At 39.9% G+C, this 72,089-nt stretch overlaps 3 protein-coding genes across 5 annotated transcripts; 1 reads left to right on the top strand and 2 right to left on the bottom strand.

Annotated features, from left to right (window-relative positions):
* Nucleotides 1-21,166: 21,166 nt before the first annotated feature.
* On the bottom strand, nt 21,167-40,581 carry LOC124266204 (ATP-binding cassette sub-family E member 1-like). Of its 2 annotated transcripts, none has more exons than XM_046701010.1 (16): nt 40,443-40,581; nt 38,651-38,795; nt 38,100-38,185; nt 37,612-37,709; nt 35,720-35,837; nt 34,742-34,879; nt 33,888-33,957; nt 33,450-33,546; nt 31,213-31,463; nt 30,637-30,786; nt 29,907-30,038; nt 28,187-28,356; nt 26,127-26,269; nt 24,871-24,993; nt 23,559-23,670; nt 21,167-21,945 (listed from the first exon to the last, which is right to left on the bottom strand). In XM_046701010.1, exons 2-16 carry the CDS (start codon nt 38,781-38,783, stop codon nt 21,898-21,900), a joined length of 1,869 nt encoding a protein of 622 aa, XP_046556966.1. In that variant the 5' UTR covers nt 38,784-38,795; nt 40,443-40,581; the 3' UTR covers nt 21,167-21,897. The 2 variants fall into 2 exon arrangements, with proteins under 2 accessions (XP_046556966.1, XP_046556965.1); XM_046701009.1 differs by having other exon boundaries at nt 40,447-40,581.
* Nucleotides 40,582-50,098: 9,517 nt separating this feature from the next.
* LOC124266236 (dynein axonemal assembly factor 6-like) lies at nt 50,099-59,025 on the bottom strand. 2 transcript variants are annotated; one of them, XM_046701052.1, is made up of 7 exons: nt 58,857-59,025; nt 56,791-56,868; nt 56,341-56,416; nt 54,784-54,880; nt 52,932-53,028; nt 51,339-51,424; nt 50,099-50,578 (listed from the first exon to the last, which is right to left on the bottom strand). In XM_046701052.1, exons 2-7 carry the CDS (start codon nt 56,866-56,868, stop codon nt 50,452-50,454), a joined length of 561 nt encoding a protein of 186 aa, XP_046557008.1. In that variant the 5' UTR covers nt 58,857-59,025; the 3' UTR covers nt 50,099-50,451. The 2 variants fall into 2 exon arrangements, with proteins under 2 accessions (XP_046557008.1, XP_046557009.1); XM_046701053.1 differs by having other exon boundaries at nt 54,784-54,877.
* Nucleotides 59,026-62,734: 3,709 nt separating this feature from the next.
* LOC124266203 (heat shock protein 70 B2-like) lies at nt 62,735-65,965 on the top strand. The gene has a single exon (XM_046701007.1). The coding sequence runs from the start codon at nt 62,934-62,936 to the stop codon at nt 64,830-64,832; it is 1,899 nt and encodes a 632-aa protein (XP_046556963.1). The 5' UTR covers nt 62,735-62,933; the 3' UTR covers nt 64,833-65,965.
* The last annotated feature ends 6,124 nt before the right edge of the window (nt 65,966-72,089 follow it).

The raw sequence follows: 72,089 nt of genomic DNA, 5'->3' as shown, positions 1-72,089 counted from the left end.
TTAGCGTCATTGTTAAAATACCTCTTAATAGTGGCTAGTTTCAATGAAGCAATAAAAGATTTTAAATCAATCATCCTATTTCCTCCTTCCCTGTAATCCTTTTTCACATTCCTCCTCTTAATCTTATCAGGTTTACCACTCCAGATAAAAGTGAAAAACATGTTTCTCAATATCATCCATGAATTATTTAGGAGGATTAGGGGATGATGTAAAAATGTGTACTAAAGTAGATATAGCCAAGGTTTTAATTACAGTTATCTTCCCAGTAATAGTCAACTTCCTTTTTCGCCAATTTAGCCTTTTCTTGATAACCAACAGGTCATTCAAATCAGCATTTAAAACAATACCCAAAACCTCAAAGTTCCCTAAGTGCCAGTCCAGGCCATATTTACTACATATTATATCTTTACTGTTAGCCATAGCTCCAATCCACAGGGCTTTTGTCTTGTCTATATCTATTTTTAGTCCTGACATGCGATAGAAAGAGAGAGGGAGTATCCATAGCAGCCTTCAGGCTGACATCGGAGCCATCTAGAACGAGCTGGGTGTCGTCAGCATATTGACCTAGCTTATATTCCTTGCTATTCAAGATAATACCCTTAATACTTACATTTGCACGAATCATGATACCTAGGATCTCTGCTACAAACAAAAATAGATATGGCGAGATGGGGTCCCCCTGCCTACAGCCTCTATTATTAGGAAAGAATTCGGATGGATGTCCATTTTGGATAATGCAGGAGGTAGCATTTTTCGTTAGTATAGATATCCATTTCAGCATGTATGGACCAAATCCAAACTTTTGTAAAACCTTGCTAACAAATGTTTTTGAAACTGTGTCAAATGCTTTTTCAAAATCAATTAATAGTAAAAGGCCATTCTTATTTTGTTTTCTAGTTTCAAACATGATATCATATAACAGTCTTATATTTTCACTGATACATCTACCAGGGATGAAGCCTGTTTGATTTTCATGTATCAGATGGTCAAGTGTAACTTTCAGTCTATTAGTGATACATGTACTTATAATCTTATAAATGGCATTTAACAAAGATATAGGGTGCCAGTTCTTCAAATATTTTCTAAGGTATGCAAATTATGACACCCCTATTCATAGTCAAAGTCAAGTGATCATTTTGAAAAGATTGATTTATATATCGAAGAATCCACTTTCCCAAATCCAGCCAAAAATATTTGAAGAACTCGATTGAATAGCCGTCAGTGCCTGGACTCTTATTATTTTTCATTGATTTAACTGCTTTAAGAATTTCACTGGTATTAATAGGCTTTTCCAGTTCAATTTGTAAAGGTTTTGGAAGGACAGGGGTGTTCATGTCTGATAACGTCTGTGCACCTTCATGGTCATCGATACACTCTTGTTCAGAAAATAAATCCTGATAAAAGGCCTTTTGTTTATCTACTATACAATTTCCATCTGTGATGATTTACCCTGTATCAGACATAAGACTGGTAATAGACTTACTAACAAAGTTTCTGTTTTCTAGATTACAAAAATATTTAGATGGTTTTTCTCCTTCCTCATACCATTGAATCCTATTTCTAATTTGCAATCCTTTAATTTCCTGTTCTTCAATTTTTTCAAATTCTAACTTATATTTTGACAAGTCAGCAAGGAGGGTTTCATCAATGTTTTGCAAATTGCCACGTATCGTATCTTCTAGATCTTTTATTTTAGATTCTAATTCCAAAGTTTTTTCCTTTCTTTCTTTTTTCACAAAAGAACTGTACGAGATAGATTTACCTCCAATACTCACTAACAAAGTTTCAAAACATAGGCAATCATATATGTTTAGCTTTAAATCAATATCATCAATCTCGCAGATTTCAGAATAAGTTGCATATTGTCTTTTGGTTGCCTCAATTTCATTTTTGACTATTTTATCGTATTTATGATCTCGTAGAAGAGATGTCTTAAATTTCCAGTAGCCCCTCCCTCTTGACTTATTGTCAGAGGAAAAAAGTTGAAGGAATGGCTGAGTGGTCCGATTTATATCCTGGTAAAATTGCAGTATCAACAGTTACATTTGATATATCTTGTGAGACCAGAAAGAAGTCCAGTCTAGCTTGCTGCTTTGGATTCTTTTTCCACCATGTGTACTTCCTTGCATCAATATCAAGGTCACGCCAAATGTCAACAAGATTAAATTCATCAATTTTCTCCATAATTATATTTCTAGCATTAGGGTTATTTACATGCTTATAGTTTTCTAGATCTATTGAAGGATCTAAAACAAGGTTCCAGTCTCCACAAAGTACCATCGATTCATTATCAAATTCGTCAATTGCACCAAATAGGGTGTTATAGCAAGCAGGGTCATCTTTGTTTGGCCCATATACATTCATTAAAGTCAGTCTTGTACCATCAACACTAGTATCAACAATTATATAATTACCACTAGCATCTTTCTTGTATTTGTGTATGTCTATTTCTACATCATTGCATAAAATAATATTGCTACACCTCTAGAGTTTGATCTAAAAGGAGCTATGATGCAATTAATTCCCCACTCATTTCTCATGATGTTTTCATCTTTTTCAGAAACGTGGATATCCTGCAAACATATAATCGAGGCTTTACGTTTCCTCCATATATTCATAATTTCACGTCTCTTTTGTTTTTCAGCCAGACCCCTGCTGTCCGCTGAGACAATTTTAATTCTATGAATCATTATCCAAATGGGTAGAAAATGTAGTGATCACAAAGCATGTTGACAATAAAGAAGACTGAAATGTTTTTTTACTTTTCCATACATAAAACACAAAAACAAAAGAAAAAGTATATAAAATAACATTGTGGCAGTCGTTGTGATAAAAGACCCCAGTTAATATTGATAGCACCAGAACAAGTGGAAATGCGCAAAGGTACGTAGTATTTAACTCAACTTTCCAAGATAGATAGAATTCAGTTATAGTAATCTCTGTTTAATTCAAACACAAACCGGGAGTAGATCAACCGGAAGTGGACATCCTTGGACAAGGTTCAGGATGACCTAATGTCAACACATCACTACTGCAGTATAGATCTACGCAAGGGGTTGATACAAATTTATAACATATTAGCAACGTGTTTACAGTCAATAGACAGCAATGGGAAGTAAGTTCACACAGAAGTGACAGTCCATCGACGTATGATCCACGATCATAATATTCCATAATCAACATAACTCATTTTTTGTTTAGACAAATAAACTTCGCACTGTTAAAAAAAGGATATCGATAATCCATGAGTATATATAGTGATACCCCCTCCATAGACATGCAATAGTGCCTCAGGCTCAACATTAGAACAGTTTATCGAAAACGTGGCGGTAGTCTATCAAATAAAGTCCATATCGGCATTTGTCTCAGTGTAGAGACAGTAAAATCAAAGAAAACTTATGCGTACTAAAGCATATATGCGCACCAAAGCATATTTCCAAGACAAACCGGAAGTGAATCAACCGGAAGTAAACATATCACACTTGACTCAGAATAAAAGGGGAACGCCGTGCGATGATGTCATTTATCACCATGGAGGATATTACCCCTGTCGGGTCAGAACAGAACGCTTTTATCTTCATAGAACCACAAGCGCCTACTTATCACAAATGGGTAGAGGTAAAGAAGTTTATTTAATGAAATACAATATAAATATGTGTTACTGGTGATAATATTTTTTCATTTGATTGAATTTTTTAGAACAAATTTTACGACGAAGAAATTAGTGCCAAATTTACTCGTGCGTGTAAGACTTAAAATATATTGACGATGAAGTTCCCAGTAGTATTTCGCTCCCAAGCAAATACCTTTTTCTCACCTGTCCTGTTGAGTATCATCTGCATTTAAAGCAAAGGATGCCACAGTGGGTCAATGAACCTCCCAGACCGAGGACAGCCGCAGGACGATTGATATGGAGATGTTCTTCCGAATGTTGTGAATCATTAACATCGTGGAAGATGCCGTTTAGAAAGACGTTACATTTGAGGGAACTATAGATTAATGATGAAAAGTACGCTTCCAGTGAACTTTTGAGAGTGCCAAATTTGCAAAGACTGTTGACTTAATGGAAGGTGACACTCCATGGCAGTATGAAATTCAAGTTCGAAAGTACTGCGCCTGTAAACATTGCAAATGGTTATGCCCCAAGTGGTACAAACCTTTTAGCTACTGACACGTCGTGGTGTACTGAAGCTCGGTTTGTACCTCACTTAAACAAAAGCATGTTCAGCCATTGAGAACTGTAAGCTTACATTTTTAATTACAACAATAGCCTTCCCCCTAAAGAACATAGCAATGATTTGTATTTAGGTAGCAGACCAAAAGAAATTGACAGTTTTAATCACGCATTAATGCGGTTTGGGTGTTTTCTAGGATAATATACTTTGTTTCCAAACACATTGAACGCCCCTGGGGGTAGTGTATAACAAATACAGGACAAGACAATCCAGTGACTGGCAGCAACGATGCTGTACTCTGGACGGTCAGATATGTCTCTCATACAAACCTTGCAACTACAATATCCGAAACATCCCTATCTAGTCTAAAATGTTTCAACAATTCTATATCTACATGTTCATTGCCCCTTTCTAAAAATCACAGTTGAGTGTTGAGTATAATGTCTGTCACAATCAAAACCACTTTTACAAAGATGTAAGTTGTTTTGAGAAAATAATCGCCAAAATAGCTGTGCAACTTTTTCGTCAATTTATTATGCAAGTTGACAAACGATTCATTTAAGAGACTAAATGTAAGTCTAGTTAAATGCCATAAAGCAGTGATTTGGTGAAGACATTCTCATATAATCCGAGAGTGCATTTGCCTGTTGCATATCCAATTATGGATATTTGTCAAGTGACTACTTAAAACTATAAAATATTCAGACTTCGTGTGGGTAAAACAAGTGTCTACACGTTCTCACCACCAGTCTGTCATTCCCGTGAATCTCGCGAGAATTCCCATCAACCGTATATGGCCGTGCAACCAATGAAGTAAGATAATACCGTCAAATTAAACTTCCGATCTACCTTAACGCCCAGTTGCCGAGAGGTCTGACTTGGTTGGAACCTCTTCATACCAGCATGCGGGATTAAAAGAAATCTCAGCACGGGTTGAATGCTTCCAAATTCAACTGATTATGATGCAATTAGACAGCGATTCCGCAGGCGGAAGCCTGCTCAAAATATGCACTTAATTTCACAAACGTAATGGGAGATTTGGTGAGATTGGGGAGCTTGTGGAATGTGGAATATTGGATAATGACATCGGAACAAAATGTGGGTGCTGTTTCTTTCTCGAGTGGAAAATTTCAAATTTCAAATATTTGAGATATTGAAAAAAATCGGAATTTCGAGAAAATGTATAAATAACTGAAATGACGAGAAAATTCGAACATGTTTTCAAACATTCTAAGTGAGCTCCTAATTGGGCAAGGAAAGTGGGACCTTAAGGCTTCCGCACTTTGTAATCCTTTGTAATAACCAGTGTACAGGTGTAAGGTTTTAAATACTTCATATATTAGATGTTCAGCATTATGGCTATCTTATAAATGCTTGCACTGGTGTGCTCAATAATAGACTGAAAGTCTGGACAGAGCTAAAAGAGAACGTTCCAGAAACACAGGCAGGCTTCCGATTTGGTTATTCAACCACAGATCACATATTCACGCTAAATTTTATTGTCGAAAAATGCTTTATGAAAAAAACGAAAAAAGCTTTATGTCGCCTTCATCGATTTCAGAAAGGCGTTTGATTATGTGAAAAGAAATAAACTTTGGTTTTGCCTTAAACAGAACGGGTTAAGGGGGAAAATGCTGTCAGCACTCCAAGCAATTTACATATCTGTACAAGCTTGCGTAAAATGCTCTTCTTCAGATTTTACCAATCTATTCAATTGCCCAAATGGAGTGCGCCAAGGATGCATCCTAAGCCCGTTGTTATTTTCATTATTCATCAGTGAACTGTCAAACTCTGTAAATGAATGTGGTAGACACGGCGTGCAATTATTCCCTGATTTATATGAACTATTCCTACTTCTATTTGCAGATGATGTCATCCTCGTATCTGAATCAATTGTCGGCCTTCAAAACCAGTTAAATATTCTTGAAACGTTTTCAGACAATTGGGGGTTAACTGTTAATCTTGATAAAACACAAATTATTGTGTTCAGAAAAGGGGGCATTCTTTCGAATAAGGAAAAGTGGTTTTATAAAGGAAACCACATCGCCACTGTAAATAGTTACAAGTATTTAGGTGTCTGGTTTTCAAGTAACTTAAAAAATGACTAAATGCATTTCAGACTTGGCAAGCCGGGGTAAAAGAGCATTGATGGAAATCATTGTCAAACTAAATAAGATTGGAATGATTGACCCGAAAATATATTTTAAAATCTTTGATTCCCAGGTGATGCCGATATTATTATATGGCTGTGAGATTTGGGGAGTCAAGCAATATGAATTATTGGAAAAGGTACATCTTCTAGCCTGCAAACGATTTTTAAGGGTAGGAAAACAAACTCCTAATACTATTGTATATGGCGAATGTGGCCGCTATCCAATATATATAAATGCGTACTTACGGCTTTTACGTTATTGGCTAAAATTGCTCAAAATGAGCGAGTGTAGATTACCCAAGAAAGTGTATTACATGTTAAGATATTTTGATGACATTGGAAAAAAGAGTTGGGTATCGTTCATAAAAAATATTTTGTTTTCTCATGGCTTTGGATATATCTGGATTAACCAATCTGTTGGCGATGAACTTTCTTTTGTACAATTGTTTAAAACATCATTGATAAATGAATTTTCTCAAAGTTGGACTTCCACGTTGAATAACAGCTCTAGATATGTGATGTATAGAGAATATAAATTCATATTTGAACCAGAAAGATACCTGTATATCATATTAGAAAAAAAAGGTGCGCTCTACTTACATCAAATTCAGATGCAATGTCTTGCCACTACGTTATAATGAAGGTAGGTGGCAATCAATCGAATCTGGTTTACGTTTGTGTCCCATTTGCAACACCTCTGTAGAGGATGAGTATCATTTCACACTTATATGCCACTTGTACAATGAATTGAGAATAACTTTTCTTCCGGAACATTTTTGGAAATTCCCTTCTATTCATAAATTTAAAAGGCTGATATGTGCAACTCAGGAGAATTTAATCAGACGTGTACAGTATTACATTTACCATGCATATATAAAAAGAAATAGGTATTTAGAAACACTTTAGACTTCATTTGTATGCTCTTGTTAACTATGTATAGTTATATCTTGTATATGGGCCCTTGGCCTCGTTACAAATAAACTCCTTTTTGACTTTGACTATAAATATTAGTCCTTACACAAACCAGACTCACGTGGTTTCAACGTGGTCGTGTTTCCTGGGTGCTGGGTGATTTATTGAAAATACTTTGACATTAATTTGAAATACACAATCCCCATGGCGCCCATCAAGTCATCAATGATGTAAAACATCTAGAACGACCAAAATGTGCTTCAGCTTCAGAAGCAGAGCGTGTGGTATATCTTCCAGAGTTGTTTTCTCAATTTTAGATCAATATTGCTGTTACTCCTTCGATTTTAGAAATTAAATTGAAACTGAATGATGTTGTTTGTTTCACAGCCAAACACTATTCAGAATGAGGCATACATGAGCTGGGAAGAAACGTGAGTGAGTGAGTGAGTTTTTGAAGTGAGTAAACATTTTTACACTTTAATGTTTCATATTTTAATGTGACAACAGTTGATACTTCAGCAATGATCGATGGCACTTGGCTTCACATTGTAATACCCTAAGTCGACAAACCTTTTTAGATGTAAATAAAGTTGACTGGGATTTGAATTGTCTTCATCATCAATATGTTTTATAGGGATAATTTCACATGACAGACAAAACTAAATCTCATAATGTCAGACCTAAATATCATGGTTTATCTGATTATATCCACTGAATGTTGTTGCTTGTTTCACCCAAACACTTTTCAGAATGACGGATACATGAGCTTGGAAGAAATATGCGTGAGTGAGTGAGTGACTGAGTGAGTTGTTGAACTGACGATCAAAAGAAAGTTGTCACCTTAAAATTGCGAATAATCCCAAAACGGGTTAGAACATATGTTAGTGACTTATGGAAACATTGCATGCGAACATAATCCACCCATTTGCAAAGAACCAAGCTCATACACCCGTGAATCGGTTCCTGACAGTGACGGAATCTGCAGCAACGGCATTGGGTCACCGGGTAAGACGACACACAGTGAGGAGACGACTGCGTCATGTCGGTAACAGGGCCTACCGACCCTTCCGCGGGATGGCGCTGACCGCCCAACATCGCCTCGCCAGACTACAATGGGCCCGACGTGTACGACGCCGGCAGCGGCGAGAATGGCAACGTATTCTGTTCACTTATGACAGTTCCATGCAGACGGGAGAGTCCGGGTGTACCGCAGTAGAAACGACAGATTGGCTCCAAACTGTGTCCAAGACGTTCATCCCCAAGGAGGCGGTGGTCTCATGGTGTGGGGTTGCATTTGTGATTACCAGAAAACGCAACTGGTTGTTATCCGTGGCAACCTCAATGCACAACGGTATATTGACGAAGTTTTCAGACCGGTAACAGTCTCTTGCAGCAACAACCAAGGGGGACCCTTCTGCAACAAGACAATGCACGTCCCCACACAGCTATGATCACTCGGAACTTTCTAAACAACGTCAATGTAGCCGTCTTGCCATGGCCCTCACGTTCCCCCGACATGTCGCCCATAGAACACCTATGGGATCATCTTGGTAGAGAGCTGAGGAGACGCCCCGACCAGCCAACTAATCTTCAGGACCTGGAGAATGCCTTAAACGATACGTGGCAACGCGTACCGCCCTACGTCATCAGACGGGTGACGTCTTTCATGAGAAGACGTTGTGAAGCATTCATTCTTGCCAGAGGAGTTCACACGAGGTATCCCCAGTGTTTTACTGTAACTGTTACTAATGATTTTATAAGTCAATCACCTCGATATTGTGCAAGACTGATAACATATTAATGAACTATAAATATTTGTTTACATCAACATAACTCGAGTAGATTATTTATTTTAGATTCCACCAAAGCATGTGACAACTTTCTTTTGATCGTCAGTTTACATACAGTGCCAGTTCGCTGTAAGCATGTTCGTTATAAACTTAGTATAATGTATGCATGATTATCTGATCATTAAAACTGGGTACTAAATATCATCTTGTATCCAGTGGTACCTCATTCTCCAGACAATGTACCGTTACTGTTCCATCATTTAAACGTAGGCGCTGGTGGCCCTATGAAGATAAAAGTGTTCTGTTCTGATCCGACAAGGGTAATGTCCTCTATAGAGATAAATGACATCATCGCACGGCGTCCCCCTTTTATTCTGAGTCAAGTGTGATATGAATCAGCATCGTTGAGAACATTACATTTATTCTTAAGTAAATTTGACAAGACAACTTCCGTTTACCGTCAGATTATCCGATTCAATAGACGATTGCCTTACGAAAGACGAGGTGTGATTTGATTTACAACGATTCTTTTTTATTCGATTTTTTCCAGTTACTTAACTATTTTGAATATAAATTTGGCCATAAAGTCTTCTCCAGCTAATGTTTGTTGATGTAACGCTTTTAACTAATTTATTGGGGCTTGTTCTAATTGGTCTCCACGTATTTATGTATATATGATATTTTTGCGTGGTGTGTGTATGTGTGTGTGTCAGGGGGTGAGGGGTATCGGGGTGGTGTGTGGTGTGGGGGGAAGTTGTTGTGTTATTGCAATTGTCATTCAACTGACGTTAAACTGGCCGATTCAACAAATGATATTCGAGGCAGTAGTAGGGTTGTCTAATGTTTAAAGCATGCGCTCATCACGCTAAACACCCGAGTTCCATTCCCCACATATTGCTGGAATATTGCTAAAACCGTGATTAAACCATATTCACTCACGCACTTACTAACTGAAAATCAGTCACTGGACCAGGCTTTATAATTTACAGGCCACCTGCTGGCTGGAATTCGGCATTAAAAAAACAAAAACAACTAAACAGGACTTAAAGTTTCTATCTACGTGCCATATCCCTCTCACCCAATCGTACCTGGTTGTATCACTGACATATCAATCCGCGAGAGGCGTCGTCTGTCGCCCACAGAGGCGCGGAAACGTGAGATGGCGCTCTCCCACAAACCAATTTCATGGTGGGGAGGACAATTCCAGCGATTAATGCGTTTTCGGCGGCTAATTATCTATCGCACACGATGCCTGCGAAATAGAATGATATTTATTTTCTATTTTCCACCAAATCTTGCAGATGTTGTCTGCATTACGACGACGGGAGCCGCTTTCCGGTAAATGTCGCGTCGTCGTATTCATCTCGCCATTGATTCATGAGATAGATGTCTACAATGTTATCGACAAATCACTTACATCTTCCCTCAACAGTAATCTTAACTCGACAAACGTCCCTCCACTCGCTTGTGTCTTGGCCTGAGAAATAGTTATTGCTCAGACGTACATCACGTAGCTCATGGCCAGAATTAAACACTGAGCGGGGCTTCAAAGGTACCCATGACAAAATCACGATAGAAGTTATTTTTTAGCGTTTAAATACTCTCTCTCCTACCATATTTCACACTAATCGCCCGGACGTCCAAAACAGCCAGATGGGATGGTGTTTGTGCTTGCTAGCATTTAGGTGGATTTAATTTCACGCGTTATCAGTAAATAAAGGAGAGTAGTTGTCCCCCGAGAAATCCGTTGACCTAGTGATTATCGCCAAGTACTTCATCTTGCTTACCAGCATTAGTTTGACATCTGAATCAAAGACAAGACACATCACAGGAGGAACATCAACGTTTCCTGAATGCGCTGACCAGAAATTGACTTAAGCCTTTAAAGAAATTACTCCAGAATAAAATGGCTAAGAGACCACTTGAAGGTAACTCTCCTATCAAAACATTTAGCCCTATTTCTTTCAACCCTGACCAAAATTAATAATGGCTGTAAGTTCGAATAAGCGAATATTCTATTTAAACATCGATCCTATCTTTTCTTTTCAAAGTGTAGTGAATCATGTCACGTAGCAAACTGCATTCGTGGTCGAGCAGAAGGAGTGTCTGCCTGGAGTGCGGAAGGTCAGGGTTCAATTCTACGTTTGTCAGCAACATACCCGACCTCGTGAGCTTCATCAAAGTGTTTTTGTCACAAAGCTACACGTTCCAACGTTTACCATGTGATCCACACACGGAGGGCCCGGAATACGAATCCTGGCACGCCCAAAGGACGTCACTCTGAAGAAGGAATTCTAGCAACTGGCAGCCGTGCAGAGTTAGTTAGAAGTCGTCACATGTGGTCAGTCGCGATGCTGGGTAGAGGTAAAGAATTTTATATAATGAAATACAGTATAAAACTTTGTCACTAGTGATGGTATCTTTATTTGACTGAATGTTTTACTACAAATTTCACGATGAAGAAATTAGCGCCAAATTTACTCGAGTGTGTCACTTTTGAAATATATTGACCATGTAGTTCCCAGTAGTATTTCGTTCACAATACATTTCCCCACATGCCCTGTTGAGCATCATCTGCATTTAAAGCAGGGGATGTCGTTGTGTTACAGTGGGTCAATGAACCTCCCAGACCGAGGACAGCCGCAGGACGATTGATGTGAAGGTGTCCTTTTCAATGTTGTGAATTATGAACATCGTCTGTCATTCCCGTGAATATCGCGGGAGTTGCCATCAACATGGCCGTGCAACCAATCAAGTACGATAATTCCGTCAAATTAAACATCCGATCTACCTTAACGCCCAGTTGCCGAAAGGTCTGACTTGGGTGGAACCTCTTCATATCAGCATGCGGGATTAAAAGAAATCTCAGCACGGATTGAATGCTTCCAAATTCAACTGATTATGATGCGATTAGAGAGCAAATCCCCAGGTGGGAGCCTGCTCAAAATATGCACTTAATTTCACAAACGTAATGGGAGATTTGGTGAGATTGGGGAGCTTGTGGAATCTGGAATATTGGATAATGACATCGGAACAAAATGTGGGTGCTGTTTCTTTCTCGAGTGGAGGCTGTCTCTTAAACGCTGGATAAGACTACTGTCCCAATTTATATTTCCACGATCTTGATTCGGCAAGATGCTTTTAAGCATCGTGTTAGCACATTTTCGTTTTTATCTAAAATCGGATTTGGAGTACTTTTCTCATTTTTTAAATCATCTGATTATGTTTCGAAGTTTGAGAGATCGTGACAGTAATGTCGATTATTTTCTCGTTACTGCAACATGTTCTTTCTATTTCGGGTTTGTCTGGCTGTTTTGATTTTTCATAATTCATATCTCAAACAAGGAAAAATTATGATTTCGGAGATGATGAAATATTTGAAATAACAGGTAATAATATACATCAGAAGATAAACTCAATATTTCAAATTTCGAATATTTGAGATATTAAATAATAAAAACATAGGAATTTGGAGAAAATGTAAAAATAACTGAAATGACGAGAAAAATGATTGAAATTCCCTTAAAATCTTGAAATTCAAACATGTTTTCAAACATTCTAAGTGAGCTCCTAATTGGGCAAGGAAAGTGGCACCATAAGGCTTTTGTACTTTGCAATCCTTTGAAATAACCAGTGTACAGGTGTAAGACTTGATACACTTCACATGTGTTCTGCATTATGGCTATCTTGAAAATATTAACCCATTACAGATCAGGGTAAGGAAACTGGATTTCAGCAACCCAGTATATTCTTTTGAAACCAAATTCCGCGTATCAAAACTTTAACGTTTAAATATTTAACTCTGACTAAAACAAGCTCCTGTGTCACATTTCATGTAATTTGATTGACGTATAATTTTCCGACTCATCAAATGAAATTAGAGGCAGGTGCTCTTATGTGGAGAGATGGTTGGGGTAGCCTAGTGGTTCCATTCCCCCAATGGGTGAAATGGGTGAAGCCCATTTCTGTGTTCCCTGTCGTGGTATTGCTGGAATATTGCAAAACGCGGTGCAAAACTCGACTCACTCACTCACTCACTCATGTGATACAAGTGCCCATTCAATGGTACAGACAAAAACCACTGACACTAAATAAACAGCCATTATTAAAACATACAGGTAGGAGTTAGGTAATGACACCGTCGTATACTGTTCATTTATTGTATAGACACGGATGTTCCGAAATTCAAATGATAGACAAAATGATTCCTCATAATTTGGAAGCTGACATGGATATTTCCATTTCGAAATATCCTTATCAAATATTGAGCAGTATGTAAACAACTGTTACAAAATGATCATGTGATTTCTCAATGCATCCATTATGTTCTTTACACCAGTTCAAATAGTCAGACACATTAATTATGTTGCTGCAATTAACTGTTAAAAGAATGTCATTTATTTCAAGGACGTTATTCAACGAAAAACATACTGTTACAAACCCGTCCAGCTGAAGATTGACTTCGTGCTGAAATCAATGTGTCCTTACACAAACCAGACTCACGTGGTTTCATCGTGGTCGTGTTTCCTGGGTGCTGGGTGATTTATTGTAAAGACTTTGACATTAATTTGAAATACACAATCCCCATGGCGCCCATCAAGTCATCAATGATGTAAAACATCTAGAACGACGAAAATGAGTGCTTTAGCTTCAGAAGCAGTCAGTATAGTAGTGTGTAGCGAATAATACCGAGCTTAAGTATACTTAGACTGGTGGTAAATCTTGCAGAGTTGTTACGTCACTCTTGGATCAATAATACTGTTATTCCTTCATTTTCATTAACAATTAAAGAAATTAAATTGAAACTGAATGCTGTTCACCCTACCCAGAACAGCCACAGGACGATTGATGTGGAGGTGTTCTTCTGAACATCGTGGAAGGTGTCCTTTATAAAGACGTTACATTTGGGGGGACTAAAGATTAACGATGTAAGGACGCTTCCAGTGGACTTTAAGAGTACCAGATTTGCAAAGACTGTTGCCTTAATCGAAGGTGACACTCCATGGCAGTATGAAATTCAGGTTCGTAAGTACTGCGCCTGTAAACATTGCAAATGGTTATGACCTAAGTGGAAGAAATCTGACACGTCGTGGTGTACCGAAGCTCGGTTTGTACCTCATTCAAGTTTAAATGCCATTGCTATTCAAATATGGAACAGTGGCAAGTCCAGACACTGAGCACTATAAGCTTCTATTTTGAATTAAAAATATAAGCTTTTCACCTGGCAATAATTTGTATTTTACAAGCAGACGATGTTGCAACAGCACATTACTTCATGTGTGCCAATAACCTGACATTGTGTATCTTCTGAAAGTTAATGTTTTGCCAAGTCCAAAAATACTGTGTGGCATGGGAGCACGTGCTTTACACGTGCATTCCAGTTTGTTAGGGCATGATCGCCTTTTTGGACCAACGGTTATTACAATACCCTTTGGATTCAGATATTGCTTAATTAATTATCATGTGTATATATTGTTTGTTCAACATTTTCTTTTGAATGATAATTCCTGCCGAAGTGCTTCTTTCAGTTTCATGTCCAGCCACGTTGACGTGAAGCAGAGGTTAAAAGCTGTCCTGGCGATCTGCCATCATTAGGCTGGAATATTTCTGTTTATGAAAAAAGCAAACATGGCATACACCTAAACTGTATCTGTGAATCTTGCCCGTTACCGATTGTTCAAGAGCCATTGTTACAATAAATTCCTTTTGCAGACAGTATGTTTTATAAACGTGCTTTGGGGAATTTCGCTTTTGCAAAAGACCGCGATGAGACAGAAGCTGAAAAATTGTTCCAGCTGAAAAAGACAACATTCGAACCATCATGACGTAATCATCAAGCGCTGCAGTGTAATCTGAACTGGGGAAGCATTGAACCAATGGGGTTTTAAACTGACCTCAGAGTTCGATAATGGCTGCGTTTCTTTCAAACATCCAATTGTAAATGAATCAGACACATGGATGCTCTCAGCAAACAGAACCAATCCATTAGTGGGAGTATCGTGTTTTGCAAAACATCCTACAGTGTTAATGCTTTTCAAACGTTTAGAATGCAGGTGTGGCGTTTAGCCGCCTAACGTACTTAATGTCTGTGTTTTTATCACCTTAACTGAATCTTTGCATCGTTATTTTCTAAAACAGTATTATCCGTTGATGAATCATTGTTTGTCAAAGCTTTCGCTGCCAACATCTCAATATATGTGATAGAAGGTTGCTTAAAACAGCATGCATTCATATTAACTGAGGCCAATGTGAGATGGCTGTCTGCCAGCTGACACGTGTTTGGTCTACGGATCTGGAACAAATAATTCAGGTGGAACGGTAGGTCAGAAAAGTGAAAACTGAACGCATATTTTTTTTTTTATCTCCTCAAAACGTTAAATATTCGGGGCGAGTTTGCACATGGAATGAAGGAGTCCTGGGAACATCCAGAGGAGCATACAGTGTGGATATACCAGGTTGACAAAGGCCCTGCGAACTTCAAGAAGAGCTGATATTCTGATACTGAATGGTCATAATGAGACAATACCGTGTTGTCACACTAGGTTTTCATCAGGGGACGTTTAAAATAAGTAAAATGTGAACGTAGATGTTTCCCAAAGGTACTGGAAAGTGATGGATATATTGAAAATAGAGCAGGCGTGGTGCTTAAAGTTTCAACAGGTGGCATGTCATAGCTGGGTGGCAAACATTGGCTTCTTTCCCATGAACTGATACTTTCCCTGATGGTGAGGCACGAAAAGGACGCACTTATTGCGAAAGCAAGGTGTTTCAGTATTTATCGCGATATAATAACAGCTCAGTATTCATCATGATGTACAAACAGAATACATCGCGAAATGCATTACGACATATCAGGTCAGTATGAATCACAATATACCATCAAGTCAGTATGGATCACGATAGACCATCAGGTCAGTATGAATCACGATATACCATCAAGTCAGTATGGATCACGATAGACCATCAAGTCAGTATGGATCACGATAGACCATCAAGTCAGTATGGATCACGATATACCATCAAGTCAGTATGGATCACGATAGACCATCAGCTCAGTATGAATCACAATATACCATCAAGTCAGTATGGATCACGATAGACCATCAAGTCAGTATGGATCACGATAGACCATCAAGTCAGTATAGATCCCGATAGACCATCAAGTCAGTATGGATCCCGATAGACCATCAAGTCAGTATGGATCCCGATAGACCATCAAGTCAGTATGGATCCCGATAGACCATCAAGTCAGTATGGATCACGATAGACCATCAAGTCAGTATGGATCACGATAGACCATCAAGTCAGTATGGATCACGATAAACCATCAAGTCCAGTATGGATCACGATAGACCATCAAGTATGTATAGATCCCGATAGACCATCAAGTCAGTATGGATCACGATATAGACCATCAAGTCAGTATGGATCACGATATAGACCATCAAGTCAGTATGGATCACGATAGACCATCAAGTCAGTATGGATCACGATATAGACCATCAAGTCAGTATGGATCACGATATAGACCATCAAGTCAGTATGGATCACGATATAGACCATCAAGTCAGTATGGATCACGATATGACATCAACTCTGTATGCATTACAATAAACCATCAGCTCAACGTTCAGCACGATATGGCATCATTTGAGAATGCATCCTGACAAGGCACCATTCCAGGACAAGCCGATCTTCTTGGAGGTTACGTAATGAGGTGAGTGGTGACGAATGGTTATAGCATCAGCTCAGAATGCATCATACAGTATCACGATAGACCAAGTTACAAACATGGAAGACTGTCACTCGGCATCACAGAAGAACATGACATGCCGGAGAACAAAACGTTAATGGTGTAGGTCGAAGGAAGAGACGCTTCTTCATAGTTCATTTTCGGTCCAGAAAATCACGACCGATCAGATATTTTCCGAGAGCTTCATTCCCCTGTGCACGGTACGTCACAAGGAAACCCAAGCCCTGCAACACATTCATGATTGGTGGGCCGTCCTGCAAATAAACCGTTCGCTCTGTATGCTGAACAGGTGGTTGGGATTCCCACACTGGCTAAACGATAGTCCATCTCAGTCATTGACCATGTTCAAGCTGGGGTCATCAAACAACAAAGGGGGTTATTAATTAAAGCTTGTGGTTTTGTCTTTCGTCTCTCTCGAGTTAAACACAAAGAGCTCAGTATCCAGGTCGTGAGTGTAAGGTAAGGACAAGCCATGTTGGAAAGTTTGAACTGAATATGCCACATGCGCATTGAGTGAATTCAGCACGTCGTGCTTTGTCATTTCATGTGGTGGATTATGTGTTATTATTCTGAGGATCTGGTTGGAACATGAACAATGTTACCACAAAGTAAGACTTTTTAACCTTTGATACTTTCTTTTCATCTTTGGACACGTATATAGAGTGTCATAATTAAAACTATTTTACATTGTTGTGTGATCTCTCTTTGGTGTGTGTGGATTCCTTTTCTGTGGATTCACTCGGAACATTATTTTTTCATTTCATTTTTGCAAATGACGGCAATACATACTACAACCATAACCTCAAAGATGACCTTAACCTTTTGATTGACATAGCACCAACATTAGTGTTAAGGTAAATATTATGTAACCTGGCTAGCTCTTCTCGAAACGTTCGTAGTCCTACGAACTTCTTAAGCCCATTCTTAACACATTGACTACGATCAAAATTAAGAATTCTTATTCGAGAATAAGGGTCCATGTCCTATTATATATTACAAGCTGACTGCTAACTTGGGAAAGACTTCCGCGTATGGCGATGCGGAAAGACAGCGGAACTATGCGTGACATTGCAGGGCGGTCGACGTGAACAATACACGAACAATACTAAACCTATGCGTAAACAAAGTGGTCCCTTTGCGTGTCAATGCTGCCCGATTTTAGGCCGCGCATTGCGTAGACAGTGGGTGAACAAGGCGCAAACACAGCTTCACTCTCGCTGTGTGTACCACGGAAATGGCGCTTGCCACAACGCATTGCACTGGGAAGATTTCTCCGCCTGTAACCCCGGGTTTTGTTTTATCATTCCATGCCTAAGAATAGATATTTTTTTACAGAAAGCCTACCCTAACCCTAACATAATGCTCAAATCTGATCCCTAAACCTAAACACTAACCTCTATAAATAATCATAATAAATAGAATCATTTCAGTATGCGTCATGCGTCACGGTAGGCCATCAGCTCAACGTTCAGCACGATATGGCATCAGTTCTGTATGCGTCACGGTAGGCCATCAGCTCAACGTTCAGCACGATATGGCATCAGCTCTGTATGCATTACAATAAACCATTAGCTCTGTGTGCGTCACCGTACACCATCAGCTCAACGTTCAGCACGATATAGCATCAGTTCTGTATGCGTCACAGTAGGCCATCAGCTCATCGTTCAGCACGATATGGGATCAGTTCTGTATGCGTCACGGTAGGCCATCAGATCAACGTTCAGCACGATATGGCATCAGTTCTGTATGCGTCACGGTAGGCCATCAGCTCAACGTTCAGCACGATATGGCATCAGTTCTGTATGCGTCACGGTAGGCCATCAGCTCAACGTTCAGCACGATATGGCATCAGTTCTGTATGCGTCACGGTAGGCCATCGGCTCAACGTTCAGCACGATATGGCATCAGTTCTGTATGCGTCACGGTAGGCCATCAGCTCAACGTTCAGCGCGATATGGCTTCAGCTCTTTATGCGTCACCGTGGACCATCAGCTCAACGTTCAGCACGATATAGCATCAGTTGAGAATGCATCCTGACAAGGCACCATTCCAGGACAAGCCGATCTTCTTGGAGGTTACGGAATGGGGTGAGTGGTGACGAATGGTTATAGCATCAGTTCAGAATGCATCATACAGTATCACGATAGACCAAGTTACATACATCACAGAAGAACATGACATGCCGGAGGACAAAACGTTAATGGTGTAGGTCGAAGGGAAGAGACGCTTCTTCATAGTTCATTTTCGGTCCAGAAAATCACGACCGATCAGATATTTTCCGAGAGCTTCATTCCCCTGTGCACGGTACGTCACAAGGAAACCCAAGCTCTGCAACACATTCCATGTTCAAGCTGGGGTCATCAAACAACAAAGGGGGTTATTAATTAAAGCTTGGGGTTTTGTCTCTTTCGTCTCTCGAGTTAAACACAAACTGGTTGGAACATGAACAATTTTACCACATAGTAAGACTTTTTAACCTTTTTCACTGAAACTTGATTTCCATCTTTGGACACGTATATGGAGTGCCATAATTAAAACTATTTTACATTGTTGAGTGATCTCTTTGGTGTGTGTGGATTCCTTTTCTGTGGATCCACTCTGAACATTATTTTTTCATTTAATTTTTGCAAATGACGGCAATACATACCACAACCATAACCTCAAAAATGACCTTAACCATAGATAGACATGGCACCAACATTAGTGTTAAGGTACATATTATGTAACCTGGCTAGCTATTCTCGAAACGTTCGTAGCCCTACGAACTTCTTAAGCCCATTCTTAACACATTCTTGACTACTATCAAAATTAAGAATTCATAAGGCTACGAACGTTTCGAGAATAAGGGCCCATGTCCTATTACAAGCTGAATGCTGACTTGGGAAAAGACTTCCGCGTGTTGCCATGTGGAGAGACACCGGGAACTATGCGCGACATTGCTGGTCGGTCGACGTGAACAATACACGAACAATACTAAACCTAGGCGTAAACAAATCGTCCCTTTGCGTGTCAATGCTGCCTGATTGTAGACCGCCCATTGCGCAGACAGTGCGTGAACAAGGCGCTAACACACCTTCACTCTCCGCTGTGTACCACAGAAATGGCACGCCTTGCCACAACGCATTGCGCTGAGAAAGATTTCCGCCTGTAACCCCCGGTTTGTTTATTATTATTCTATGCCTAAGAATAGATCTTTTTTTTACAGAAAGCCTACCCTAACCCTAACATAATGCTAAATCTGATCCCTAAACCTAAACACCAACCTCTAGAAATAATCATATAAATAGAATACATTTCCGGCAGGTGTAACGCGCACTGGCACAAAAAGTTGTCAACGCTACGATGATACGAACACCCACATTAGAGCACAAAGTTCTTTGTGCAAGTTGGCCCAGAAGCAGTTACAAACTACCATCAACGTAGTTAACAACCTGACTGCAAGTCGAATGTGATTAGCATAACATATGTGCTCACAAACCTTTCTTTCTGGTGTCTTCGTCTTCAATAAAACCATGGCGGGTCCTCACTTAGGCACTTCCCTTATCTCCACGTTTCATCCTCCTGCTACAGAGCACCAAGCATCATCTTTTAACATCTTTTGTGCTCTGATAAAACCCATGGCCTTCTGTGCAGGCAATACCCATCAGACCACAGAGGAGGGCGAGCTGTCTAAGGCACCAGGCTAGTAATCCAGCGAGCTTGGAGGTGCCGGTATCGAGCCTACTTGTGACCGGGTGTAAAAAACCTTGGAGTCAACTTTGTGTGCAGACTCAGTGTTGTCACAACCCCTAGTGTACAGTACACAACCCTGTGCACTTAAAAGAACCCATGAATCCGTTGGTAGATGACCAGATGGTGGCCACATGAATACGTGCAAACACCTAGTTGCGTGTACAGCAACATGTAGTAAAATTGGACAAAGTACTGTGACTATGTGTCCCAGTGTGAATGGGTACCTCGTAAGGATGAGAAAGCCGCAATAACTCGGTGCGCCTAGTAGGCAGCAAGAGTTGTATGATCCCCAGGGAGTTGAGATTGAAAATATGATGTGCCGTTGTGATGGACATCCAATGATCGAGGGAAAACAAAGTACCTTTGAGCAGTTATACTGGACATCAGCAGTGCGAGTGCCAGTACGTGTGCGAGTGCGTGTGCGTGTGCGTGTGCGTGTTATTTCAACTTGTGTAAACTCTAAGTAAGAGCCCGTGAGAGGGAATAGTTTTATGTTGCTTTTAGCAATACTCCAGCACTCTATCATGGTGGGGAACACAAGCTAACACTTTAACCACTTGAGCAAGAGATTATTTTATTCTGATACAAAGTGGGAGATATCATTTTCTCCACAGTCTATCAAAGTCTTCTGAAATAAGAAAAACACCAACAGTTCAAAGCTGTATTTTATTTCACCTGTCGAACCCAATTCCCTATTTTGAAACGATTTCTTTCATATCACAGAAGTTCATCCTGCTTCAAATGTACACAAATTTAGAAAATGGAATATTTCTGTGAAACAGTTACAGTTGAAATTGAATATCTGTGCTGTGATTCCACCAATGTGCCGGACAACTACCCCAAGTCTTAAACAGGTAAAATATGCATTATATATTTACAAATATAAATTTTATTTTACAATATACATCATATACACAGCTTTGATAACTGATACCTTTCGATCTAACCAAAATTTCTGACATTGTTTCTAAATTTGGAAGTGCAATCTTTGAACCTCAGCTACAAGCACATAACTCTTCAATCGAGCACGACAGCAAAATACTTGGCTAGATATATAGCCAATGCACTTTAAGTTACTAGTGAAATATCAATTTGAACTCTAGCAGATTGACAACCAAATTCATCTGTTCTGTACAATATTTGTAACTCATTTGATAATGCTCTTTTAAGGCTAAGTAATGCCAGTTCCAGAGCTTAGAATGTCAGAGTTTAGTCTTCTGCCCCGTACAACTTCAACAAGTTGAGCATAATAAGTTAGACAGAGGATGGACATCCTCTTCAGACCAGCCACCCCAAGGGTTGTCTCCCCTTGTAGCTAGGTGGTTGTCTCCCCTTGCAGCTAATGCTGCCACTGGGTATGTGGAAATGTGGCATTTCCACATCTCAGTCCTCAAGGAAGAAGTAGTTCCCTCCCTTCTTCTGTTCCACATCCTGAAGAAAACAATTTGTGCCGTAAGGTATAATGTTACTGCCTGGTTAATACAGTGGAAACCGCCTAAGTAAAGACCGCTTAACTAAACATACCGGATAAGTAAACACTTTTCTTTGGTCCCGGCAACTTTCTTCATTAATTATCACTATTAGAGTCCGGTTAACTAAACTCGGATAAGTAAACAATACAGCTTAACTAAACGTCTTCTCACGATCCCTGGAAGTAAATTACTTAACAAAAGAGACTGGATAACTAAATGAGCGATCACCACATAATCCGACATGAGGGGCAGTCGTGTCAGTCTCCAGTCAAACAAACATCCTGTTTACAGCTCGCTGGCGTCAAGCAGCTGACAATACACTGACAACTGGAGGCCATCCCTGATAAGTTGTTCATTGTTACATATGCATACATATACATGCATATGGTTGTCATTTGCAGGTTTTTATAAGTTTGGATAAGTAAAATACCTGATAAGTAAACAATTTTTGGCGAGTCCCTTGACCTTTTACTTATCAGGTTTCCACTGTATGTGGAATTGGAAGTAAGAGTACTTCTAGACATCTTAACGACAGCACAAACAATAATCTAAACATTGATGCATGTGGGTTTCTATTTATTCCTAAAAATGACACCACCAGAGTTTGTCAACACGACTGTTCAGTCGATATTTTTGTCAGGACATTGCAATCTGGTTTTTAATGCCACACTAAACCATATTTGTCCTGTATTAGATAATGTTGGAACCAGGAAACCAAACTGACAATGTCATCATGATACAATTGGATAAAATTAATTATATGCTGGCAACCAAGTCACAAAGCCTGACCTTCAGTCAGTCTCACAACAAGTATAGCTTGATGGAGACTTATTTTAACCCAGAATCCTCACAGACCTAAATAGGAGTGTTAGTCTACTAGTGGTGGTTTGATTAATTGAAATAATCAAAGATTGGTCGCAGTGCCTAAACGACCAAGCAATCGATTGTGTTTTCTCATAATCGAACACAAATAACACTTGTTTGCATCAACAATATTTTACAAAGGGTTGGTTTTGACTGTGTCATTAAATTTACATTTCATAAGCACTACAAGCTCGTTCCAAGTCATGACTGAATTTATCTTAAAGAATCCAGGAAATCTGTGTTCCTTCCATACTAATCATCCTTTAAATATGCGAAATTTGCCAATAGATTTTGTGCAATTTGCAAAAAACCCAAATTACTACATGTTTTTTCTATATTTTTTGTGTGTGCATTAACAAAGATAACAGGAACATTTGATAAATGACGCTAACCAATTATTTTCGATGATTGATCGTTGTAATGAAGCAGTCATCAATCATGAGATTTTAACCAATTCCCAACACTATTGTCTACAACCACAAAAGCAAAGACTTGTGCTGTGGAACCCTGCACTAAGAATAATTCAAGCTGTAACCAATGGTAGCCAGTAAGTGTTTAAGCCAGTGACAGTACCGATCGATATAACAATACACAATCAACCCAGTTACAATGAGGCTGACCACTGGGGTTTTTGTCAATATAGTTGCCTTGTGTGTAGGACCAATGCCATCATGACTTGAAAGCCCACCACCAGGAACAGACACATACCTTGACTGAATGCCGCTTGTTGATCCTGGGCCGGAAGTTGTTGGGGTCTCTTCTGAATGTGATCTCCAGGGACATCAGGAAACTGTTCATGCCATTCAGGAGGGACTGGGGGCTGAAATAGGAGACCATGACACATCAACACTTCATGGTCTGGAGGGTATTTACATGCTAATCAGACTTAAAAATAACAAAACATTTCATTGAAAGAATAGTGGCAAAATATAAGGAGACCCTCTAAAAAGCCATCAGGCTAACATTAGATGAACTGTATATTTGATTTATAGTCAGCAATATGATTTCAGGAAGGGAATGACAGTCAGGGCCAGATATCCAGTGGTTGACATGGACAGCCTTTGACCTGACTCAGTAGTGAGTTTTTTGTTCTTTTTTTCCCCCATCACACCCAGTATAACAGTTGCAATGGAATGAGATGAGGTGAGGTGAAATTGGGTTTAACATTGTACTTGAGAATATTTCGCTCATATGACGACGTGCATGCGTGTGTATGTGCGGCTGCTTGTACTAGCCCAGACTAAAGCTGGTTTTATAGTGCTAGCCCACTGAGATACCATGCCGCAGTGAAGCATGAATACCCCACTCAGACACATTATACTGACTCCTTGCCAACCAGTCCTTGTTGTACCCATTAATGCCGAGCGCCAGACAGGGACCAACAAGTACCCATATTTTCGAATCCGACCTTCCACTCTAACCACTTTTGGTATGGCCGCAGTCGAGGATTGAAGGTCCAGCCTAACCTTCCGCTAATGAAGGTCTTGCCTACCCTGGCCATGCAAGGATATACTAATGAAACTTGCCACCCTGGCCATGCCGAGGATATACTAATGAAGGTCTTGCCTACCCTGGCCATGCCGAGGATATACTAATGAAGGTCTTGCCTACCCTGGCCATGCCGAGGATATACTAATGAAGGTCTTGCCTACCCTGGCCATGCCGAGGATATACTAATGAAGGTCTTGCCTACCCTGGCCATGCCGAGGATATACTAATGAAGGTCTTGTCTACCCTGGCCATATGCCTAGGATATAGTAATGAAGGACCATGCCGAGGATATACTAATGAAGGTCTTGTCTACCCTGGCCTTGCCGAGATATAGTAATGAAGGTCTTGCCTACCCTGGCCATGCCGAGGATATACTAATGAAGGTCTTGCCTACCCTGGCCATACCCTGGATATACTAATGAAGGTCTTGCCTACCCTGGCCATGCCGAGGATATACTAATGAAGGCAACTGAAATACATTGAGAAAGCTACCGGAAGCACATTCCACACATATCTAAGTTCTACTGACCTGTTAGCCTTTGTGTCCAAACCCGGATTTCCTTCAAACACGATGACTCGGTCGGCGAGGTAGGTTGCCATGATGAAATCGTGCTCCACAACAAATGCAGTCTTCTTGGCGTGGAGAATAAATCTGGATTAAGCAAGGCAAATAAAATTACACAACCATGTTGGCTATGGGTGACTGCAAAAGGAAGTTCTGATCCATTCCTTATCCAAAACAAGCTTAAGACCAAGATCCAAAGATCTGCAGACGGTTTCAAACATGGAGGAATTGTTGGTGCTGCATGAACATGGAGTACTTTCAGAATGTCAGGAATCAGGTGTTTCCATATCATTAATATCATAAATTAGGAGTAACAAATATGTATAGTACACTCACCGATAAATTACAAAATAATTTATATTCCTAATTTATGATATATACCATACAGGAACACAAAACTCAACATGTCCTACACTGGTTCCTGGAGCTGGCTATTGATAAAATTAGTAGAGATGAATATTTAGTTTATGATAATCTATCTCTTCGATAATATGAAGGTCCTATGAAGTAATGATATGCTGTAGTGAACTAAAATCAACTCACATATAGTGTACCTAATTTTTTATTTCAATTGATTTAACATTCCCATGCATTTAAAGGGCAGTTTACAGGAGAGAATTTGGTACCAAAACAACAACTTAAGATTTTTCTGAGTTCAACAGAATTTGAAATAGTCTTTACATTTATGCTAATAATACAGGTGGTGTAAAATACAAATTAACATTTTCTTAAACAAATAAATGTTGAATGTTTGTGTTACTTTACTTAATTATCGCTTCTTTATTGAAGAAATATTAATATAAATGTTAAGGCTTGATAAATAAGTTTCCCGTCATGCATGCACATCTTTATCACAAGCGTCCACTATGGTCAACTATTTGCTGTCGATTGTTGCAAATGTTTATCAGTTTTGTGCTTGAAAAGACAGAAGTAAACCTTTCATTACTTTAGAAAGGGTTTATTACAGAACTTGTAGATCTGTTGGTATGTCTTACCAACAAGTTTACAATACTGTAAACAAATCAGACAAGAACTAAAACATGATATAATCATAACGTAATTTCAAGAACCTTTTATGTCTTGTCAAGAGTCTGGTAAAATGTATATTACTGTGCATCCTTTGGTCTGGAATATACATTGTTGCTGCATCCATTCTATACAGGAGGCACATTTCTGCGTCGCGTAAAACCCTTAATACATAGTATCTTCCTAGAACTAACCTCTTAATGACTTTGGCAGCGTGGAGACGCTGTTCGGAATCCAGGTAGGCGGAAGGTTCGTCTATCAAATACACATCGGCAGGTTTTCCCAAACACAAGGTCAAGGCCACACGTTGCAACTCACCACCAGACAGGTTCTGGACCTGTGGATCACATGAAGCAACATGAAATATATTAATAATAAAATCACAAACATACTGATAATCATTATCCTGGCCAACAGAGGAAGTGTTGAGACTAGATATTTTTTTTTAAAAGAATAACGTATTTGCCTCATTTTCGGGATAAATCTATCAGCATTAATTGCTAAGATTTTCTTTATAATCACAGGCAAATATGTACCGGACATCTTAATGGAGACTTAAATTTCCAAGATACTACTTTGAGGGCAGCTGTCCAGGAAAGAGCCACTTCTAATGTGTACGGACAGAAAGCATGAGCGAGATGGGTTTATGGCTGTAATTGGGGCTTGGAGCAACAGTATTCCTTTTGACATCAATCTGTATTTGCTTGAATGTGAGCTGCCTTTCATTTAGGCCGTGACATTCTGGTAAACATTAAACATTCTCTTGACTCAATATATTTTTGAACATAGCCTTCTGACACCTATACCAGATAACAAATTTGGCTTAATGAAGTCATGAACAATGGGATTACACTTTCTCAGTAAAGTACAGATTCTACTACTTTTGTTGGGTTGAGTCCTATCTGGGATTCGTACCCATGCCCTCAGAGTCAGGCACCTAATCGTCAGCACACAAAGTGGGCCATCTAACCCACTCAGCCACCACAAAAATGGAAGTCGGACAACTTGTAGTCTAATCCACGAACTTTGTGTACCCCTCTGATAATATACAACATAAGCTGCACTTGACCACTCTCTAAATGGCATTGTGTATTCCTAGTTTTCGGTCGCCAGTTTACACTAATCCAGGGATTGGATTATAAGCCATTTTCTGAATTTAGAATGGGCCACTGTCCTTGTATCAATAGTAAACTTCAAAATTTTAATGGGCCATTTTTTATTCTCATGTGCAAAATGGCCCATGGCCCCTGCCTTTCCCAATCCCTGCTATTCAGACAGATTCAGGAAGTGCTAAAATTCAGACCACTTTCTAAATGGCATTGTGTTAGACTGATTATGTGACCTCACCATGCTCACCTTAATTCATTCAGCAACACATTCGGTTGGTTATCGACCTTTACTTGTTTGATACTACATCAGGACAAACTTGTCAAATCATACCTGAATATTTACCTCCAACAGGTAATCCTTCCAATGAACGGACAAAAGTTCTCACTAAATGTTTATCAATGCATCTGCCTCATTTTCGGGATAAATCTATCAGCATTAATAGCTTAGATCTTCTTTCTAATCATAGGCAGAATGTATGTATGGTGAGAAAATATTTGTTCGTTTTGCTCACGTCTATTGTAAGATTTTGCTAACAAAATTATGACAATTTCTTGTAAAGATATCAGTAAAGAGTAAGAGAACGGTTTTAACACCACTTTAAGAAATAATAAAGCAGTATCATGGCTGTTTACATCATAAATGGGTTTCACAAATAGTACCCATGAAGGGAATACAATCAAGGAATTTGGTGTGATGAGCAAATGCTTTAACAACAAGCCTACTCCTGGATTCACAATCCTAAATGAATATGTGTCTCGTATTGGGTGAGCAAAGGCATGTGTTGCGCAACCCTGCATCTAGCAAAATTCAAGCCAGTCCAGTGCTTGCAGTTCAGTTTCATAGATCTAACTTAATAGATCTACCAATATTGTTCATTACAATCCTTAAACTCCTATGACCTGTAAGTATTAAATGATTTGACGGGTGAAAAGCTGATGTGGTTGACAGTGGATCACCTGTATAAAACGACAAACTAATACAGATTCTCCTGGTAAACAGGGCACCTTCTAATGTTTCCCTGTTTTGCCTCATTTTCGGGATAAATCTATCTGCATCCATTTCTAAGATCTCCTTACTAATCATAGGCAAATGGTAAGTTTCAACGGACTCCTGTTCCGCAACAAGATTAAAGATAAATCTGTACCTCCTGGTCAATGATGCTCTCTATCATCAGGGGTTTCATGACATCCGTGACGAACTGGGGGTGGATGTAGGCATCTCGGATCTTCTCGTGAAGGAGCTGACGGACTGTACCCTGATGCTTAGGGCTGATCTTCTGGGGTTTGTAGCTGATGTTCAGGACAGGGGTCCTGCCTGGGAAGCAAGAATACAGAATAAGGCATGTAAGAAGGCTCAGCCAAATATTCTCGCTAAATCCGACCTAGCTGTGAAGAAAGCAGGTTTAGTCAATAAGACATGTGATTGATATGAGCACCAATCACAATTAATCACGTATGACAATGCTAGGGACCCAGCCTTACAAACAACATGGCAGGTTGCTGTCCCATCATTTGCTCACAATGGCCACAAAAATTGGATCTTCTCCCTAGCAAATAGTTGTTCTGGAGTTAGCAGAAATGTACAAAATAGCCAGGAATCTGTTTTCCATGGATACATAACCTTTCTGTTCCAAGTGTCAATCTCAAGACCTTTGGAAAAGAATTTATACATAGAGTGATCCTTCACTGGTCGACTCAGTACCAATTGACCTTGGGAACCGTCCTCTTTATGAGTCCAGTCATCTTGTATCTTTTTTTTTTTTTTTTTTTTGTATCTTATTAGGGCTGTAACGAATACACTCTGTTGGTCAGATTCCAGCTATACTATATGTATTCAGTTTCGATGTTAACGGAACAATTCAACGTTGGAATTAAAGGTTGCGAAGAAGCTTGAACTGTTTCTGGGATTTACCTCGGATTTCAATCTATTTGCCACTGTTTTGCCACATTTCAGATCATTTTTGCCACATTTCAATCTATTTGCCACTGTTTTGCCACATTTGCCACTGTCCAGCATAATTCAATCTATTTGCCACTGTCCAGCATAATAGGAGGAAACATTTTGTTCTTATTTTCAGATGCTCCATAACACTGACCAATATCGAAGTCAGATTCCAGCTATACTATATGTATTCAGTTTCGATGTTAACGGAACAATTCAACGTTGGAATTAAAGGTTGCGAAGAAGCTTGAACTGTTTCTGGGATTTACCTCGGATTTCAATCTATTTGCCACTGTCCAGCATAATAGGAGGAAACATTTTGTTCTTATTTTCAGATGCTCCATAACACTGACCAATATCGAAGTCAATGCAAAATAAAGCCTCTTCCTGTGTTTGGTTCATTACAGAGGAATATGGGTCAGCTCAACCAAACTAAATTTGTTTACCTATAACTATATTTTAATGATTGGTTTGTTCAACGCCATGCTCAGCAGTATTCCAGCTATATGGCAGCGGTCTGTAAATAATCCGAGTTTGGACCAGACAATCTAGTAATCAACATCATGAGCATCGATCTACACAACTGGGATACGATGACATATCTTAATGAAATGGGAACTAATCAATATCCATTCATGAATTTATAATGAGTGAGTGAGTGAGTGAGTGAGTTTGGTTTTACGCTGCTTTTAGCAATATTCCAGCAATATCAAGGCGGGGGACACCAGAAATGAGCTTCACACATTGTACCCATGGGGGGAATCGAACCCGGGTCTTCGGCTTGACGAGCTAACGCTTTAACCATCAGGCTACCCCACCGCCCCAAATTTATAATGACAATTATGCAGACTTGTTGCCACAAAGCAGGTTGAGATAAATCCCTATTGATACTCCCCAAAATGTTGGATTCTATTGTTCCCTACCTCCTTCATCAGGCTCCAGCTTCCCTGCCAACATTCGGATGAATGTCGTTTTGCCAGTTCCATTCTCCCCCAACATGACAATGATCTCGGAGTCTGTGAAGGCACCTGGATTGATATTCAGCTTGAAGGATCCTGTAGGTGAAGAGTGCATGTTACTATGGGACAACCTTTCAGCAGCATTCATTGCACTTTTAAAAAAACAAAACACAGCTCGTTGATCTTTTATCCCATCAAGATTCCGTCTCTGGAAGACAGTTTGTACTGTGTTACTTATAAGCTATGTCATGAAGGTACTAGGTAACACACCACTGACTGAAACATTTCCAACATATTGGTGAGTTGAGGTGAAATTGGGTTTAACATTGTGCTTGAGAATATTTCGCTCATATGACGACATGCATGCGTGTGTATGGGAATGTGCAGCTGCTTGTACTAGCCCAGACTAAAGCTGGTTTTATAGTGCTAGCCCACTGAGATACCATGCCGCAGTGAAGCATGAATACCCCACTCAGACACATTATACTGACTCCGAGCTGACCAGTCCTTGTTGTACCCATTAATGCCGAGCGCCAGGCAGGGACCAACAAGTACCAAATTTTAACGTCTTTTGGTATGACGCAGTCGGGGATCGAACCCGCGACCTTCCGCTATCCGGGCGGACGCTCTAACCACTACACCGCGGAGGCGGTCTCCAACATATTTCCAGAGACAGGAAATCTGTACAACTTACCCAGTTTCTTCATCATGCAGGGGTAGTCATAGCGACACACCCTCTTGATCTCCTCCTCAATGGCTGTTTCTGCTACCTTGAAGGTCAAGGACGTTTCTCGGAATCGCAGGTTTTCCGTTGGAACAAACCCGTCCAAGAAAATGTTGATACCTGAAGTAGACAAAATGTCCTAAGTACAATAGGGATCAAGATGAATATAGTCTCTGCTGACAATCTTTGAGTCGAAGATGAGACTAATGAACAGGCAAATTCCTTGGAGGGGACCAGCTAAAACCAAACGATGTTATTACTAAAACACAAATCTATAAATACTACAGGCCTTCTTTGCTGCAACAGAAATCAACATAATACAATTTATTCAAAAAGTACAACAAATATCGATTAACAAGGTGGCAACATTATCACATATACAACAACAATATTAGAATTTGAACGACAATTCTAAAGATTCTGATGGTGGTATACCATATGCAAACTACAGGACTGACAAGCCCAGATTACTGATTCTTGGGCAAGGAATTCTAATCATTGTTCACCATGGTACTGGTACGGCTGAGACAATACGAGAATACTAACCTTCCCTGACACTGAAGGGCATAGTGACCACACCATAGGCCCCAGGTACACCATACAAACAACAGATGAAGTCGGACAGATAGTCTAACACGGACAAGTCGTGCTCCACCACGATGATGTACTTGTCTGAAACTGGTGGATGAGGAGGTGAAATTGGTTTTACGTTGTGCTTGAGGCTACTATGGATGGTCAGGGCAGCTTTTAACCTCTGCTTCACGTCCAGGTAGCTAGATGGTTCGTCAAACATGAAACTGAAGAGAAACACTTCATAAGGAACTATCATTCGACAGAAACACAATGGATATATTACCGACATTAAGCTGATGTTCTATCTGTATGTGAACAAACATGGCCCAAGAGACTTGCTAACCATGTGGACGGTGTGGCAAGTTCTGTCTTTCCTTGTTTAACACCGCAGTCACTATTACAACTAAACTATGGTGGCCAGTAACTTAGGTCTGGAAGACAATCAAGTGATTGATATCATGAACATAAATCTTGGATTCAGCAATTTGGATATGCTGACATGCATGATTGTTTCAAAAAGTCAGTAAAAACATTATCCCGACGTCTCCTGATGACAAGCATGGGTTGCCAAAATCCAAATCTAAATCCAATCTTCACACAGCTAGAGTGGCACACTGGCATATTCAAAATCTAGTTCCAAGCTGTGTCTTACAGAGGTGAGGTGAGGTGAGGTGAGGTGAGGTGAAATTGGGTTTAACGTCGTGCTTGAGAATATTTCGCTCATATGACGACGTGCATGCGTGTGTGTGTATGTGCGGCTGCTTGTACTAGCCCAGACTAAAGCTGGTTTTATAGTGCTAGCCCACTGAGATACCATGCCGCAGTGAAGCATGAATACCCCACTCAGACACATTATACTGACTCCGAGCCGACCAGCCCTTGTTGTACCCATTAATGCCGAGCGCCAGGCAGGGACCAACAAGTAGCGTATTTTCTGCACTATTACCCGCATCTTTTTCCCTCTAAAACTGCGGGTTATGCGGCAGTGCTGGTTATAATCCAGAGCGGGTTATGTGTGGATTTTACACGGAGAAAACAAGAGTTTTTAGGAAGTGTTATAAAATACCCTGAGAATGTAGTCGTTGTATGTGCTATTTAAAACGTGACTTTCAATTTCAGGTATGGACAAATCGAGCGGTGTATCAATAATATGACAGTAGATTTGATTTATGAATAAAACAATCCTGCTTGTAACTGTTGTGAAAATGTTCAAAGAGCATACAATGCCGTCCGGTAATTCCGCACGCTTCAACACATCAATCGCAACACTGGCTGGACGCTCGCCATAATGTCGGACGTGTGCAAAAGGGAAAACTTTTTGTCGTTAATTACGTGAATCAGCAATGCTAATACATACTTTATTGACTGCAAAAGTTTATAAATGGTACTGTGAATTTACTTCCGTGATTATTTCATTTCTAAAACGTATAAAAATAGCAATCGACATTTTGCCATGGAGGTGTTGGGTTCTTGTATGAATATTCATCAGGTCACCATGAACTTGTCGCGACATGTTGGTGGGTGTGGCAGGTATTGTTTCTACTGGCTTAATTTGTGTGGGTGTGGTATTTTCAGCCAATCACTTGTCTATACCAAATTCATGGCGGGAAACCCCGACTGATTGGCACGTGGTAGGTCGCAGTACACACTCCGGCGCAGCGAAGTTTATCATTTATTTTGTAATAACGACAATGGATTATTTTTATTATTCAGAAGAAATCATGATGATTTATCCCAAAGATTATTAAAGTTATCTGAAACACGAATTTACTACAATATTGTCCATTCAGTGCGGTCTACTTCTAAAATGGCGACGCGACGCATCCGTAAGCCACACGATGTTCAATCGGTCAACGACACTAATAGTGACAATTTATTACTACAAATAATATGGAAAAAAAGATATAACAAAGAAGAAGGATAACAAATTATAATGATTTTGAAAACTTCTTGAAGGCAACTCCCAATAAAGGTACGCTAGATCCTGGCTACTGAAAGATAGTCCGCGTCTTACTTTTAATTTTACACTGAATCGCACAAAAGGTTGCGGGTAATAGTAAGGTGCGGGTAACTCCAAAATGTGTAAGACTGTGGTGTGGAGTAAGTGCAGAAAATACTCCAAAACGTCTTTTGGTATGATGCGGGTAATATTCAGGAGCGGAGGTGGTCTGTCTTACAGAAACATCAAGCAAAGCAAGTTGAAAGCTTACATGTCTGCTCTCTGCACACACACAATAGCTATAGCAAATCTCTGCAGCTCCCCGCCAGACAAGTCCTCTACATTCCGGTCCCGTACATGCATCAGATCTGTAAGCAGATGGCAACAATCAACACGGATTTCTTTTTCTTCGCAAGAATATGATTCTGTGACTAGTGGTGTTCCGATGATCGAAAATAATGGAAAATCGATCGAAAGATGGATAAAAAATAATTATTGATTGTGTGTGTGTGTGTTTTCACATTGTACAGGCTTTTCCATAAAAATCATCATCACACACACCCACCCCCCAGCCATAAATTATGAACAGTCCCAAATAATGATGGTCAGAAGTGGAAGCAGTAGGTTTGGGTAAAAATACGTACCCAGCTTAGTTTTGTGTTCAACAGTTATGTAGCAAGATGCGTGTAGTGTATAGTAAGTTACGTACCGAGCTGGGTGCAGATGTCAACCTGGTTCTCCATCTCATCTTTCTTGTCCAGCAGCATCTGAACCGCTCCCTGTTCACAGCAACACACAGAACATTAACTGCATGTCTTCCAACACAGCAACTCAAGCATCAAACATTCCAGGGAAAGTCTCATACCAAGGTTTGTCCTCAATGTTCAATCAGAATGTGAACAGCAAATAGATTAATCCTCGACTTTCCTCAAAGTACACCCTCAGTATGCCCTCACATACAGCAAACAATGAGTGAACAATGATAAATTGCATCAACACAACCTTTAGAAACAAAAGAAGATAAATTTACAGATTGCCATTGTAAATGTTTATATGTCTGGTGATAGTCTGGCAATAATGACTAATGTATAATAAGCTACAGTTTACATGAGCTGGTTCATAACATTGTCTTCTACACCACAGAACAAAGTTCCCAAGTCAAACTTTAAAGATGCAATATCATGAAACTGTTCATAATGGATACTATTTGATTGTATGCAAGGGTGAATGACCACAGTCTTATTTTAACGAGTCCGAGAAACAAAATGGCTGGCCTTTTTCAGTCCTCTGCCAACATGATAAAATATCAGTCTCTTAGGTCAATTATCTAACAAACCAAAGAAACTTCATACAAAACCAAAATACAAGTTAAAGATCAGACTGATATTGATATTTATAACAAAAAATCTAAATAGATTCAGATCCACCTAGAATTGTGTATACCATTCTTTTTATCTAAATCAGGTAAAGAATGAACATTCTTGGCAGAAAAAATCATTCATGACTTCAGAGATGGGTGAAATAGGAAGTGACACAGCAGGCATATACTGCAAGTGAACCCACCTTGACAGCCTTAGGGATCTGGTCCACGTACTGTGGTTTGATGAGGGCCTTGAGATCATCCTCCAAGATCTTGGTGAAATAGTTCTGTAGCTCAGAACCTCGGAAATATGTCAGGATCTCTGTCCAGTCGGGGGGTTCCTGCAACATGATAGTCTCAAGGTCAGCTTTAAGATAACAAGCCAAAATATTAGATTCACTTGAGCTGTCAAATTATTTCTTCCTAAAACAATCTTAACAAAATAACAAATAGAAAATATAAAGCAAATACATTTCCTGTTGGTATTTTGGTTAAAACATGTATTAGCATTACATAATTCTTTTTTCAAAGGGAACATCAAATCAACCATGATGTTATGATGTTCATTAACATGAAATGCAAATACATGTTGGACTGGTTTCACAAAATTACTCCTGTTATCATGATCTATCCAAACCCCCGATTCTCGAGCCCAACCACCCATCTCTCCAGCATGTTCCATCAGCCTCATGTCTACACAGGTATCTTCACTCTACATCAAGAATGTGAACAGCATCAAATCACTGGCTGCAGATTGGCTGGGGTCGACATTTCAACTCTGGTTGGCTGGTATGTTTTACAATTGGATTAGGGAAACAGTTCTACATTCCACTTGATCATGATGTCATACCCACCTCAAGCAATATATCATGCGCGTATCCAGAGGTGGGGTGCGGGGGTGCGCACCCCCCAAGAGTGTTCCAAATGTACTACATGTTAATGCCCAGGGTTCCGAGGATTGGGGTGCACCCCCCACCAAACAAAAATCCTGTATCCGCCCCTGTATATACTACCAGTACTAAATCTTTTGTCAAAACATTCTTTCATACTGTTGTCTCCCTGTTCATTAAATTCTTTTGAGTAATATATATCATGTAATCAAACTTGAAATCCCCTCCATGCTACTGCTATCTATTGCAGTTGATACATCCCATAATAGCAATAAAACACAATGGTCTTACATTAAATCTTCCAAGATTTGGCTTCTGTTTTCCTGCAAGGATTTTCAGAGCAGTTGACTTTCCAATTCCATTTGTCCCCACCAATCCCAGAACTTCTCCTGGTCGAGGAATGGGTAATCTGAAAGGAGAGAAGGAATAACTACACCATGCACCAGTTCCTGGTCTTAAAGAAGAAATGAATCGGTGATTTAAGAGACATTACATGGGAATCTCAAGTGGGCTTCATTGCTGGACTCTATCAATGGCCCAAAACGATTACCTGCCTTCAGGTTTCACCAAAAAAAATCAAATTGTTTACTTGTTCACTGAAGATGGTCCTTTTCATGTTTGAATTGATTGTTGCTTAATATGTTTAATGTCCCTCAGAAATATTCCAGCTACATGGTGGTGTGCTGTAAATAATCGAGTCTGGTCCAGATAATTCAGTGATCAACAGCATGAGCTTTAATCCATGCTAATGGGATACGATGACATGTGGCAACAAAGTTAGTGAGCTTGAGCCTGACCACCCATTACCATCAGTCACCTCTTACAATAAACATGGGTTGCTGAAGACCAGTTCTACCCTGGATCTCCATGAGCTGGACCTTTTATGAAACAACGCTTAGGGTCTCAGTCCTCTCAGAATATCAACTTGTTCATTATTAGACCTATGTCACACCCACCAACTTTAACTAATTATCTAAATGCAATAAAATGCTTTGACACTGTTACAATATAATATAATACTTGATAAGATTAAAACATACATACATTATCATTTATATCATATCAATCATGGGAAAATCTAAATGACATTTTTCAAATTTTCAAAATTTCAATAAAGCCTCATTTTCGGGACAATAGTGTCAACATTGTAATTCTTAATATGTAATAATCATTGGCTTGATGAAAATTCAAATAATAGCTTACAAAAAGGGGACAGGATGGATGTACCTGTGCCAAGGTGTGCGAGTTGCACGTGTGAAATTGAAAGTTCACTACACACACTGGATGATTACATGGCTGTTCTACCAGCAAGTGGTCCCCCATCCACATACAAAATAGCGAAAAGTAACAACAAAATAACAATCACTTTAATATTAAACAGCTTTTTCATTTCGGTGCCCCAAATTAGTGTTAGTGAGCAATTCATCGGTCTCAAATGAAATCAAACGGACTGTAGTTGCCTCTTACAATAACCATGGGCTGCAGTTGAACTCTATCCAAAATCTTCACTGGACACCCTGGCACTGTCACATTGTGAGGTGAGGTGAAATTGGGTTAACATCGTGTTCGAGAAGATTTCGCTCATATGTCGACGTGCATGCGTGTGTATGTGCGGCTGCTTGTACTAGCCCAGACTTAAGCTGGTTTTATAGTGCTAGCCCACTGAGATACCATGCTGCAGTGAAGCATGAATACCCCACTCAGACACATTATACTGACTCCGAGCCGACCAGTCCTTGTTGTACCCATTAATGCCGAGCGCCAGGCAGAGACCAACAAGTACCATATTTTAACGTCTTTTGGTATGACGCGATCGGGGATCGAACCTGCGACCTTCCGCTCTCCGGGCGGACGCTCTAACCACTGCATCACGGAGGCGGTCCCGTCACATTGTGATTGTACAGTATTTGACAAAACAAAAGACATCTAAAGACTAGTGACATACAGTATGCATTACTGATTCTTCTACCTTTCATGAAAGCCTCATTTTCGGGACAAAAGTGTCAACATTTTGATTCTGAAAGTGTATTAATCATCGGCTTAAGATTCAACATAAGGACTTGTTGACATGGACACGAGACAATATGAAAATGGTCATATTTTATTGCATTTAACGTTTACTCCGACAGGAAGCATTAATGGCGCTCCATTTGACATTTCTGGGCAATCTACAGTATTCTTACCTGTGTAATTTGAAAGAGTTGGCACTATATCTATGTGTTGTTTCTTTATGTAAATTGCTAGGTAAATTGATGATTGACAAGGCTTCAAATGGACATTTCTGAAAAAGAGATGTTTACGCATCAAGAACATTTCGTTTCATAATTAACTATAAAATACCTGTCTCACTACAAGACAAAAGAGAAACTATTATCTTTAAAATGTTCTTGACCATGATGTCAGTACAATATGAAAGGAAATAAAATTAACAAAATATCATAGGCGCATGTGCATTTACATATAGTGAACTTATTCAGACAGCTTTAACAAATATAACAACGAACATTTGAATGTAAGAATAATAAAAGATTTTATCAAAGATGCAAAACTGCATCACACAAAAGATGCATGCATCACACAATACATTCTAAGAGATTACTTGAACGGGTTAAAGTTAAGTGTTCCACATACCATGTACACAAATGACCATACAAACAAAATGTGGACTCACCTTTGCACATATACCACATCCTATACACAGTTCTTCTGAAATAAAGGCTATCTTATCTGCTGGGGTAACTTCAATACATAGTTTTCCTGAAATCAAAGAGAAAGGAAATAATCAAGAAATGTGTGCTGCAAATGCCACTTTAATCCTATATTGTTCTATGCCCTTCTTGCACAAATGGTTCACATATGGTGCATAAATCTGTCACTGACATGTTGAAAATGGTTGACACGAAGTTCCTAGCCATACAAGTGTATCATGCGATCTTGTGTAATGACATTTTATCATAACAATTTTTAAATTGCATTTATGCATGAACGTTTGACATAAGCATTAAGACTTTCATGTAATTGGTTCTGTCATAAATACAAGACAGGTTACCTCTACAAAGCCATAAAATTAATTAATGTCATTACACTAACTGGAAATTTATAATTCCAATTTGGGAATTTTAATCACATTTGCGACAGACTCAGATCCGAATATCAGCCAGTGTAGAAAAACACCTGCAGGAACAAAAATAATTGTGGTCATTCTAAAAAACATGCTCTTACCCATTCGAACCACTGGACATGATTTCTTGCACTCCTGTCGACATTTCTTGGGTTTGCACTTGTCATTGTTGACAATGGCTATACGTGTGAGTTTGTCGTCACCCGACTCCTTGTTATCTTTTCTTTTCGACATCTTCGTCAGTTACTGCAAAATGCCATAGGGATGTTATGGTTTAGTTTGTTTCCCCAATAATCATACCAAACCTTTTATCCATCATTTATCAATAGTAAACAGTCACAAAACTTCTCACCACAACAAGAAGTTTAATGTCATATGTCAATACTCAAGCAATAATGTGACTGGTAAATAAGAGATTTCAAACTGGACAACCTTGTAAATAATGTCACCGACAAGTCACTCCATAAAGGTGTGATATCACAAGACATCAACCAAAACTCTGAGCCACAGCTTGCTGAGGATTCAGTTTAACCTGAAATCCTGATGGCATCCAGTTCAACAAGAACTGAGTGTGGTTTAACACTGCCTTTAGCAATATTCCAGCAATATCACAAGGTTTAACAAGGAACATTAATGACTGCACTCCCATTCTCTCACTGCTACATATCAGGATAATCAGATAAACGATCCCAGGAGTGAAAATGAATGCGATAATGATTACATGCAACAAGATCTGTGTTCGAAATTTAGCATGAAAGCAAAGGCATTCTTGTTTTAATAAACTTTAGGCATGTTACATGTGTTAAACAGTCACAAATTTAAATACTTAACGAGAAAAATATCAAAAAGCCTTCACGCTATTTATCAGTTATAGCAAAAAACAGCCAAACAGTTAATAATTCAGGTGATATGGACATGATGGAAAACTGACAATACATAACATCAGCAAGATGGACCTCAATGACATATGGAGATTACACTTCTATATACATAACATACATTCTAAATACTTACATATATGAATACATGACATAACAGGAAAATATGACAAAAACAGTATCATTTAGTGTCAACATAAATATTGAAAATTGTCAAATACTGGGCTGCAAAGCACGTTTTGATAAATAACTTAAAATGAATGCAAGTTGGATATGTTTTAGAAGTTCAATACTGACCGAAAACTATCCTGCATACAGCCTGTGCAGAGCCCTAATACTTATAGTCTATATATGCTTACTTCGTGTTCAGCATGACAAAAATATGCATCTGACCATGTTGACACGTCCGCGACTTCGAATTGAATTTTTTGGTAAAAAACAATAGTTCAACAAACGTGATAAAGTGTAATTTTTCGTACACTGACTTAGTCACAGTCATAAGTTTGTGTTAACCGGAGTTAACTGTATCTGAAGCTGTTGTGTTAAGAATAATAGATTGACGTAGTCTGTCAATGTATTCCATATGGTACGGTTGGCTTGAGGTCGCTTTTTTTTCCAATACTACATATGTTTTAATAAATCTTCGCTCCATCCACCATAACATTTCGCAATATTTCAGTCACAGTTTGGTAAGAGTGTAAATTAAACATATAATATATTGACACTTCTCCCAGTCCGAATCCAATCTGTCATAATACCAGACGGTCGAGGAAGTCGTCGTTGGAACTTTACATCAAACGGTGAGAGAGAGCAAATAGTCCGACGTTGCCTCTTCTGTCCGAGTCAAGTAAACAAGATAAAGAAATTGCTCACTATCACACTCGATGCTGACTTCAAAGCTGGTTCAGTGAGAAGACAAACCACGTGCAGACATGACCATATGCCGGGATAAAAAAGTAAAAAAGAAGTTATTACCACATTCACACCACTACATGGTACATAAAGTAATTCTTACATACACAGGTACGCCCAATCCGGGCGAACTCTCGTAGTTAAGATCAACAGTTGTAAGTCTGAATTGATTTTCTTCGGAAATGCGACAGTATTGTGGTCAAAATGGCGTGAATTTCCACATGGTGTTGCAATGGCGGGGAGTGCGCTGTCTTCTAAGGGATGTAACTCATGTTAATACATGAATACCGCTAAGGAACAGAATTCATCTTGAAGATTTCTTGTTTCTGTTTAAAGAAGTCACGTAGAAGTGAATACTGGCAATGTGAGCTGACAATGATATAAAATATTGTGACAGTGAGTGAGCATTGTTGACATATTCCAGCTACTAGGATTTCACGACGGCTTGTAAATATTCAAGTTAATTTGGACTACTGCAACAATGATTAAAGGCCCACGTACGCCACTGGGGTCTGATGACTTTCTATCGGGGCTCAGAGCCTCCTTATGGTGGATTGCAAGTTTGGGATACTCGACTCGGAATCCCAGGAATGGTAACAGGACAGTTCTGTCCCAATGGCGATTTCACAATAATTACACTGTGGGTGATTCATATACATTTTCACAACTAACAAAACTGCTTCAAATGGACAGTAAACATTATCGCTGACTTGGTTGACACATGCCATTGTATCAGAATTGCGTAGATCGTGTTCATGCTGTTGACCACTTGATTGACTCGTCCATAATCGATTATTCACACACCGCCGCAATATAGCTGGAATAGATGAGCGCGGCCTTAAACAACAACAACAACAGCTATATAATCAGTGTTAGGGAGGTTCCTTGTACATTTCAAAGTGCACCCAACACTCGTCTATTTGTGCATTCTGGTACAGCGTTAACACACGAATATGATTCCTAGATCTGAACGTTTTTCAAACCGAAAGAAGCCCCAGTAAAATTTAGCCATTTTTGCTTTCTGAACAACGTGCGTCCGCGGGGTTAGGGGATTCAGAGAGAGAATTGGGGACCAGGAAGCCATGCTCGTTAGACGTGACAGCACCAGCAAACCATCCTCGTTAGACGTGACATAGACACCGAGAAGCCATGCTCGTTAGACGTGACATAAGCACCAGCAAGCCATGCTCGTTAGACGTGACATAAGCACCAGCAAGCCATGCTCGTTAGACGTGACATAAGCACCAGCAAGCCATGCTCGTTAGAAGCCATGCTCGTTAGACGTGACATAAACACCAGCAAGCCAATCATGCTCGTTAGATGTGACATAAGCACCAGCAAGCTATGCTCGTTAGGCGTGACGTGACATAAAGCACCTGCAAAGCAAGCATGCTCGTTAGACGTGACATAAGCACAGCAAAGCACCAGCAAGCCATGCTCGTTAGACGTGACATAAACACCAGCAAAGCACCAGCATAAGCACCAGCAAAGCCATGCTCGTTAGACGTGACATAAGACAGCAAGCCATGCGTTAGACGTGACAGCAGCATAAGCACCAGCCATGCTCGTTAGACGTGACAGTGACATAAGCACCAGTAAGGTTTCAGGGTCGGTGACTTTGTTCCTTGTGGCATCATGCCCGCACGGCGTGGGGCATTGCTCATACTATCAATCACTGGTTTGTCGGGTCGATAATTTAACATGTGGCTGCAATACTGATGTGTTCGTCGTTATACACAACCATGTACAACGGATTTGTAAGTTGTACTTTGCATGTTTAATCTTTTTTTTATTCTTTCAGTAATTTGTTTGTCAGTGTGACGTACAGAGAGTAGTTCGCAGCACAAGTCCAGCTATATGACGGCTGCCTGGTAATAATCCAGTGAGTGATATTATGAACAACCATCCATACCGTCGGGGTACGATCACACTCAATGAACTAAGTTACCTTTCTGACTGCCCGACCCCTTTATCCATTAGTGAGTTCATATGTTGCTGGGGAGCAGTTGTAACCCGGCGTTCCCACAGGTATATAAAAATAATATATATAATTGCTGATAAGATATTTAAACAGCAGCTCTGTGAACCATCTCCAATGGAACAGGTGATGCAGATCCATATTGTGTTACTTTCGGACGTCTAGTGTTAGGATTTATTAAGGTGTGTGTGTGTGTGTGTGTGCATGCGTGTGCGTGTAAATGAGTTGGGTTTTGTGCGTGCGAGTACTTTTTTACCCAGCTTGGTTCCTTGGGTTTGTTGCGCCTGCGCTACGTCGGAGCGTAGCGCAGGCGCAACAGACCCAAGGAACCAGGCTGGTTTTACCTACTTTGGGTGGGGTTAGATGAATGAGTAAGTTTTACGTCCAGATCTTCGGCGTGACCAGCGAACTCTCTAACCACTCGGCTACCCCATCGCCCCCAGAGGACGAGGGGGTATATAATGGGGATATTGATTCCCTTGTCAAATTGATTGATATCGATCACATGTGGTCTGTTTACAAAAAAACCATTTGATCTGAACGCCACACTATGTGTAGATGAGCGCAAGCTATAATCCTAAGATACTAAAATGCCAAGAATGTATACGGATAATTGCAATCTTTTTAAAACGGTATTTTATAGTTACACTTGCCTCCATCTCAAATGTTTGGCGTTGATAACGAATACGTTTTTCAGTCGATGACTTTATACGTCCTTGAACGGGGGATATGTTTGAGGTTGAAGTGACACCCTATATCTCAGCCCTCAACGCTGGGCTTTCTTGAGTGGAATGTTGTCCAAACCGGTCGCACTCAATCACTCAACGCTAAACAGACAGATGGGAAATATACTGCAACATATTTTCATTAAGCCGTTTCATCGCATTTATCCACGACTGTATGTTCTGACAATTTTGCCTGATATATGGTTTGAATAGTTTTTAAAGAACACATCCCACATCTGCTTTGACTCGCATGTATCATATTAAACTCTTAAACGATTTCCTCTGCACTTTCAGTCGTAAACAATTAACACAGTTTTCTCCAATAAACAAGAAATCTCAATTTCGTCATGTCATCACCCCGACTGTCCATCTCCCATGACGATGTAGCAGTTTCACACACTGCAGATAAATTCAAATTAAAATCTCTTCCAACTCGAAATGTTGCTTGGAAACGTGCTCGTGAAGTTGGTTGGAGCAAGTCTAACAAGCATTGCCCTGACAACTGAGAAATGCGTGGAACGTGCGGTAGTTGGCAGACTGGCTGGGTTTCTGAGGTACGCCAGTCGTTCACTGACAGCGTGGGTAGACCGTTACCTGGGCTTCCCGTGGTGTTATCTCGTTGGAACTTCTTGGCGCTCTCGCTGAGTCAGAACATCATCATGTCGAGATGCACTCTTTTGTAACCCGACTTAACCACGCCTGTTTATACTGTTCTCCGACTGAAGACTGGGAGTGAGTGAATGAGCTGGGTTTTCCCCACTTTGAGTGAGTGAGAGACTCGAGTTTTACGCCGCTTTCAACTTCAACTGCCAGTGATACAAAATGTTAGGACTGACAAAAAAACCCACAGCCAATGTACATCTTTATAGTTATGTCTTATAATCCTAAAAAATATATTATTTTTTTATGCATTTTGTAAATTAAGAAAAAGTGCACGATCTGCTTTTAGTGAATTTATAAGATGACTGTAAAATCCAGACATTGTATGGATTGCCAAGGTGAATCATATACGAACAACAACAGGGCGGCCGGACACCACTTATTGAGCAATCATAACTTTAAGTAATAAGTATTTAATTGTATTTTATGTTTTCGGTGTGTGTGTGTGCGTGCGTGCGTGCGTGTTGAATGATTTCCTCAATATGATGCTGGCCTGTCAATCCAGTGATTGATGTCATGAGCACCACTTTATGCAATCTGTTTATGATGCACATCAAGCAATTAAAGTCGCTATTTGACATTTTAAAAGTTGATTAATGATACCTGTTGTGTATTTGAATCTTATACACAAGGCCGTGGCCGAACAGAACACAAAATACCATGACTTCTACGTCGAGCGTTTACTCAGGAAGTGGGGGTTACAAGCAGGGGTCCCCAAGGGACGGAACTCTAATCAGCTTGCCGCTACCGTCACATAAGGCTGCAGGAGTTGTCTCCCATACATGTATCTGCCACACAAGCCCATACACTACACCATTCCCCTAAGTTTTCACCGCTGGAAACTTTTGGTTGCTCCTACAAAATTGCAAGAAAATTTAACACAACTGGAATATTGAAAACTGACTAGAAGCAAACTCTTCCATTTGAACAAATTAAAGTCTTTAGCAGTAAACTGAAATGTCCATATTCTTACTTTGAAAGGAAAATAGCCTAATTTGGGCGCTAATATTTACTGATAACACTGACAACACATTTACAGTCTTTTCACTTCTCACACTCATATCGAACTGGAGGACGTCGATCTCGGGTAGGGGTAACGCCTCTCCTTTAGTTCTTCTGCATCCGACACCTGCTTCTGGTTGACTTCAATTTCCACTTTTGGTTCTGTCAACCCCTTAGATCCCACAAGAACACATGGTTGCTGTGCCATCACTGTGCTTTCTGCTGATCCCAGAAACACTGACATCTCCGGGCTACCTTGTACTGACTGTCGTGAAACTTCCAGACGTGGTCTCATCTGGTCAACATGTCTCTTCCACACCTGTTGTCCGACGGAACATGATAATTCCTATCACCCAGTCGTTCCAAAACTGTCCCCTGTACCCATCTTGAGCCTTGAACTCCAAAGTTCAAAACAAAGACAGCTTGTCCCACATTGAAGAATCTTGGCACTTCAGTTTCTGCATCATCATTTTTGATCATCAATCCTTCTCGTGTCGGTCTCAACGCTGATAACCTAGTTCGTAATGAGCGCCTCATGAGCAACTCAGCTGGGGTCTTCCTGTTGCAGCATGGACAGTCGTTCTGTATGAGAATAAGTACCTCTGCAGTTTGTCATGAACATCACCTGTTTGGTTTTTCATTTTCTTTAGTGCCATCTTGAAGGATTCCACAGCTCTCTCGGCTTGTCCATTAGTAGCTGGGTGGTTTGGCGCTGTCCTAGTGTGACGAATGTTGTTCCTCCTCAAGAATGTCTGGAATTCTTCAGAGGTAAACTGTGCCCCATTGTCGGATACAATGTGCTCTGGAAGACCAAATGTTGCGAAGATTTTTCTGAGATGCTTGATAGTGACTGTGGCTGTGGTTAACGATAATGGAATAACTTCCATCCATTTGGAATGTGCATCCACCACGACTAAGAAGAGTGTCCTAAGAATGGTCCGGCAAAGTCGATATGAAGTCGTGACCATGGCGATGATAGCCACTTCCAACTTGTCGGTGGAGCTGCTGCAGGTTGATTTGCTATCTCCTGGCAATCAAGACATTGTCTCACCTTTTCCTCAATCTGACTGTCTAGTCCTGGCCACCACATGATTGATCTGGCCACCGACTTCATTCTGACCATTCCTGAATGTTCACCATGCAGCTCTTCCAACAGTGCCTCTCTGAAGTCACTTGGGATAACTACTCTTGTGCCCCATAAGACAACACCTTGCTCCACACTCAGTTCAATTTTCTCTGGAAATATGGCTTCAAGTCTGTTTGATCTCCCTCAATATACTGTGGCCATCCTTCCAGTGTGAGCAATCGAACTTGTCGTAACACTGGGTCTTTCCCAGTTCCCATAGCAACTTGCCTTGCAGTGATAGGCAATTCTTCGTCAAACCTATTGATCAGAAGGATCAACTCACTGTTAATGATCTCCACTGTCATCTTGCTCTGATATGAGGGGCAGTCGTGACAACCCATCAGCTGGAGCATTCTGCTTAGAGGTTCTGTATTCAATCTCGTAGTTGAATGAAGCAAGTATCAGTCCCCATCTTTTGATGCGCGATGCAGCCATCACTGGAGTTTCCTTTGAAGGCGAGAACAATCTCAGTAATGGACGATGATCTGTCACCAGCGTGAAATGACGTCCCAGCAGGTATTGTCTGAATTTTGACACTCCAAAGACAATGGCAAGTCCTTCTTTTCCAACTGTGAGTAGTTTTGTTCTGTGCTGGTCAGTTTTCGAGAAGCGTATGCCACAGGTCTCTCTTCGAATTGATGCGGTGCTGCAGCACAGCTCCAACTCCGTATGGTGAAGCATCACAGGATAGTACCAAAGGTTTATCAAACTGTAGTGCACCAGGAAGGTATCGTTGATTAAGAACTCTTTTGATTCCTGGAATGATTTTTGTTCCTTCTTTGACCAGTACCAGTCCTTGTCCTTCTTCAGAAGATCATACAGTGGTGCCACTGTACTTGCAAGGTTAGGCATGAACTTTGCATAGTGATTCAGCATTCCCAGATATGACCTAAGTTCAGACACATTCTTGGGTTCTGGTGCTTGTTGGATTGCCCTGACTTTTTCTTCGGTAGGATGTATTCCTTCCTTATCCACTTTGAAACCAAGGAACTCCACCTGTTTCAGGAAAAACTTGCACTTGACCTGTCTCAGTTTCAGTCCTGCTTTTTGTAGTACTCCTAGTACTGCCTTCAGGTTGGACATATGTTGTCGCTTGTTGTGGCCAGTGACACATATGTCATCCATGAATTACGACCACTCCTTTCAGCCCTTTGAGAACCATCTCAATTGTCCGCTGGAAGAGTGCTGGTGCTAATGCTCACACCATATGGTAAACGTTTGAACTGATAAAGCCCTTTGGAAGTGTTGATAGTAGTCAGTCTTCTTGACTTCTCATCAAGTTCCAACTGCTGATAAGCATGTTTCAAGTCAATTTGGTGAATTCCTCACCTCCATTCAAATTGGCTAACAGCTCTTCCACCTTGGGAATTGGGTAAGTCTCCACTTGTAGAAACCTGTTGAGAGTTGTTTTGTAGTCCCCACACAGCCGCACTTCTCCAGATGACTTCAGCACGGGAACAACTGGAGTGGCCCATTGTGAGTACTTCACTCTCTCAATAATATCTTCCTTTTCCATTCTATCAATTTCTTCCTCCACCTTTTCTTTCAGCGCAAGTGGTACTGTGCGAGCTTTGCAGAATACTGGATGGGAGTCTGTTCTGACATCTAATGTCACTGTGCATTCCTTGAGAGATGTCCTAGACCTTCGTCAAACACTTCCGGGAATTCTGTGAACAGTTGACCAATGCTGTCTTGGCCCATCCCGAAGATTTGATGTTGTGTGTTGAGAGAACACTTTTCCAAGGTTCCATGTACTTCAACCAGTTTCTTCCTAACAACGATGAGCCATTCCGTCCACCACCACTAGAGACAGTGTTCTGATCTCTGTCTCCGTGTCAACCTTCACACTTAGTTTTCCCAATACTGGAATGTTAGTTCCTAGATATGCTTCTAGTCTGCATGTGCTTTCAGTCAATGGCATGTTTGGAAATGTTGACTTGTAGACTTCCTTATTGACTAAGGTAACACCTGACCCTGAATCCACCTCAAACCTCATTGGCTTTTCATTTACCATCACAGTCTTCTTCCACTTTCCAGTACCTCCTTCCTGCAGTACAGAAGAAATCATGAACAGTTCCTCAAACACATCTTCATGTTCTGCTTCCACGTCTGGCTCCTCAACATCAATGTGATGAGTAGATTGCTTAGGATTACCCTTGGGCTGTTTTCCTTTTGTATCCTCTGTTTTAGCGCTCCGGCACGCACGGAAGATGTGTCCAACCTTTCTACAGTTATTACATTTGGCTGAAATGTAAGGACAATTTGGTGGCAGATGTTCTGTCGAGTTGCACCTTGTGCATGGTTTGTACTTGTCACCTTTAATTTTGTTTCTTGGTGGTCCAGTTCTCTGAGATGTTGACAACTTGTTGACTGAGGAGGTGCTGCCTTGAATCGCCTTGGCTTCCTTGTTGGCTGTTTCCATCGACAACGCTATTTGATAGGCTGCTTGGAATGTCATTGTAGCTTTCTCCTGTAACAACCGTCGTCTAATTGCTTCACTGTACACCCCGGCAACAAATCTGTCTCGTAACCACATTGTCAAATGTCCATCATAATTGCAATCTTCTGCAATTCTGCGCAGGTTAGCCACAAACGTATTTATGCCTTCATCTGCTCTCTGAACTGTCCTATTAAATGTACAGCGAGCTGTAATAACGTTAGGAGGGGGGTGAAGATGTTGTGAAAGTTTGTCTATTACATCCTTAGATGTTTGATCACTTACTTTCGCTGGTGAAAATAAGTCACGTGCCAATTTGTATAGTTCGTCTCCCATGGACGAAATAAATATGTGAATAATTCTTTGGTCATCCACTATATTATTGGCCGTCATGCTCGATTGGAAACGTTCAGCATACGTTGGAAAATCTTCCTTCTTACCTGAAAATTTGGGAACAGGCACACAAAAAGTGTTGACTGGTGCTGTTTCTTCATTCTCCATGACGAATATAAACGCACAGCCTGATAAATTATCCTTATCGTAATAAGAATAAAAAGTCCAAATCAGGAACACGTGGTTTCACTGTTTGAATGTCACACTGGCCTATTTCCACGCTGCTTTGATCCGTAGATCGTTAAAAACGTTTAAAGAACTCGTAGTTCAACTTGCCGTAGCTTGTTAGCGGGATCCCATCCTCGTCGCCAATTATTCTGTTGTGTATTTGAATCTTATACACAAGGCCGTGGCCGAACAGAACACAAAATACCATGACTTCTACGTCGAGCGTTTACTCAGGAAGTGGGGGTTACAAGCAGGGGTCCCCAAGGGACGAAACTCTAATCAGCTTGCCGCTACCGTCACATAAGGCTGCAGGAGTTGTCTCCCATACATGTATCTGCCACACAAGCCCATACACTACAAACATTTCTTCCTATTGATCCTCTTTGGTGCAGATGTACCCAACGCTGGGTTGTGTTGAAAAATGTCTGAGATTACCCAATGTTCCCCTGCATGTCTGGTATGGTGAACTTATTCTGGATCAAACAATCTAGTTATATTATGAAACGTATTGTGTGTGTCCGTGCGTGTGTGTGTGCACGTGCGTACATGGGACCGGGCGTGATACCATAAACCAGATTAAGGTGGATACCCAACTGAGTCAAAGCTGACCATTCCTTGTTTTATAACATAACTGCAGAGTGCCAGGCTGGGTTACAAGAAGTTAAATTTAATGTCTCCTGGTATAACATCACAAGACTAACGTTTTGCTTTCAGGTCCACTAAACCGATTTCATATCACTCTCTGACAGTTTCAGTGAACACACCTTTGTGCATATATTTATAAAATGACAACACATTCATAAGTACTTTTATTAAATATCTTTGTCAGTTTGACAAAATTATTATATCAATGCAAATTCAGTTCCATTTATCAACTCACCAATTTATAGACAACTGACATTCTTTCAATGAAAATGGAATTGGAATGAAATTGGACGGAATGTGCTTGTTCATCAATTCTAGATGACGATTTGCATAGGTAAAGGACCGTTTGTAATTTATGGCTAGGGGGGTGATGATGATTTTCATGGAGAAGCATGTACAATGTGAATGACCCCCTCTTAAAATTTATGTACAATGTAAGTGACCCCGCCTTGCACTTCATGTACAAAATCAATGTCTCCCCTCCTCCCATAATTTTTAAGCATAAGATTTTAATATTTCTATGTACAAAATTGATGACTGTGATGCAACTCTGAACAATGTATACACCCTACTTTCTTCTTCGAAATACGAAATACCGATGTGACGTTAACTATCAGCTCATGGGTCAAATCGGATGCACTAACTGCATCATGGGTGACTTCCTGAATTTGGTATTACGTACCTCCTTTAACCAAGATTCTGGAATTGCCTCAAAATACTTTTCATTATTTTGGGCCTGTCACAACCTCTGTTAAAAATAACCAGGATATGAATGAATTCAATTCTCTGCAATCTGTTAATGATAAGCAGTGATATTTGATCCCTGAAACAACATGAGGATGATGTCACTCCCTGAATATCTGATGCAGCCATATGCTGGACAAGCACATGCTGCTCAAACACTGGTCGGTATTGGGAGTCATGACATGTTATGGGTTAGCATCAAATATTGCACTTTGGTTCCATCTTGTCAGATCCTCAGAAGTTCATGAAGTCATACTCTCTTATCATGTGTAATGTGACGACTAGTGTCTGTGATGAACTCTCCCACTGTGCCTTGCCATTTTTGTGATCCACGGGGTGTGGCAGATGCAACCCCAGCTTGCTGCAAGTAGAAAAAGTTGCACTGTGTAAACTAAATTTTTAAATTTAATTAAATTTAATTAACCATTCGCATAGCGCATATGCTTGCTCCGTCTTTAAGCTCTTTAAATTTTGTCCTGGTTTGTGATTCTCTCATTTAACATACCCCGGTATATTGAGTCCCAGCACTAACAATCATTCTACCAAATTTAATTACATTCTGAACAAAACTGTCTGAATAATGTCTGCAAAAGAAGTTTCAAATTAAGGTAAGGTGAAATGCAATGATCAAATCAAGGTCGAACTTCAAAGATTGTAACATACAGAACATATATGTTGAACCCAATAATAGCACACTTAACTAAATTCACTGCATCTTGAAAACACAATGCTTAAATAATCACTTTTTTTCAATATGGCTGGAAATCCTGAAAACCTTTTTCAAACATTTTGTGCAAATTGGGGTGTCATTGTGGGAACAAGTGTGGGAAAGTTCAGCTTTACATGTCTTTGGTTTCTCAGGAGAATTTTACAATGCCAATGGCCAACAGACAAACAGACCACTATATAAGCTGGTATGAGTTAGAGCTACCTTAGAAGTCAATGCAAATCTGTAAAACAAGTATAGCTAACTTGACCTGCGCTTATCCTCAATTCATATCAAGTGGATATTTCCTGCTGGATGCTGTGCGAACCATGTTGACATTCACACAAAACCTGTATTTCAGCTTCATGGATTTGTACTTGTAAACATACCTGTACAACAGGTAACATGTACTTACTATTTTGGTGTGCGGCAGTCGAGAAACTTGGCCTTCACATCAAGTTGGACATCAGCAATTTTAGTGTCTGGAAGCTTTATCTTTACCTGAAGAAAGAGTAATGAGGAGATGTGTCAGGGTTTCTCAGGTAGTGGCAGTCTGTTCATGATCACGTCCCACAAACAGGCTCACATATGCAAGTGTTATAGTTGTTTTAAAGCAGAATATAGCAATATTCTTACTATCGCTGCTGCTCTGTAATTGAGTCTGGACCAGAGAAACCAGGATAATGATGATAATTTAAGGCGAGCATCAATGCAGCGGTGTGGTGACCCTAAATTAAGAATCCTTGCACAGGGTAACTGCAGCTGTTCTATGGTTGACCCTGCAATCCTGTTAAAAGTCGAGCCTCTTACAACATGTACAGTATGATGGCTGTTTGAATATCAATTCTAATTCTTTTCAGAAAAAACTAAATCTGTTGCCTAAACCATTTGACAGCAGCATTTCAATTCTATGGATTGGTTTGTCTGGCAGTTGATTTGTGAGGTTTAACATAACATGTAGGGAATGGACACATTGCACAGAATTTTCATATTGCGATATATCACCAGCGATGTTAGTGAAAGCATATACCAAGAAGCGATATGTATTGCAATATATTGCAAGAAGGTTTTGTTAACAAAAACTACTTATTATCGAGCTAATGCTTGATTTATAAAGCAAAAACACAACAAGATCACTATGCTTGACTAGGCTTTGATCAAAAAACTTTTAATGATGACAAAATAAAATGTAAAGAATGTTTGGCACAAATGAAACAAGGAAAGGAACGATTTAAAAAGCGGAAATATCTGAAGATTTCCTGAATTGTTACAAAGTTTTCTGAATGCATGTCAAAATATTCTTTTGATCAGCATATGCAGATACCGTTTGACAGCAGCATGCAGCTGGGTTCATGTCTGAACCTGGTAAATGTCCGGTTAACCAGTTATATTGGCAGCCCTAATAACATGACACTACTATTGACAACCAGTCAAATTTCACTGTTGAGAAAAGGCTGGACAAAATTCTAATCTTATAAAATTGCTCTATTGGATATATATATTGTTGCAGCATGTATCTACCTTGAAGTTTTTACTACCAGGAAATGTTAATACAATGAACATCTTCAGGCCAGACCAATTTTATTTCTTGTTTTACGGATCTGCTGGATGTATTTTTACAAGAATAAGAATAAAATAAAAACAAATTTTCCCCCGCTCAAAAAATTAAATTCTAATGTTAAGATATACAGGAGCGAGACTTTGACTACGTATACGCAAGGCAGTTTGTTGGACACTAAAACACCGGTATCTGTTCTCAGAGACTTTAAACTGAATCATGTAACAATATTTGTGTTAGAAATCAGTGCTTCGAGCACCTCAGTGAGTGTGAACTTGAAAAATAAAGCCTTTGAAAAACTCATGTGGGTTTTTGCTTTGACTGGTGATTTTAAAAAAAAAAAATTTCCCTCCTGCCATTAGGTTTTCTGAGGACCAAAATCCGTAAAACAAGAAATAAATTTGGTCTGGCCTCATGTTAAAATATTCATCCCTATAAACACAGACTTACCACCATGTCTTCACAACTGCTGGAGGATGGTGTCTTGTTTCCCATCCCCAAAAACATGTCTTCAGAAGTGACTGCTTGTTTGTAAATGATATCATAGCTGAAAAACAATATGCTGACAATCACCAGACGTGAGCATGGAGAAATACAGGGAATCTCTAATTAAGCAACATAACTGATGTTACAGGCAATGTTGAGGCAAGGTTAAAGTTTCGTTACTAACTATTTTGCCAATAAATTATCATTAACAGGTTAAGCATTGAGGAAAAATAACTTTTCCACTGAAACTGATAAAATAAATCAATGCTTCAGAAGAATTAAACTATTTGTCAAACTCATTTAAACAACTTCAAATACTGGAATCCAAACTTTCAAACAATTGTTGTTGGTCCCTGCCTGGTGCTTGGCATTAATGGGTACAGCAAAGACTGGTTGGCTCGGAGTCAGTATAATGTGTCTGAGTTGGGTATTCATGAGCTAGCACTCAGTGGGCTAGCACTATAAAACAAGCTTAAGTCTGCGCTAGTACAAGCAGCCACACATACACACACATGCATGTTGTCATATGAGCGAAATATTCTTAAAAACGACGTTAAAGCCCATTTCACCTCACCTCAAACAATTGCATGGTGTTATAAGCTTTCATGACAAAATAACTTCATATGAATCAGTAGTACATCATTAGTAAATATTTTGAATTTATTACAGGTTCTCAAACACTTACCACCCAAACAATAGATAGTAGATACACAAGAAACCTTGACATGACTGTTCTAATATATATCATATGACACACAAATTGTTTGAGTGGATATTATTAGGGATGTCATTGTGGATCCTGATATCAAGGTATGAATTACATTTGTAATCCTGTATCAATACAAATTTATATATAATAATTCTACATTAATAATTCACCACCACAAAAGCCTTATATTTATGAAGATCACAAAAAATAAAAATTCAATCAAGCAGAAAATTCAGTTTGAAATATTTAATAGATAGAGTTTCCATATAGCACTAAATTTGAAAACAGCAGGTTTACATTAGTAAATGTATATAAATAATAATTCATGTTAACATTCATTGACATACAGATAAATTGCGATACGTTTAGGTGATATATTTATACTAACATTTTCTGTCAATGACACCCCAGTGTATATATCATATCAGGTACAAACATGGTAGTTGACCTAATTCTGATTATTCTTACTGAATTCTGTCATGTTTTTGCAGATAGATAAAAGCAACGTGTTTTGGTGAAATACACACACATATCTAGCTTGTCTGTTTCATTGTTGTATATTGCTTGTCAAAAGTGATGTGAATATTCTACCAGAATCTGGGAAGTTTTACATACACTGGAACTGAACTCATTTTACACTGGATGTGAATCTGCAAATTTATTTTGCAGTTTCTAAAGAGTCCAGAGAACCAAATTTCTTTATACTTATCTGCAACTACAACCTGAAATCAATGATAATGAATGCTAACCAATTTTTTTCGATGGTATTGAACCAATCACAATTGTGAGATTTCAATTCCCAACACTAATTTAGAACTAACATTGTCTGTCAATGACACAAGTGTATATATCATATCAGATACAAACATGGAAGTTCTTAACCAGAAAATTCTTTATATTCTGTCATGGACGCCCAGGATTTTAAGCAACATGTTTTGGTGAAATACACACACATATTTCTGCATCGTCCTATTTCATTGTAGTATATTGCTTGTCAAGTGATGTACATTCTACTGCATGTTAGAAATCAATATAATTTCTATGTTTCCATTCACTTTTATCTACAAGATTGTACTGTTAGTGATTCATATTACAATGTCATCTTACTCAGGCTGAGGTCGAGGGTCATACACAGATTCAAACTCGGACCCCTCTGGCACCTCCTCTTCATCCCATATGTCTTTAACTGCCTTCTTGGGTCCTGCTGAAGTAAAAAGTAGTTTTGAATATTAAGAGTGAAAGTTAGGGGAGTCCAAGATTAGGGCTGCAATGAATCCACCATGAGTCAAGTATGATACATATCACAAATATTGGGTAACAAATATAATATTGGAAAACAAATAAAATAACAAGCAGTTGATATATTATTCATTAAATTCAGTGAAACAATAACTAAATAAATTCTTTGACATGTTTTGACCATGCTGACAGTGGTAGTTCATCAGGACAATTATTACCCACGTGTTCAACGTATGGGACTAGTTGCATACTAATTTCACACAATTGTACATAACAACACTAGACAAGATTTGATTCAGTAGAGGCGACCTCTCAGTTAGGTCAAATTTGCAGTTAAACATCACTAAACAAGATTATTTACCTTTTAAGTTACAACTTAGATGCATTGTGGCATTGCTGCTGGGCACATGTTCCTGTTTAAGTGATCAAGTTCAAACATGCACAATAATATAGCGGAAGATGAATTCTGTTACGGAGTAGTTAACTGATCATCAGTAAAATATAATACAGAAATACTATTATTCAACCCAAAGACAGTGTGAATATATCCAAGCATTGTGTAATTTTAATTACAGTTTGGTTTGATCTATAAATTACACGCTATTTTTGTCAATTTTTGACAACACTGATTTTACCACAAGGGTCAAGTTTGAATTTTTGTCAAAATTCTTATCCATGGTTTCACTGGTTTGCAGCCGGTCTTATGATTTAGCGGTAATATCAGACCGGTGTAATATATCAGGCCAGTGACCACATCAGTATAGGAGGGTGTTGACTATTATCCTGCCTGGTTTGGATATATTCCATGTTGCACATCTTGCTTTGACAAATCCGAACCAAATTCAAGTAAAAACACCCCTTTATTAAATAAATCATGAATATTCTCTCCTAGTGATTAAGAATAATGAACTGAATTCATGAAACTATACAGTTCGATTTACTGAATACAGGAGTGAATCATAACAGCCCTTGTAACGACAGAATGAGAGCATCCCTATATATGAGAGATAGTAAGTTTGGATTCCAGCTGTCTTTACAATATACTGTCAATGTTACAGTAGGGGTGGGGGCAGTGGTAGCGTAGTGGTTATAACATTCGCTTGGCATGTCGAAGACCCGGGTTTGATTCCCCCCATGGGTGCAAAATTGTGTGAAGCCCATTTCTGGTGTCCTCCCTGTGATACTGCTGGAATATGGTAAAACCAGCATAACACTAAACTCACTCACGACAGTACATTTATAAGACTTGGGATTCAGAGAGTCATTTGAGCATGATCCTTCGTCAGATAAGTGAAAGCTCTAGCCACTAGGTTCCCCACACGTCGCTTTGTGTCTATGATCCGATCATGTCACTGAATCATGTTACATTGTTTTCAGTAATCTGTTGATGAAGAACATCTGATGTGAATGCACTCATGAACTTACCAGATTTCTTTTCCTCTATTTCTGTCTTTTCAGGGACTATGTCAGCTGGTGTCATCTTTGCCATAGTATTTGAGGGCTGAAATATACATACAATGGAGCGTTTTTAGTCTGGATCTTGTCAGTCGAGAAAGGCACAATGTTCACATACTTATGGGGCCCATGTAATCTTTTGGATGTCCAGTATATGGGAGTTCCCAATACTATTTTTAGACATTTTTCAAATGTTGTATGTAGCACAAGAGTTATGGGAAACACCCTTTTGAAAAGCAGTTCTGGATTGGAAGTCATATCTGCAGTTATAGAAAAATTACATTAAATTTTGATTCCATATCAGCCCATCAGATTTGCAAAAATAGGATAACACACACTTCATAATTATTAGGGAATGAGAATAAGATGACATTGAGACTTTAAGGATGAAAATGATCAGTTCCATAAATATGGTCGTACCATGTCGTCTTCACTGTCGGAATCATGTTTCTCTGGATGAAGTAGATCCACAAGGGCTGCAACATTTATTGGATCCATCTGAAAGTCATCATTGATACATTAGTCATAACATTCCTTACTGATAATATAGACATCAATCAGTTCTACTCAGAGTTTAGTCATGGCAGAAGTAACTAGCTAGTAATCCCCACGAATGGAAATATTTCTATGGTAAAATTGGTTCTTTCTGAACAAAATTAAGCACACCATCTTGTGAGGAAAGCTGTGTTGTTGGTAGTGTTGGGAATTCGTTAAAGTCTCATTATTGATGATTGGTTCATGACAACCGATCAACAATCATCGAAAACAATTGGTTGGCATCATTTATCAAATTTTCCTGTTCTTTTCTTTTCAATGTACAAAATATCATGAAAAAACATGTAGTTCTTATTTTCAAATGGCACAAAATACATTAAAAAGGTTCACATCGTTAAATGATGACTAGTACGTTAAGAACAGAAATTTCCTGGAGTCTTAAAGGTAAATTCAGTCATCACTTGGAACAAGCTCGTGTATTTGAAGGGAATATGAACAGTCCACAAGATGGACATTTACTTCCATCTGATGGAAATTTTTGGATTTTCCAACAGGACAACGACCCAAAACATCGTTCAAAGCATTCACAGGCCTGCTTTCGGACCCAAAATATGACATTATTAGATTGGCCAAGCTATAGCCCTGACCTAAATCCAATAGAAAATGTTTGGGGACTTATGAAGGAAAGTGTCAATAAGAAAAATCTGACAAATATTGCTGAAATGAAAGAAGAGGTGGTCCGATATTGGGACAGCATGGACCACGACTTTCTAACTTCTTTGATCAGTAGTATGCCCCACCGCATTGAAGCCTGCATTGCTGCCCATGGTGACTTGACAAAATACTAACCGTTCACCTGTCTTTGAATCTGGAGTTATGTTCTGCTAATATTCACATTTAATACGTGAGTAATGAGTGAAAAAATAAAAAAAATTACAATCTTTAAATTCTCAGTAATTTCTGGTTGTACTGTATTATTGCGATTGTTTGAATCACACAGATGACAACATAATGAGTGAGTGAGTGAGTGAGTGAGTGAATATTGCTTAACGCTGCATCAGCAATGACCACGAAAACATGGGTTATCTCTGAATGTAAGCTACAATAGCTGCACACAGCTAATCAGAGTCACCTCTCAAAGTGATGAACCAATCCACATTTACTGTATCCTTTCATTCATTAATATATAATATAAGTTTTACGATGACTTACATAGAACTGATATTTAACGATGAATAGATGAGAAGAAAGGGTACCCACAGTTATTTATTACAAGTACTATGCTGGGACTCAAACCAACAAAAGAACTAGAATCTGTACTTTACTTAGAAAGTGAAATCCCAATTACAACATGTTACGTACCATGTTGACTTACCACTATTATGACATATGTAAGTTTATATCACAAACTACTATATGTATCTGCAGTATATGTTGGCTGAGTATTTCATTACACAGTATAGCCACACGATGGCCGAAGACAAAACCATTAAGTAATTCATGGCTAGGGGCATGGTGATGATTTCATGGGGGTGGGGTGTCACCCATTTTCTTCTGGGGAGATGGGGGTCATCAATTTTAAACACATCTACTGGGGGGGTGGGATTTATCAGCAATTTTGTAAATAATATTTTACAACTATAGGAGGGGGGGGTGTCATTCACATTGTACATGCTTCCCCATAAAAATCATCCCACACACATGCACGCACACATACCCACACACACAAACATGCGCACCACGAGCCATGAATTGTGAACGGTTCGTAACATGACTATGTCTTACTAACCTTTTAAAAATTGATGTTCCAGTGAATAAATATAATCGATGGTTGATTTGTTAGTGGTTTTTGATACTTGTGTATCAATAATATGCAAATATAAAAGGCCAAGAATGTTTACTTTTTATGGGAATTGTACAGAAGGTTCTCAAACGCCAAAGCTGGCACTAGCAGACGAACTTTCTAGTAAGTTCGTTCAGATTGTACTTCCATCTATGCTTGCACCCACGCAACGTCAATCAACAAGCGATAGAGCTTCCTCTGGCAATTATTCAAATGATTTTCTGCTTAGTAATTCCGCATTCCAGCGAAAGACAAGAACTTGCAACGTAGGTAAACAAATTTGGCAAGTTGCCGCAAGTTTGATCGTAGCAGATGTTCTGTTTGTTTACTTCCGTCATGCGCACACGGAAAGTAGCAACAGGGACCTTTCATTATCTACTTTTATCATATTTCAAGTTTTCTATACTGGAGTTCTTTACATTGATATAAATAATGTATTATTAATTAAAACTATTTGTTAGGCTAGTAATTGGATACATTAGTCATTAAACTAATCGCAAACATACAAATCATGATAAAAAATACTCCACAATGTGACACCTCCCCGGGAGTTAGACCTCAACACCGAGTATATACATATTCAGACATCACGTCTGAGATATGTAAAGTTAATATCTGTGAAAAAGGAAACTAAACATATGAAAGCATATCTTATGTACTATTATAATTTTTTTAATTCATTTGGCTTATTTATGTATGCACACGTCTTTAAAAGTATTCTAATTGACATGTTTTTGTAAGGCATACCAAAAATATCCTGGAACATTCTCGAATTTACAGTCTGACACAGACAAGGTTACATCACGAATCTTGGACATATATATATATATGTTTACTGGGAAAGTATATCCTATAACACATGCTACATTTATATGTTAATATTATGCATAGTGTGCTTTATGTTTGTAACAGTGCGAGCGATGAATAAAAGAAACATCTAAACTGACAAAGCGGATATCTTTTCGGACATTTTTTTAACACCGCCATCGGTGTATTTTCCAGACATAGTGTGAGTGAGTGAGTTTAGTTTTACGCCGCACTCAGCAATATTCCAGCTATAAATAATCGGATCTGGAAGAGACAATCCAGGGATCAACAGTATGAGCATCAATCTACGCAATTGGGATCCAGACATAGAGAGTATTGTGTACACATCAAACACAACAAGGTATCAATTTGAGAATCGAACTCGGATCGTCGAGGCGAACTGGGATAACTCACTTAGCATCAACTTAGCAGAACCAAAAGTATCGTCTTTGTCTAGCCCAATGTACTGTCTCCAAATACAGGACTTATTATAGTATTGTTAGGATTTGGTAAGAAAAGACGAGAAATACTTTTAAGGAATAATGTATTATTTTGATATCTAATATAATATATCACAAAGAACAGTACCGTCTAACAATTACCTAATACAACCTCGAAAATCCAGCATGTTTGATATCTCTATACTTATTCAAATCGTGAGACGTAGTTCTTAATGCCAATCACTGGTTTGTGTGGTCCAGTCACTGTTATTTACCACCCGTAAAGATCCGGGTTAGAATTGATCTTCAGTTTCCAATGCTTGTCGTAAAATGCGACACACGGGATCGGGTGGTCAGGCTCGCTGACTTGGTTGACATGTCATTGGGTGTCATCGATGTTCATGCTGATAGTAGATAGGGACAGTGGGAATCTCGTTAATCCATTCATGCGCGTCACTAATTAGATGACGAGGCTGGATTGTCTGGTCAAGACTCGATTATTTATAGACCGCCACCACATAGCTGGAATATTGCTGAGTGCGGCGTAAAAGTAAACTCACCCACTCACTCCGTTATTTACACTGGAAGAATACAATATCTGTCGTTAAATATATTTCCTTTATACCCACCTTATCCAAATCAGCCGAATAACCTATGTAACCACACGAAGCATAGCTTGCTTTCCTTATTTATGTTTCTTTGGTACAATGTGTGAAGCCCATTTCTGGTGTACGTTGCGTCGTCGAAAAGACTCGCAGTATTAAGGGTTATGTATCGGACTACTATATAGTCGGTCCTTAAGACATTTATAAGCAGAACACCCTTATATCTTACTGGAATTCTCAAGCACGACGTTAAACCAAATTTCACCTCACCTCTTACTGGACAGTTACAACTCGGAATAATCGTTTCAACGATAAGACAGGGTCATCGATGTTTAAACCTATGCATAAAATCTAGCCTGTGCCTATACCAATGTATATTTACCTACATCAACGTATGTATCCAAACATGTATAAATACCACATACAGTCGAACCCCGTTTATCCGGAGATTTTGGTTACTCTCGAAAATCGTCCGGATAGTGAGGCGTCCGGTTAACTGGATCAAACAAGGTGAAGGTGAAATTGGGTTTTAACATCGTGCTTGAGAATATTTCGCTCATATGATGACGTGCATGCGTGTGAATGTGTATGTGCGGCTGCTTGTATTAGCCCAGAGCTGGTTTTATAGTGCTAGCCCACTGAAACCATGCCGCAGTGAAGCATGAATACCCCACTCAGACACATTATACTGACTCGGCGAGCCGACCAGTCCTTGTTGTACCCATTAATGCCGAGCGCCAGGGGGGACCAACAAGTACCATATTTTAACGTCTTTTGGTATGACGCGGTCGGGGATCGAACCCGCGACCTTCCGCTCTCCGGGCGGACGCTCTAACCACTACACCAAGGAGGCGGTTGGATCAAACAAGCAAAACGCATTGACAATGTACATGTATATTGAATATGTATCTGGTTTATGAATGTTTGTATCCTGTTAGGCCTGACTGACTGAGTTTGGTTTTACGCCGCTTTTAGCAATATTCCAACAATATCACGGCGGGGACACCAGAAATGGGATTCACCCCTTGTACCCATGTGGGGATTGAACCCGGTCGTATCCTGTTAGGAACATCAGTTCCCTGATATTGGTCGACATGCTGAACAGGATGTGAACGTCTCGCTACACTCAGGGACATCCTTACATCACGACGACTGCCTTGAAAGGGCATGTCTCGACCCGACAATCTGTTCATTAACATCACACACCCGTGACGATTGGGGTTAAAATTGTTTTCAGCAACTCATGCTTGATGTAAGAGGCATCTATATATATAGCGAGATCGGGTGGTCAGGCTTGCTGATTTGGTTGGCACATATCATCATATCCTAACTGTGTAGAACGATGCCCATGCTGTTGATCACTGGATTGGACCAGAGAATCACTGGATTGTCTGGTCCAGACTCCATTATTTACATAACGCCGTCATATAGCCGGAAATATTGCTCAGTGGCAATAAAATAACAAACAAAAGAAATTAACGTTACGATTAATGATCTGTGCCATTTTATCAAAAAAGAAAGAGAAATTCAAACACTTGCCAAACGGGATCGGGATTCCAGGCCAGGTAAAAACTGGTCCCCAGCAACCTGTGTTTGTGCTTATGTGCTTATGAAAGGCGACACATTAAATTGGTCGGTCAGGCTCGATGACATGGTTGACTGCATGCATTTGTCATCGTACCCCGACGACGACGACGACGACAACAGCAACAAAATAAAACAAAAGTTAACGACCGACCATATATAACAATTAAAAAAGCAGCGTGTCCACATAATATCAATTTTACTGTCCATCGTCGACAGGTTTTAATCTTCAAAATATGTCACTTTTTATTGTATAAATTGTTTTCGTCACGATATGGCTGAGATATTGCCGATGTGACGTTAAATATTAACTCACTCACTCACTCACATAATATCAATGGCACTATACATAACAACAGAATTCTACTAATACAAGAAAATACCCGCTGCAAGTAAAAGGGAACAAAGTTACTGAGCCGGCAAATTCTTTCTATCTGACGCCACAGTGAGTCTTTATATTCGCAATATGCGTGTACATGTACTTCTGTGAAGCTTTGAATAGCTCGCCGTTGCATCACAACTTGTTTACCTGCGGCGTTGGCGGGCGCGGGTTTCCATAGGACGAAGCGCGGGGGTTCGAGAACTTGGCTGTCTGCCAAGAGGGAAAGCGTCGGTTGTAGCTGAATGTTCGGGAACGGGTTGTGTGTGTATAAATGTATCTGGCTGAGTTTGCGAGTTCAGACAACAGGCTTTCAAGACCCGAGAGAGACGTCGGTAGAGAGCTAACGCGAAAGTGCAGTTGCTTACTGCTTTGGTTTTATTTTCCGAAGAGTTGGGAGATCTACAGTCATGCCGAAGACTCCAGCCGTTGGGATTGATTTGGGAACAACGTATTCCTGTGTTGGGGTTTTTCAACATGGTAAAGTTGAAATTATCGCCAACGACCAAGGCAACAGGACCACACCCAGTTATGTTGCGTTCACCGACACGGAGAGACTTTTGGGAGACGCGGCGAAAAATCAAGTTGCTTTGAATCCCAGCAATACTGTGTTTGATGCAAAGCGTCTGATTGGGAGGAAGTTTAACGATCGAGCTGTTCAGGGTGACATGAAGCATTGGCCCTTCAAGGTCGTCTCAAAGGGAGATAAGCCGATCTTACAGGTGGAATTTAAAGGGGAAAATAAGTTGTTTGCACCCGAGGAAATCAGTTCCATGATTTTGACAAAGATGAAGGAGACAGCTGAAGCTTATCTGGGCAGTAAGGTCACAGATGCAGTTATCACTGTGCCGGCATATTTCAACGATTCCCAGCGGCAGGCGACGAAAGACGCCGGGACCATTACCGGTCTCAACGTCCTGAGAATTATCAACGAGCCGACGGCAGCTGCACTGGCGTATGGCTTGGACAAGAATCTGAAAGGTGAGAAGAATGTATTGGTGTATGATCTGGGCGGCGGTACCTTCGACGTCTCCGTCCTCACCATCGATGAAGGGTCGATGTTTGAAGTGAGATCAACAGCAGGGGATACCCATCTTGGTGGAGAGGACTTCGACAACCGGCTCGTCAATCACTTTAAGGATGAGTTCAAGAGAAAATATAAGAAGGATCTCACCGGAAACCACAGGGCTATCCGACGCCTGCGCAGTGCCTGTGAACGGGCCAAGAGGACATTGTCAAGCAGTACAGAGGCTGGAATAGAGATCGACTCTCTTCATGAAGGTATTGACTTTTATTCTAAAATCACAAGGGCTAGATTTGAGGATCTGTGCTCAGACCTGTTCCGCAACACCATGGAACCTGTTGAGAAGGCTCTGGTCGATGCCAAAATGGACAAGGGTAAAATTGACGATATCGTATTGGTCGGGGGATCAACCCGTATTCCTAAAATTCAGAAACTGCTTCAAGAATTCATGAACGGGAAAGATCTGAATAAGTCTATCAACCCGGATGAAGCGGTTGCCTACGGTGCTGCAGTCCAGGCCGCCATCTTGTCCGGCGATACCCATGAGACTATCAAGGACGTATTGCTGGTTGATGTAGCCCCACTGTCTCTTGGTATTGAGACAGCTGGAGGGGTAATGACGAAACTGGTGGAGAGAAATGCTCGTATACCCTGCAAAACGTCAAAAACATTCACAACGTATTCTGATAACCAGTCAGCAGTATCAGTGCAGGTCTATGAAGGCGAGAGAGCGATGACTAAGGATAATAATCTTCTCGGTCGCTTCGACCTGACGGGAATCCCCGCTCCACGTGGTGTGCCTCAGATTGACGTCGTTTTTGACATTGATGCCAATGGCATCATGAACGTATCCGCTCAGGACAAGAGCACTGGGAAGTCCAGTAAAATCACCATTACGAACGACAAGGGCAGACTAAGCAAGGAGGAGATTGACAGAATGGTCAACGAGGCCGATACATATCGAGAAGAGGACGAGAAACAGCGAGAACGCGTGACGGCCAGGAACCAGCTCGAAGCTTACGTCTTCAGTGCAAGACAAGCCGTGGGAGACGCCGGTGACAAGCTGCCTCAAGCTGATAGAGACACCGTCAATGCCAAATGTGAGGAGACTCTGAAATGGTTGGATGCCAATATGCTGGCTGACAAAGACGAATATGATTATCAGCTTAAGGAAATCCAAAAAACGTGCCAACCTGTGATGATGAAGCTTCACGGCTCAGGTCAGTCGTCTGGGGGTCAAGGTCAGGGTCAGGGTCAAGGTCCGACTGTGGAAGAAGTGGACTAAACTGTTCAATGTCTGTGTATCAGCGCTCTATCGTACAACATAGCCAGCTGTGTCGTTGTTTGTTGATTGATTGATTGATTGACATTCTGAATAATTCGGGACATGATCTACCTAATAAGGAGTATCACTGGTGCTAGACAAGGGATTATAATAATTGGTGTATGTATATTTTGAATAATATCGGTAAGTTATTTGATACATGAAATGACAATATGTAACCCTCATCTCATCGGAGACTCAACAATTACGTCCAATTTTACAATTTGCTTTCGTATATACTGGTATATTACGTCAACAGTCTATAAAAAGGCTGGGAAGAGTATTTAGTCTTAACAAAACATTCTACACACGTACATGCTAGATCAACGAGAGATTGCGCGTTGTGTGCTCCATATAAAGATGTGTCTGTGCTATCATCGTCTCCCCCTAGTATATCCTGTGTTTAAAAATACATCACGGCGTGCATTGTGACCTAAACGACCGCGTGTAAAGCCCCACAGAGCAAACGAGAACGAGATAGCGCCAAGTCGACATAGGTTGTCTCCCTTGGCTCATATACAAACACGCACTCTCTCGGCAGGGTATTGTATTCTCACTTTATACATTACTGGGAGTTAATTTATGCGAATACATTTAGGCATTGTTTTAAATTCAGTTCATTATCTTACAACAGCCTATTCTGATTTGAAATGGGTATTTTGTTTCTCCTTTTAAATGTAATTGATTTAAAGGAACATTTATAGATGCCTGTTAATGTGAATGAATATATTGCGAGATTATTTGGATTATCAATCAGTATTTTACTGTTGTGTATTATGGGACTAATGTTGCTATCAGGTATATGTGTTGTTTAAATACTAACAATCATACACTTCCATAATTTCTTTACTGATTCCCACTTGACCAGGAACATGCTCTGAAAAAGCCAGATAGTGCTTTTGGAAAAACTTATGCCCCACCTTTTTATGGACGCTAGCTTTTGCCCTACACGTGTGCTGATATGTGCCGGTATGCTTGGTAACGCCGTACCTACAGGTGTTGTTTCAGTGCATTATTTATATTTTTATGAAGAAATCCACTGCCGGGCAAAAGAAAGTAAAAAGTTTTCCCCTGAAAACTGGGTGAGACCAAAACGTCAGCTAAACGTTACCAGAATAGTCGTGGTAGCACTGCTGTGGTACCCTGATCAAAACAGCTATGATACCCGGATCAAAGCACAGCTGTGATACCCGGATCAAAACACAGCTGTGATACCCTGATCAATGCACAGCTATGATACCCAGATTAAAGAACAGCTGTGATACCCTGATCAAAACACAGCTGTGATACCCTGATCAAAACACAGCTGTGATACCCGGATCAAAACACAGCTATGATACCCTGATCAAAACACAGCTGTACTACCCGGATCAAAACACAGCTGTGATACCCTGATCAAAACACAGCTGTGGTACCAGGATCAAAACAGAGCTGTGATACCTAGATTATAACACAGGTGTAATGTCCGGATCAAATAATGACCATCGAATAACAATGTTTGTTTCATTTTGAGTATTTTCCTTTGCCCGGGGGTTGATTTCATTCTGCTGTCTCTGCATAATAGTTCTGCATATAAATATCAGTTGCTTTATAAAACTACTTATATATGATGACGTGTCAAATGCTTTGTCTTTGATAACGTTTCTGTTATTATTATTTGTTAATATGGTTTATTATTTGCAATAAAAACATTGAGGAATATCAAATGTTTCTGTCTATGTTTCTGTCTGGATCTGTAACAGACAAGGGGCTGATGGATAGCCTTGTGGTATCCAACATGGGAAATGTCATTTCTAATTTCCCTCGCCACAATATCGTATTTCGTATGGTACCTGCCGTTAGTAAAGCGGCGTAAAACTTTACTCACTCGATAAACATGAACTGACCTTTTCTCAGCTGAGACAGCTGGACATACTCGAATTCCTACCGTCCATCGAGGGACGGTAAGGTAGCCTAGTGGTTAAAGCGTTTGCTCGTTACGCCGAATACCAGAGCTCGATTCCCCACATGGGAACAATATGTGAAGCCCATTTCTGGTGTCCTCCGCCGTGATATTACTGGAATATTGCTAAAAGCGGCCTAAAACCCAACTCACTCACTCATTCACTCCGTCCCTCGGGGTAATCACGAAATTGTCTTTGAAGTCAGTTCACCAAACCTAATCGCACGACACTCATAGTCTCCACACAGATTAAACTGCTAACTTCTTTTTACTGTATGCGTTTTGCATGACCGTCGTTGCAGTGAACGATGTTTTCCTATTTACTATAGACCGATGTTATTTGATATATGAAAATACCCGTGTTTGCATTGAAACTCTTGGTAGTCTAGCTTATGAACAAAGATGTAAATGTACTTCTGTGAAAAACAGAAGAGCTATAGAACATACTTATACCGTTGCATGTTGATTTCTAAGTTGAAACGAAAAAGTGAGCCGGGAATCAGTACGTTAAAAAACTAGGCGTGAAGCAACAAAACAACACAGAAATTTGATTAACAATTGTATTAAAAAATTGATATAAATCAATAATAAGGTAGCGCAATGGCAGTACATATTCAGAGGTAGTATAATACAAGAGCAGTGATTACAGCAATAAATATATTCACCTCTCATTAACAGTAATCCAACTTCCGACATTTGGTTTAGGCAGAGTATCCCAGGGTATAGAGTGATCACACAAAATATTCCTCTTCTTGTGGCTTGAGATGTAAGCAGTTAGTGAGTTGTTTTACGCCACTTTTGCAATATTTGTTTTACCAGAAATGAGCTTCGCACATTCTACCTAAGTGGGGAATCGGACCCGGGTCTTCGAACGCTTTAATCAATTGGCTACCACAGGAGATTATTATTATTATTATTATTATTATTATTATTATTATTATTATTATTATTATTATTATGGTATATTTATATAGCGCACATAACCAACTGGTGCATGCTCAAGAACGCTGGTATTTTTCCCTCGATCATTGGATGTCAATCTCCGGCACATCGTATTACCCCTGGGAGTATACAACTCCCAGATGAATGTGTGATGGTGGTGGTGTAGTGTAAGGTCGACTAGGACCAGAAATATCTGAGACCAACACATTAATTGATGTTTAACTATCATAATATAAGTAGACATATTGCACTAAAATATTATATACTGAACATCATTGAAAACGCACCACCTGTATTAGTTTGGATTTCCAAGAGCATAAATGAGCAATCGGTGTAAATTTTACATACTTTTGTAGTCCAATGATTGGTAAAGAAAAGAAACAAGAACCAATCCAGCAAAACAGTGAAGTTTTAATTCAGCTGACCATGAAAGAAAGATGGAGTCAAATTGGAAAGTCAGTAACGTGTATGACCACCGTTAGCAGCAACACAAGCTGTGCAACGTCTCCTCATTGAACTGATAAGTCTCTGAATAAAGGGCATTTCTTGTTGCAAGGTCTCCCCAAGTTCCCAAGGTTGTTGATCTGTGGGCGATGTAATCCCACAAGTGTTCAATGGGAGACAAATCTGGGGACAATGCAGGCCATGGCAGTAGAGGAATGTTGTTGTTTGCCAGAAACTGTGTTGCAACACGTGCAGTGTGCGCTCGAGCATTGTCCTGCTGGAATGTGTGCAGATCTTGATGTTGGTTAAAGAAGGGAACGACGTTGTTCTGAAGAATGGTGTCACGGTAGTAAAGGGCATTCACTCTGCCACGACAAACTACCAGAGCGGTTTTGTGATGATAACTGATCCCTCCCCACACCATAATGCTTCCTCCACCCCACCGATCTGTTTGCACAACACAGTCCTGATGGTAACGTTCTCCCCGTCGACGCCATACCCGTAGATGCCTGTCAGCATTTCGCAAGTGAAAACGTGACTCGTCGGAGAACACAACACCATGCCAACGTCGTAACAACCACAAACGATGCTGTTCAGCCCATCGTCGGCGTTCACGGCAATGTCTATCAGTCAGGATGGGTCCAACATAAGGGCGTCGACACCGTATTCCTGCCGCACGGAGACGGTGGAAGCACTGATCAAACCACGTCGGCCTTGGACAGCGTTGGCGGTTCTGGCAGCCGGCAACGTACGATCCCGAATATGGCGCCGAACAATGTCTCGATCTTGGCGAGGGGTGGTAACACGTGCCTGGCCAGGACGTTGGCGGTCCCTGGTGGTTCCTGTTTGTTGGTACCTGTTGGCAAGTCTTATGATGGAATGATGGCAACCAAATAGTCTGGTAATAATACCTTTTAATGCGATTGATATGCCAACTTGTCTCGATCTTGGCATGCCCAATGCGCGGTTCTCGTTCCTCTGGTGACAATTTTGGCTTAGAATTGCAAAATAAACTTTACGTTCTGCGTGACAGGTTTGGCATTGCAAAAATGATAACGGTTTTTGCCGACGGTAATTTATACCCCTAATCAGCATGTTTTACGCATGCAATTTGTGCTCTTCGTGTGTGTTGTGCATGAATTTTGTTGTTGTCATGTGATGTGTTCCATGATGTGTTCGGGCAATCCGTTCTTTCCTGTACAGCATTATTTATTGTCTTTTGTGTTATTAACAACATTTCCAACGTTCATTTTCACTCTCAAAACAATCCTATTACCATATTTCAAAATTTACAGGTGGTGCGTTTTCAATGATGTTCAGTATATTTACCATGTATTATAATGAACCGTGTGGATGTTGGCACCCAATATTGCAGCAAGGGAAACTACTTCACTTTTCTCGAGCATGTCACTTTTGTGATTTTTCTTTTGTTAACATAATGGGGACACTCCAACAGACAATGTTGAACTACGTCAGGGGTCTTATCACTACGCTGGTCACAGAGAGGTGATACCTCCTTATCAGCAACACTTGTGTAGGCATTTAGTCCACAGTGACCAAGACAACATCTTCACATTTCTTACGACGGCACATTTACAGTTTTGTGTGAGTCTGTAGATTCAACATCCCACAAGCTTTGCTATTTCATGGAGACCGACTTCGCCTGGTGCATTCAAAATCTTTTTGGCAAGGCCTGAATTCAACATCATCCTTTAGCAATCCTGAGCGAGCAAGATGACATCTGCTGTTTCATTACCCTGCAAACCGACACGAGCTGGTTCCCATACAATATCACATGCGATATATGGAGTATTCAAAATTTCTATTTTTTAAATTTCGTAAACAATAACATTTCGGGACCCATTTACTCCAGACTCAATAGCCTTAATGGCTGACAATGAATCGGTAAAATGATTGCTTCATGATATATAGATCCACCATCTCAGAGCTTGTACAATTGCTGCAAGAACTGACATGAAATCATAAAGCTTGAGCATGTCGGAGATAGTGTAACCTTGGATCCAGAAAGATCCAGCAGTACGGATCATGAAAGGATCCTTGAAGGCGTCAGTATAAATGTGAGTAACATCTGCATAACATTCCTGCATAAAATCCTTAGATATTGCTCTCACCACATTTGCATCCTTCTGAAGACTGTAAGTCAGTTCATAGCACAATCCTAGCTTAACAAGAAGCCGGCTAGCAGTGTATAAAAGAGTAGATGGATCCACGGGATTCAAGTGAACAACTCCATGTAGCCAATGAAATATCTGGCATAACCTCAGCTTCGTAGGATTCCTTAACATCCGTGAAGAATGTTTTTGAAACTGTTTGCATTTATAAACTGTTCTACCAACCTGTGTTTCACTGTTCGTCACTGTGTTGCCAGATATGCCCATAGCAGGAATAAGAGACCTCTGATTTGAGTCACTTGTCATTTTTATCCTGGACCAAATTGACTTAAATGGTGTAAACCTATTCATTGTAGAGATGAAATGCTTCCAACTTGAGCGTTTGGTAGTCCTAACAATGCGTTGTAACTCTGAATGAGTTTTTGGAAAATCATCCAGTTTGCGAGGGAGTGATTCGTGGCATGCTTTATTGTAAGCTTCTTCTAGTCCTGTTGGCCTTTTCACATCCCTGATTCCACGAGGGTTTTGGGACAAGGCTTGATGGCCATTTGCAGAAGACATTCCAACAAATGCTTCACTATTTCAAACATCGGTTTAGTGACGTTGGCATCGGAGTTTTCATTATCGCCATTCATCAAGTCACGAATGATATGCTCAACCAACACGGAGGTAGAGAGTGAACCCAGTTGGCCCTTTTAACTTCCACCTGTATATGATTTTTCCATGAGCGCACTGGACTCATCTGAATTTCTACAAGCACTGGGAAATGATCGCTACCAAGTCCATTATCTTGGAAAACGTCCCAATTGAACCTATTTGCCAATGAAGAGGAAACCATAGATAGATCTTCACAAGATAAGTTCATAATCTTCTTCTTTCCATTATATAAATTAACCACATAAACAGCATCCAAAAAATGCTTCAACAATTGACAGGTTGAAATCAGATTTATCACTGACCCAGAATTCAACATGACTGTTGCAATCACCACAAACGAAATATGGACTATTATATGATTCATCACTTGTCATATAATCACACACACTTGGTCATCTAAAGTTGAATACATTCTTTACTGGGGGTTTTCATCACTGTGATCACCTCCACAATCACCACATCTTCAAACACCCTCAGCCATACAATCACCAACCTTACGATCCCCACTACATCTTGTCTTACTTCTACCGACCCGTGAAGATCCGGGTTAGAATTGATCTTCAGTAACCCATGCTTGTCGTAGGAGGCGACTAACGTGATCGGGTGGTCAGGCTCGCTGACTTGATTGACACATGTCATCGTATACCAAATGCGTAGATTGATGATCATGTTGTTGATCACTGGATTGTCTGGTCCAGATTCGATTATTAACAGACAGATGGATATCTGTAATATTCCTGAGTGCGGCGTAAAACTAAACTCACTCACTGGGATAAAACAACTCACAGCTGGGGAAACAAAAACATGTACCCTGAGTGTCTGAAAGAACATTTTGACAAGTTCAGGAATGTGAGGGGCTGCAAATGTAAGCAAAACAAAAGTAGTAATTTCTTTTTCCTTCCCACGCAGTAAACGCTCAGATTCTATGACCTTTTGACGCTTAATTAAGTAGCTGAACCTTTCCCTCAATGTTCACATCAAAGTCAACATTGCAAATGACTCCCTTGTTTGGCTCAGCCTCTTTTGGGCACTGCCCCCAACACCAATGTCACAAAATGACGTTAAGGTCAAGGCTACCTTCAACAGATCAGTTGATTTACA

Source organism: Haliotis rubra, unplaced genomic scaffold (genome assembly GCF_003918875.1).
Source record: "Haliotis rubra isolate DU_JTF1 unplaced genomic scaffold, ASM391887v1 Scf124, whole genome shotgun sequence".
Classification (NCBI taxonomy): domain Eukaryota; kingdom Metazoa; phylum Mollusca; class Gastropoda; order Lepetellida; family Haliotidae; genus Haliotis; species Haliotis rubra.
The sequence above is the reverse complement of the archived record's forward strand: the minus strand, read 5'-3'. Positions and strand labels throughout refer to the sequence as shown.

Excerpts from the sequence above, each read along its gene's own strand:
- LOC124266204 (XM_046701010.1), bottom strand. The coding sequence starts at position 38,783 with ATGTCGAAAAGAAAAGATAACAAGGAGTCGGGTGACGACAAACTCACA. Across the intron at positions 33,958-34,741 it reads AGATCCCTAAGGCTGTCAAG|GGAGCGGTTCAGATGCTGCT; the intron begins GTGGGTTCACTT and ends TGCTGTGAACAG. Across the intron at positions 21,946-23,558 it reads ACAAGCGGCATTCAGTCAAG|GATGTGGAACAGAAGAAGGG; the intron begins GTATGTGTCTGT and ends TGTTTTCTTCAG.
- LOC124266236 (XM_046701052.1), bottom strand. The coding sequence starts at position 56,868 with ATGGATCCAATAAATGTTGCAGCCCTTGTGGATCTACTTCATCCAGAG. Across the intron at positions 56,417-56,790 it reads CCGACAGTGAAGACGACATG|CCCTCAAATACTATGGCAAA; the intron begins GTACGACCATAT and ends TGTATATTTCAG. Across the intron at positions 54,881-56,340 it reads AATAGAGGAAAAGAAATCTG|CAGGACCCAAGAAGGCAGTT; the intron begins GTAAGTTCATGA and ends TTTTTACTTCAG.
- LOC124266203 (XM_046701007.1), top strand. The coding sequence starts at position 62,934 with ATGCCGAAGACTCCAGCCGTTGGGATTGATTTGGGAACAACGTATTCC.